Source organism: Salvia splendens, chromosome 18 (assembly GCF_004379255.2).
Source record: "Salvia splendens isolate huo1 chromosome 18, SspV2, whole genome shotgun sequence".
Taxonomy (NCBI): domain Eukaryota; kingdom Viridiplantae; phylum Streptophyta; class Magnoliopsida; order Lamiales; family Lamiaceae; genus Salvia; species Salvia splendens.
The window spans coordinates 10,715,775-10,787,863 of NC_056049.1; the positions used below are offsets into that span (position 1 = coordinate 10,715,775).

Here is a 72,089-nt window from a genome sequence, read left to right on the forward strand (position 1 = left end):
TAGGAAAACAAATAACATCCATAGTCTTCCCTGATGATGCACCGGACTTTCTTGGAGTGCGAGCACGACCGTTGAACAGGCTGCGTGAACTTTTCTCTAATTGTAATAGATAAGGATTTGATAAATTTGTATAATAGTAATTTAGCGGACTTCGGAGATATGTCGGACATTATAAATTTTTATTTGGTGTTATTATTATTTTTTTTTTTACTTGAAATATTCATTCGAGAACGAAGCAACGATTATTTATAATTCCAAGATCAATTATTATACATGAAAATGGCAGATTTCGAATACTACAACGATCACTTATTATTTATCTTTAGGCTAATAATAATAAGGTACGAAAGTTCGGGTTGTTACACTATTTTTGAAAAATATGGACTTTTGAAGAGACATAAATAAGAGACATACGTTTTAATGCAGAATTGGTAAAGTAATGGTGATATAAAGAAAAAATGTTTGAAGTATTGTTAGTGAAGAATGAGTTCTACCTCACTAAAGAAAAAAGAAAAAAAGTGTTTTCAAAATTATAAAGTTTATAATCTTAAACGACAAACTGAAAAAAAAAATACTTTATATTCAAGGGGCAAAGAGAGTAATTAATACTTCAACTTATAATACAAAAAAATAATTATATATGCTTATAACTTTTACATTAGGGTATAATTTATTAATTTGTTGGTATTTGTAATTCAAATTTATTTTTATATGAATTTACCTTTTTTCATATTTATCGATATATTCGTTTGTACAGTCAAATTATCACTAATCTTTATAAGTTTATAACAATCAAATTTATGGTGGTTTAATATTGAATTATTTAGTAGTTGATGTGTTATTGTTCGATTTGTATTATATATTTTAAAGTGTTCTAATCGGCATTTGTTTTTATTTTAAATTTATATTTAATTAATCAAAATATGCTTTTATTATTTAATAAATATTATCTTACAAATTTTATTTTGAAAATTTAATTAAGTTATTGGTTGTTTTATCCATTAATTTTTTATGGATGTTCAATCAGTAGGTGAAAAATTATATGTGATGATACTAGTTTATAGAAAAAGGAGTACTGGGTGGGCAAATCACACATAAAACAGCGCAAAGAAATAAACCCTTGATTCGTCGGGCCGCCAAATCAAAACAATCAAACATGTATTTCAGCACAAATCAAGACATTATAGTGCTTTTTAACATTTATAAAAATATAATGAGAAAACAATGAAAATAGTATATATTTATAGAGGAAATCTAAAGTTACAAATTTAAAAAATTTTCAAATTCCATCACACATCACAGAACGAAAACACCATATTTATCTAGCTAAATGCTAATCAGTAACTATTAAAACCTTTTTCATTTATTTAATTTAAAAAAAATCATAATGGCAATCTTGCTATCTTTCCCAAAACTCGGCTTTTATATAGGTATTATAAATAAGTCTTCAACATTGTAAACTATGACCGTGAGATTGCCGGAGAAGAAAACTTCACACGAGCGATTTGTCGAACACAAACAATGCAGCATAATTGAGTTGTAGAATATGAAGACACAACGGTTTACATGGTTCGGCTCTTTCGAATCTACGTCCACCAGAGAATCACGAATCACTTTTATTCCACACTAAAGAATTACAATTACACAATGATCAACAAGAACTCTCAAAGATGAAGAATACACTCAAGAATCAATAGCTCACTTTCTCTCCTGAACTCGGATCAAAACATGAACGATCCTTTCTGATTCCTCACTAAGATAGTGTATATCTCTCTCAACTTGTTGATTTGGTTATGAGCTATCAACACTCAGCTCCAACCCCTTAAATCAGCTCAACCGCTTCTTCATAACCGAAATAGCCGTTGGAACTAACTTTTAAACTTGTGTCTGATATTTTTGCAGTTCAGGGACAGTCCCTGATCTCTTTGGATATTTATTCAAGCATCCACACTAACAAATCTCCACCTTGGATCTTGAATGGAATAACACTCGATCATTTTCTCCAACCTTGCAAACCTTAGTATCTGACCAACTTCACTAGCTCCAAGCAATGCTTTAGTTTGGAACTAGGAATGGTCTTAGTCAACATGTCTGCTGCATTCATCTCAGTGGAAACCTTCTCAATCTTCACCTTTCCTTTGTTCACCTCATCTCTTATGAAGTGTATCTTTACATCCACATGCTTAGATCTCTCATGGAATGTCTGATGTTTGGACAAACATATTGCACTATTACTGTCACACATGATTGTCACAACATCTTGACTTATTCCAAAGTCTGATAGTATGCCTTTTAACCAGAAGCTCTCTTTTACTGCCTCTGCCATGGCTATATGCTCAGCCTCTGTTGTGGAAAGTGCTACTACTGACTGCAAATTTGATTTCCAACTCACAGCCGATCCATAGAGACAAAACACATATCCAGACTGAGATTTTCTTGTGTCTTGACTCACTACAAAATCTGAGTCACAATATCCTATTACAGCTTCATTACAAAACTTCTGACCACCATCAAATAGAATACTATAATCAGATGTGCCTCTGAGATACTTCAATATCCACTTCAATCCATGCCAATGCTCCATCCCAGGGTCAGCCATGAACCTGCTAGTAACACTTTAAGCATGACTGATATCTGGCCTTGAGCAAATCATTGTGTACATGATACTCCCAACAATACTAGCATAGGGTATCTTGAGCATCTCTTCTCTCTGTTTCTCTGTCTTTGGACATTGATTTATTGACAGCTTAAACTGTTGTGATAGTGATATTGTGACAGATTTGCTGTTCTTCATCTGGAATCTCTCTAGAAGTTTATTGATATATTCCTTCTGAGTGAGCCACAACTTCCTCTCTTTTCTATTTCTGATGATGTCCATGCCCAAGATTCTTTTAGCATTCCCTAAGTCCTTCATATCAAATTCTGATTCCAGCTCAGCCTTGATATCTTGAATCTCTAACATTGTTGCTGCTGCAATCAGCATATCATCTACATAGATCAACAAATAGGCAACTGCTATCATTTTGCTCTTCTTAATAAAGACACAACTGTCATATGGAGATTTCTCAAACCCCACTCTCTGTATGAACTCATCAAACCTGATGTACCACTGTCTAGAGCTCTGTCTTAATCCATACAAGCTTCTTTTCAACAGGCAGACTTTGTCTTCTTATCCCTTCTTCACAAAACCCTCAGGCTGCTCCATGTATATTCTTTCTTCCAACTCTTCATTTAGGAAGGCTATCTTCACATCCATCTGTTGGAGCTCCCAATCTTTGTGAGCAACTATAGCTAGTAAAATCCTGATGGAGCTGTGCTTCACCATAGGAGAGAATATTTCATTATAATTTATTCCCTCTCACTGGGTGAACCCTTTAGCTACCAGTCTTGTCTTGTATCTCACTTCATTGTTTCTGAATGCCTCTATCTTCTTCTTGTACACCCATTTGCATCCTATGCATTTCTGATGCTTTGGCCTCAGTACCAAGATCCATGTATGATTTTTGTAGAGGGAGTCTATCTCCTCTTGCATTGCTCTAATCCATCTATCTTTCTCATGAGTTCTCACTGCCTCTTTATAGGTTGAAGACTCATGATACTCAATCTCTTCTGCAACTGTGAGAGCATAGTAAAGCATGTCATAATCACTGTATTTTGAAGGGAGCTTGATCTGCCTTTTTGGCTTGTCCCTTGCTATAATATGGCTTCTCTGCCTCTCACTTGCTTCTCCTGTTTGGATAATATCTGGAGTCTCTTCATCAGTCAGCATCAGCATCCTTTTGTTTAGGTCCAGTGAGCTCCACCCCAAACTGAGTAGTATCTGACCTTTGCTGCAAGTATGGCATTTCATCTTCTCTAAATACCACATCCATACTAATCACCACCTGTCCCATGCCCTTTTCTGTACATTATAGCCTGTAGCCCTTCACCCCCTTCTAATATCCCAGCATAACACATTTGAGGGCTCTAGGATCTAGCTTGGTTCTCTTAGCATGTGCATATGCTCTACATCCAAAACTCCTCAGTCTTGTATAGTCACCAGCTGATCCATACCACCTTATATCTGGTGTATCATTATGAATAGAAGTAGATGGGCATTTATTGATAAGCACCACAGCTGTTGCAGCAACCTCGGCCCAGAAATGCTTAGGCATGCCTGATGATATGAGCATACACCTTAATCTCTCCAAGATTGTCATGTTAGCTCTCTCAACCACTCCATTCTGTTGGGGGGTTGTGAGGAGCAGTTCTATGCCTCTTGATTCCTTTATTTTTGCAGTATCCATCAAATTTAGATGAAAGAAATTCAAGGCTATTATCTGTCCTAAGACATTTCAAAACACCACCCTTCTCAGTCTCAATTTCAATACATCATTCTTGAAATTTAGTGAAGGCCTCAGACTTCTCCTTCATCACATAGAGCCAAATCTTCCTAGAGTAATCATCTATTATTGAAAGGAAATACCTGCCTCCACCCATGCTCTGAATTGGTGATGGCCCCCAGATATCAGCATGTGCATATTCCAGTGGTTTTGTTGAAGTGTGTCTGCCAGTAGCATATGGCAATTTCTTTCTCTTTCCTAGTATGCATTCTTCACAAGATTTGAGCTCATCTTGATCTGATTCTCCATCAAAAGCTATCAGGTTCTTCTTGGCAAGTTTCTTTAATCCGGTATGCCCCAGGTGGCCTAGCCTGTGATGCCAATCAATCATCTTCAATCTTGCCACTGCATTAACTTGGTCTGCTTCAATAGTTCTAGCTCTAGCTCTGAGGTAGTATAAGTTGTTTACTCTTTCAGCAACCATAAGAATATATGTGCCCTTCATAACTTTTGTAAAACCATAAGCCAATATGGATGTGAAACCCTTTCTCTCAAGCATTCCAAGAGAGATCAGATTTCTTTTGATAGATGGGATGTATCTGACTTCTGAGAGTATTTTCTGAGATCCATCTTCCATGAGCATTCTCACACTTCCTATGCCCTTCACCTGGCATACTTGATTATTTCCCAGTAGCACAGAACCAGTGGCCTCTTGCAAATCCAAAAACCATCTCTTCTTGGAAGTCATATGGAAGCTGCAACCAGAGTCCATTACCCACACATCTGGAGCCTCATCTTCTGTCACATTCATCACCTGAGCAACTTCCACCTCCTAAGTAACATCAGCAGTATCTTGAGCCTCATTACCCTCAGCTTGCTTCCTCTTCCAAGAGTAACAATTCCTCTTTATGTGCCCAGGTTTCTTACAATAGTGACAGGACCTGGTTTCCTTCTCAGCTCCAGACTTTTCTTTCCAAGATTTTGATTTCTTCTGGAACTTCTTCTTTCCATTCTTCTTTGGATCAGACCTGATATTCAGACTTTCACTGGCTGGATCAGTGACTCTCTCTGCTACACTTTGAAATTCCTTCATCTTTAGTGCAGAATGCACTTCTTCATAAGTGACTTTGGAATCTCTCCCAAGCAGTATTGCATCCTTGAATTGCTCGAAGCTCTTAGGCAAAGAATTGAGGAGCACCAATGCCTTATCCTCATCCTTGATGACTTCTTTAATACTTTCAAGGTCATCCACACATTTGGCAAACTCCTCAAGTTTCTCTCCAATGTTTCTTGACTCTGAAAACTTGAATGTGAACAGCTTCTGCTTGAGCAAGAGCCTATTAGTGAGGGACTTAGTCATATACAATGACTCGAGCTTGGCCCAAACTCCAGCCGCGGTTTCTTCCTTTGAAACCTCCCTCAACACCCGATCACTAAGACTTAGGATCAGGGTGCTGTAGGCTCATCATGGAGTTCTTGGGCCTTGACATCACCTTTCTCATCATCTGCATCGGCCTTGCTCTTCAACACATCCCATAAGCCCTGCTGCATTAGGGCGGCCTTCATCTTCAGCCGCCACAGCCCTAAATCATTCTTGCCCATGAACTTCTCCATATCAAACTTCACGGTTGTCATCTTGAGGGTTTGATTTCCCACAGACGGCGCCAATTTGTAAACTATGACCGTGAGATTACCGGAGAAGAAAACTTCACACGAGCGATTTGTCGAACACAAACAATGCAGCAGAATTGAGTTGTAGAATATGAAGACACAGCGGTTTACGTGGTTCGGCTCTTTCGAACCTACGTCCACGGGAGAATCACGAATCACTTTTATTCCACACTAAAGAATTACAATGACACAATGATCAACAAGAACTCTCAAAGATGAAGAATACACTCAAGAATCAATAGCTCACTTTCTCTCATGAACTCGGATCAAAACATGAACGATCCTTTCTGATTCCTCACTAAGATAGTGTATATCTCTCTCAACTTGTTGATTTGGTTATGAGCTATCAACACTCAGATCCAACCCCTTAAATCAACTCAACCGCTTCTTCATAACCGAAATAGCCGTTGAAACTAACTTTTAAAATCGTGTTTGCCATTTTTGCAATTCAGTCCCTGATCTCTTTGGATATTTATTCAAGCATCCACGCTAATAAACATAATACGTCACCAAGGTATACTGTAAACCGAATTAATGATGATTGATTGATAAAAAGTTAAATATTTTACAAAATCAAAATGGATTTAAAAATATTATAAAAAGGTTAGAATAGAATATCAATAAATAAAAAGCACAAAATCAAAGCATAATTAATGCTCATTCATCGCAATCAGAAACAGTATTTTGAACCAGAAATTGCTAGTCTTCTTATCTGCTCTTCAAACTGAACATTTTAATATATCAACTCAACAATTTATGTATATTTTAGAGCTGCATTGTTAGAAATTGTAGCACAACTAATATAGTATGTATGATCTAAACTGCAAATCAATGCAAAGACCATTGGATGGACTGCACAATTTTCACTACAACACCTAAACCTCCATAATCTACAACCTCTGAAATCGAATATGCAGACGCGGCTAGAGCTCGGAAATCGATCGAGACGCCGCCACTATCTACAGCAGGAGAAAAGTCCTCTCGGCTCGTCTTCCATTGCTGTCGTCGGCGTGCCTGCCACATCGCCCCTCTTCGCCATCAGCGAGCTCGTCCCGGGGGACTCGGGCGGGAAGACCGCATTTGTCGCTGAAGTGCTTCTGAAGACGTGGTGCGGTATGACCGGCTCGGGTGGAGAGATGGCAGTGAGATATTGCAAAAGCATCTGTATAATCTGAGTGAAATTGGGGCGAGCGTTGGCGTCTTCCTTCCAACACAAGGTCACTATTCGAGCCAATTCCTCTGGAAGCTCGTCCGCGCTTGGCCGTACATTCTACAAAAGAGGAGGGATTGACCGAGTTGAGTGACGATCGTCCAGATATAGAATCGGACGATAGTTTTATACTCATAAAAAGTTTTCTACTCCCTCCGCGCACTTTAGCAGTCCCAGTTGAGTTGAGCCCGGGTTTTAAGAAATGTAAAGAAAAGTTGGTAAAAAAATAATGGAATGTGGGTCTCATTTTAATATATATTAGTTTTATAATAAAATATGAGTGGAATGAAGTTAGACTGTGGGGCATATTACCATGTTTGGAAGATTTTAACGACCCCTAGGGTGGGACGGACTAAAATAGAAAACCAGGACTACTAAAGTGGGAAGGAGGGAGTAGTATTTTGTGAGAATCGATGTGCAAAGCCCCATCATCATAGGAAAACTAGGTTACCAAAATCTCAAACTTGAAATTTATAAAATCCATCATCCAAACTGAATCATAGGGAAACTAAACTAGCTAATCAAAGTATTGAGCTCAGAATCTATAAAATCGAGCCCCCCATCAATAATTTTCTTGCTAACAAACTACACATCTAACGAGTTCTGAGAGAGCGCGTCTACTCTGAGTGATAGATTACATGAAACAATCAAAAAAAGAGTCGAGGGAACTTACTTTGAAAGCTGCGGCATAGGCCGCCTGCAGATTCGACATTCCTTCAAAGGGCAACTTGTTGTGTATGAGCTCCCATAGCACGATGGCGAAACTATAAGCATCCACTTTGTGGTTATAATGCTTTTTCTCTCCATGCCTTAGTGTGACGGTACTATACAGCTGTAAGTGCAACACATATATTTTTTCTCCATTTATTTTGTCAGAGTATAATTAGAGATATACATATATACGAGTAGTGATCAATGCATAACCACATCTTAATGCATAACTAGAGAGACCTAATCTCAACCATTAGATCAAAAAGGAAGGATGAGATTGGTTGGATTTAGAAAACACGGCATTTTGATTCAATCCAAGTGTGTTTTAGTTCATTTTAAATAAATCGTATGTGTTATGAACTAAAACTCCCTTTATAGAACTCCGTGTTATCAAATCCGAAAATTTTAAAACTCAATCTCAACCTTACATTTTTTTATCTTGTGGTTGAGATTCAAGTCTTTAGTTATGCACTGAAGAGGTAGTGGCTCTATAAAACTACTTTGTATATATATATATATGAAACAGATTAGACAAGGAGAGAGAGTTGTTGCAGAAACTACCTCCGGGGCCATCCAGCGATAGGTTCCCGTCTCGGCAGTCATCATCTCAGTCAACGACTCTTCCCTAGCGAGACCAAAGTCGGCAAGTTTGACTGTTCTCCGATCTTCTGTCAAGAGCAAGTTTTCTGCAAGACAGAAAGTCATGTGCTTGTCAGTCTTGATGCCAGATTTGACGACAGAAACGTAAGCTGTGTCAGCTCTCCATGTTATCAAATATTTAAGCAGACAATGATTGTTGGGCAACGACTATTTCCTAGACTAGTAGCACGAGTTATACGCGTTTGACAGCAGAAACGTGTTATCACAAATTCTTGATATTGGTTTAGCAAAGAGAATGGTTTCTTGGTCCGATAGTAAGAACAGTACAAATTTCAACGAGAGCAAACGAGTTCTAGCAGCATTATAAACTGCTCCTAACAAATATACAGAGTATCGATATTGGTTGGTAAAACTACTTACTACTAGTCTAATAGCAAGAGCTGTACAAGTTTCAGCAGCGTTATGAACTGCTCCTAACAAGTTAAACAAATTCTTAGCCTTGGTTAGAGAACTATTTCCATAGCAAGAGTCACACAAAGTTCCACGGGAGCAAATGAGTTTCAGCAGCATTACAAGGTGATTTTTCGCGTGTAAATAATAAGGCTAAACATCCGTACCAGGTTTAAGGTCACGGTGGATGATTCCATGGGAGTGCAAGCACTCCATTGCACGAGCTATATCAAGTGCAAATCCAATAGCTACCCGTATATCAAGGCACCTAGGGCGCAGGTTGATCAAGTGCTTTCGCAACGTCCCACCAAGCAAAAGCTCAGTCACTATAACCATCACAGGTTCCTTGCAAGCTCCAATAAACTGTAACAAGGGAAGGAAAAACCACTAAGACAATACTCACACCTTATTTCCTAAACATCCACCTCCATCCATCAATCTCATAACAAATATCACACACACACACACACATACATCACTCATATCTGTATGTAATTGATGAATATACAACCTTAACTAAATTCTTATGTTGTACTCTGGAAAGCATTGCAACTTCCCTTGCAAATCTTGACTCCTTCTTTGCAATCTCTTCAGCTGTATCCCCTCTCTCAACAATTTTGATAGCAACATTCTGATTCTTGTATCTTAACAAGAAACAAAAAAAACCCAATAAAAATCAAATTAAGGAGACAATCACAAACTAGTTTCTACAACATGAAATTTGTTTTATGCAATAAAAAAAAAATCAAAACTTTGACAAAAGTGATGATGATTGAAGTTGGGAAATGAAGATTGAGAAGGTCAACTTACTTTCCCTCATAGACTTTGGCATGAGCTCCTTCTCCAATCTTAGGCCCTACAAAGAGGAGCTTCGGATCCACCAACCATTTCGGGTCCAAATCAAACTCTGCAACCGAGTAAAACCCGTTTCCAGATCCCATTTCTCTCTCTAAACTATCACCAATTTCAAGGCTGCAACACCTCCAAGATCAATTTTTTATCCCTTTGCCACACATTTCAAGCAAAGCAAGTGTTGAAAATGAATTTTGATTGCCAGCTTCGGTTCTCACAGAACCATCTCCGAACAATACACATACACTGAGATGAGTGGATGCTTTCTTTAATCTTGAAACTGCCGTTTTTCCTATTTGAATAAGAAAGTGAACACAATTTTAGGAATAAGTGTTGCAGATATTTTCTCACCGCGTAGTATTTTTCCTGCTGAGGTTTGGGCACTATTTGATCTGCAGAGAGAGGGAGAGAAAGAGGAAGTCTGTGCGTGTCAGAAATCAGTGGGCTCATTTTATCTTGTCTTTTATATGTTTATAACATCCGCGGCGGCGTTGCGGATCCGCAACGCCGCCGCGGATGTCCAGACGGACTTCCCAAAAACACCTCCTACCACGTCAAGGACGCCCCAATGCACTGTCACGTCCTAAGGACATTCCACTACACAATGGCGATCCCACTACACAATGGCGGACAAACACAAGGACATCCCGACGGACATCCACAATAATAAAAATTCACAAATTCACCAAATTAAACAATTTACATAATTAAACAATTTACGACGTCAGCGTTTGTGACTCGCTCGTGGCGGGGGAATCACTATCGTGGTGCTCCGTTTATCTTCAAAAGAAATGAAAGTATAGAGATTGAAACTTGTTAAAACAAGTGGTGCAAATCAAATGAAGTTCAACAAGTCGTATATATAGAGTTTTTTATAAAAAAATTAAAAATCGAGATGTCCGCGCGGGACGTCCGTCGTGGCACTGCAATGGCGAACGTCGCCGGAAGGCCGCGGATATGCGGTGTCCGAAGCGGACGTCCGCATTCGCCCCTCCCATGTTTAATGGCGGACGTCCCGCGCGGACATCCGGTACGCTGGTCGGACGTCCGCCGGGAAGTCCGCCATTGCGGATGCTCTTATATTTTATCCTTTTATATAAATTGAATATATTCAACAAATTATTCGCGGCTCCATTAATTGATTTTTATCACTTTTAACATTTTTATGTATAGTTGAATCGTTTGACCTAATAAGTTACGCTTTATAATTTGCATTTCATTCATATTGTGGATAATGACTACTATTCCATTCCAACCGTTTTACATTAGTATTAAATTAAGTACAAATAATAAAGTAGGAGATGACATAAAATAAGAGAGACAAAGAGAGACAAATAGAGTAAAGTATGAAGAAGATCATAGTAAATGAAATTAAATATTTTGTTTTTAGCTAAAAAGAGAAATCAATCACTCATAGAAAGACAAAAAAAAGGAAATTAATCATTTAGAGTGTCCACTATAGGGGCAGCGCGCCGACCGCCCCCTTCCCGCCGCCGTCGCGCCTTGCTATAGTGTGGAGGACGTCAGCTCCGAGGCGGACGAAATTTCCGGGGCAGAAGGTCCACCGGCGTTTTTTGTGCGATGACGCGCCGGTGCCCTTTCGCCGCGCCTATAGGCGCGCCAGCCTATAGTGCACAGGCGATCGGCGCGCCGGCCACCCCTTCCAAATTTATTTTATTTTTTTTCCGAAAATTATACCTAAAAATACCACTCCTCCACCTCCATTTTACACCCTTTTCACACACTCTCTATTCATTCACTATCTATACTTTCACTCTCTAAACATGCACGGTGGACACGACGACTCACACAGCTCAGACGAATCGAGATATGGCGGCAATCCTTCCCAGCCGTCGGGATATGGCGGCTATCCTTCTCAGCCGTCGGGATATGGCGGCTCTTTGTCCTAGCCGTGGAATTGGAGGCAATCTCCCCCTCCGTGGGGATCGAGTCCAACTCCTCCTCCATCTCAGCCGTGGAGGTCTTCTCCCACGCCCCAACCTTTTCAGCGGAATCTGAGTCGCTCGGCGTTTGGAGATTACAGACCCAACCTCGACTCGCTTAACCATCCCCGTCCGGAGACCCCTTTCCAATCCAGCCAATCTTCTTTCACCGATGCAGATCAAGACGCCCTGGATACGATGATGGGTCTACTCAGTTCCTGCGTACCGGATACGCCCGTTCCGACGAGACTCGGCGGGACCGAAGGAGCGGGTGGAAGCCGTGGCGGTGGCGGCGGCGGCGGCGGAAGACGCGGCAGCCGCGCTGGAGGCTCGGGCAGCGGCTTCGGCTTCGGCAGCGGCAGCGGCGCCGGAAGCAGGACACAAACGGGGCACGCACTACACCAAAGCGGAGTCCATTGTTGTGGCGAGGGCGTGGGATGCCGTCACATCGGACCCCATAGTGGGCACCGATCAGACCTAGGGGAGCTTTTGGAAGCGCGTCCTGTTGGCATACAACGAGTTAAAACCTCTAGACGCCAGACCGCGTGACGGAGAACAGCTCCTCAAAAAGTGGTCTAGGATTCTGCCGGCCACCAAGCGGTTCGCGGGCATATACCAGAACAACCTGCTCAATGCTGAGAGTGGCCGGAGCGAAGCCGACTTGAAGGCACTGTCTATGGGCCAATACAACACGGAGGGCTGGCCGAAGTTCACAATGTGGGAGGAGTATCAAGTTCTCGAGCACTGTCCGAAATTCAAGGCCATCTGTGCGCAAGAGCGGGCTGGAGCTCCTGGGCCGAAGCGTACTACACACAACATAGCCGGGGACTACAGCAACGACAGCGGCTCGCAATCATTCGACCTGAACGACGAGCAAGCGGAAGAGCCCTCCGTTACACACTCTAGGCGCACACGCCCTCCGGGACAACATGCCTCTATCCGACGCGCTAGAGAGGCTGGAATTTCCTCCCGCCGATCATCGGCTGCATCTGGATCGCGCACCCCGCAGCCCGCCCCAGCACCGCCGCACAGGGTCCCTGGTTCCCGCGAGGTCTTGAGGGAGAACCTAGATGTGCAGTTGATGCAACAACTGCAGGTCGTCTACATCAAATACTAGGCCGCAACCGACCCGTTCATCAAGGATATATACTTGAAACTCTTAAGTCGGATCCAACGCCGTCTAGGCTTGGCTGATGAGGCTCCTGGGGCAGGGCGGACGGTGGCAGCGAGGGAGACAGAGAAGAAGAGGAGGATTCCGACTCCGCCACCGATTAGACGCGGCGGCGTTTTTATTTGTATTTTATTTTAAATGTTCGTTGTATAATTTTACCGTTTCCAATACAACGAATATTCGGTCTCAATTACCTCGTTTTCTAATTATTTAAATTCTAATGATTTTAACTATAATTGATTGAAACTGAAGGAAAAAATTAAAATGAAAATTGGTTATAAAATTTCGAGACTATTGGAATTGTCCGCCTATAGTGGCAGAAATCTTTTATTTGGGCGCGGATAAAAAAACTGGGACTGTGAACAAAAAAGGGGGGCGGGGCTATTGGGGACGTCCGCCTTATAGTGGACACTCTAAGGATTGGATAGATGGAGTATTGTATTTTGCGTATTGCGTTGCATCGATAGTGTGGGTAATGTCACAGACTCAAAAACTAAATTTTCATGTATATGGATATCTTTCATTTAGCTAAAAAAGATATTACGAACATTATATAGTAATTGTTATTAAGGTCTATAAATACTCTTATGTAAAACTAAAGGATTTAAATATATAAGATAAGATTGAAAGTCTTAGAATGTAGTATTCCGTTGATGTTAGAGAAATAAAGTTAATAGAGACGAATGGTATTGATTAACGAGAAAAAACTTAAGTACTATGAGTTGGTGTGTTTAACTAATTATGATGTGACAAGTATGTTGTGACAAGTGTAATTAGTTATTTACTATAATATAGAGATTAAATATACCTAAAATAGGAAATCTTTCCTTCATTTTACTTGACAATAGTTTAAATTCTGTTAGCATATTAAATTAAAGAAAATTTTGATGTAAGAAAATAAAATATTTGAGATAGAGGAAAACTTCCATTTATATGCTAATTTTTTATATGGATCAAAAATTTTGATAACATATAAAATATTAAATTAGTATTTAATTTGATTTTCCAAAAAATCTAAACAAATAATAAATTATGATCATAATTATACTTTTTTAGCATATTACATAAATAGTTTCAATTCTTAATAATTTTGATTGCATATAAAAGAAAAAAATTCCAAAATAAGAAAATAAAATATGAAACAGAACAAAACTTTAATTTTATATGAATTAAAAAAATAAATTTTGTTATGTATAAAAAAATTTAATAAAAAATTTGAGGAAAGTTTCCAGATTTTAAGGTGCATTTAGTTTCTATACTATACTCCGTCCGTCCCTAGGCAGCTGGGTTTGTTTTCACTCGTTTTATAAAAATGATACTAATAAATAATTAAAGTGATGAGAGAGTAGAGTAAGAGAGAGAATAATATAGAACATACTCTTCTATATAATATTCTCTCTTTTACGGTATTCTCTTCACTTTAACTATTTATTAGTATCATTTTTGCAAAACGAATGCAAAAAAGAAATGACTACTATACCTAGGAACGGAGGGGGTATATAATTACGCTTGTAAAAAAAATACTCCCCACATCCCTAATAATTTGTTAAAGTTTGACCTCGCACGAGTTTTAAGAAATACTCCCTCCATTCCATAGTAGTGGGGGCATTTCTTTTCGGCACGGAGATTAAGAAAGTAGAGAGATGAAGAGAGAATAAAGTAAGAGAGAGTAAAGTAAGTGAGAAGAAATGTGTTAACTTTTACTAAAAAGGGAAATGACTCCACTACTATGGAATGTACCAAAATGGCAAAATGACTCCACTACTATGGAACGGAGGGAGTATAATAGAAAGTGGGTTGAAAAAAATTGTTAGCATGCGAGTCCTAGTTTTATATATTAGTTTTAGAATAAAATGCAAGTGAGAATTAGTTAGTGGAATGTGAGTCCACTACAAAAAAAATGGTAAAAGTGAAATGTGACAAATTTTTAGGTACGGACAAAAATGTATATAAGTGACAACAGAGAGAGAGTATTAGTTAGACACACCAATCTACATTGCTAACTTGGTATGTCTAGTCTAACAGCATCCACAACTGTCATCCTTTTTTCTATCTTGTCCTTTAATTATTCATGGCCCCTACACTTTTGTTCCTTAGAGCACCCACACCGTGAGTGAAAAAACTGGGGCTGGACCGCACCGGGAGTCCCGCCTGGGCCTGACAGCGTTGGAGGTGGCGGTGGAGAGGCCTGGGCCGCTACTGGGGATGCTGAAGAGGCTTGGGTATGCGCCCAGTTACAGCCTGTCCTGGCGTTGCGTGCGCTCAGGTCGGATTCCGACTCATTTTTTTTCTTTTTTTGAAATTTTCCCTATAAATACCATACTATTCCACTACATTTTCATTTCTATTCTACTTCATTTCTATCCATCTGATATCTCGATACAAACTTCTATTTTATTTTAGAAAAAATGAATGTATAGGGATGATATAGTCTAAATTAAAATGGAATAGATAATGAAAAACTTTATTCTTATGAGACATTATCAAATTACGGTGTTGAAATTAAACTCAATATTCAACGTTGCTCCAAACTTAAAAAGACTTATTTATAGATTTCTCAAAATATAAGAAAAGAGTAAAGATAATAGCACAACTAGAAACATCACAAGTTTTAATGTGCAATCTGTAATATACGAAAAAGCAAAAAAAAAAGTTAAAATAGTGTTCGTGAAATGAAGTTCCTTGTGTTAAGTTATTTAAGAGTGTCCACAATAGTTAGCCCATGCCCAAGACTGATAAGGATAATTTCATGCATTGATTAGGAGATTAATTTCATGCATTTACGGGGTCTAACACATCTTTTTAAGCCAGGTGTGTAGTAGAATCCGCCAAGCCAAGGAAGAAAGGAAGACAATTGCCTGGCGAGGGAAATTTGGCGATAAAGTGAACAATTTGAAGAAAAATGACCAGACGAAGGAGATCACTAAAGCTGAAGGGCAGAATAGAGATTTCTGCGAAGGCTTCTAGAATGATCATCTCCGCATCTATATAAAGGAGAGAGCATGCAAGACTCGACGGACTTTTTTGGCACTTTTGTTTTGGCTCCCGGTTCACTCGCACATATTCCTACACACTTGGGTCTCGAAATTTGAGGGGTTGTGGGGGTTCACTTTCAGTTTGGTTGTTGTGTAACACCGTCCTCACGAAGGGCGAAGATACAATTTACTGCTTTTATTTCGTTTGTTGCTGCGAATTTCACCGAGCTTCGCTGTTCGAAGCTCGGCTGTGTTGACTGTCATATTTTCGTTGATCTTATCTACGCAATTTCTATTTTCCGTTATGATGATGTTGCTTTCGAGTATGGATGATGTTCGTTTCTGAGTTTATAGTTATTTACTTGAATGGATGCTTTTCGCACTTGATCTGTTGAATTGGAGTAGAATCGTGAATGGATTGTCGTTGATCGGAGCAGATTTGTTGAATCGGAGTCTATGGAGTTAATTTTGGTTGTAATTGGGTTCAGATTGCTTGGATCCGGAGTGGATTAAGCGTCCGACGTGTGGATCTGAAGCAGAGTTGTCTGATTGTGCATGAGTTTGATGTTTCATTTCTGTTTTCTGCTAACTTTGTCTAATAGAAGTAGATCTGTTGGTTTCCGGTTAATCGTCAGTTTCCGACGTCCGAATTTGTATGTCCTGTTTGAATCTAGTTATTTACTCTTTTCTCTCCATGTTCACGTTTAAATCAGGTAGCGAGATGCAGCTTGTTGTTAGTTAAATTCATAGTTTGTTATTTGTAGCTTTTTCTTCCGTACCTTGCTGTTTTAGGGAGATGGTCCCCACTGCTTGCGTTCTTTCTGTCTAGCTAATTTAGGTAGTTGTTTACTAGGTCAAGGAAATTGGTTTGAGAGATTAGAGTTAAGAATATGTTCCACGCCTGCATGATGTTTACAGTTTCCTAGGTCTAGTGTTTGATTTAATTCCTGAGTCTAGTAATAGTTTACCTCAACCCAAATTTGCGTGGCACCAGCCATTTACCTTTTCAGAGCCTTCTGAATGCCTTCCTACGCGTCCATCTTCGTGGGATCGATCTCTGCTTCCCTGTACTAATTCATAGTATAGCGGGTTGAGAGTTTTGAATGCGGAATTTGTGTGTCCGACGACTGAGACTTCTGAGATCCTCAGAGTTCCTAGACCTCGTGATCTAGCGGATTCTCTGGTTTGAGAAGCCTGACTTAGCACAAAAGCACACACGGTTCCAATCACTTTCAAAGACCAAGCCATAAAAACTTGTTCAGAGCCACAAAAAAACTTATCCACCCTAATAGTGGACAAGCTACAACCACAAATCTAATTATTTTTTCAATTGTTGGTATATTTTAATTTAATTAGAATAAAAAATATTGGACTATAATAATTAGAAAATGTGTAAAATGTAGTACTTATAGAAATTTTTTGAAAATATAAAAAAAAAGTTGGGCCGAGCTGCGGCTCTCGACCGCCGTAATAGGGTGCCGTGGCCTGCGCCCAAGAGCCGAGTCTGCGCCAACTAGTTGGCGCGCGGCCAGGCCAAGCCCCTGCCTTAGAGCCGTGGCTCCCTATTGTGGATACTCTAAGATTTTCTTATTTGGACTAGTCTAATTTTAAAGTTCGAACCAAAATAGCAAAATTAGTTTATTTTTATGGAACGAATAAGTAATAATTAAACATAAATTTTTATCTTATAGTACTACAAGGTCAATTCAAAAAGCCTTTCATAGATAAATAGATTCATAAGTTGATATTAGAAACATATACTCCAAATTCATAGTTGATAGTTGAAACATAAAATTCGTAACTGTGTTTTAATGTGAATTTCCAAATGAATAAAGTTTAGGTTATTAGTGTACATGTGGTGTACTGGTGTATGTGTTTCTATGCATGATAGTCTACATGCTTTTGATGTTTATTAAATACTATCTTCGTCCCAACTTAAGTGATTGACAAGTTTTTGACACGTGTTTTGGGAAAATGATAATAAATTTTTAAAGTAGAAAGAAAATTAAGTAAGAGAAAGATTAATGTAATCATCTTCTACATTACTCTCTCTTACTTTACTTTATCTTATCTCGACTTTAACTATTTATTATATTTTTCTAAAAGTCAAAATAAAATCAATCAGTTAAGCGGGAATGGATGAAGTGTAAAATCAACCGAAAATAAAGCTTTAGTAATAGAGTTCTTCGTCGGTATATCAAATGATCCCATGATTAATAAGATCGACGGTGAAATTATATATGAGGAATAAAGGATCGTTAATTCAGTGATGATATTACAATATTTGTAGTAGAAAGATAAATAAAGGTTTAAACTTTTGATAACACTATAGATCCATATAGTTAAACCTCATAAATTTAAATTATGTGTCAACAAAAAACAAACTTAATATAAAATTTAAAATATCGAATACAAAACACATTCATTACACCTATTTCACATGAAAATGAATGCTCATGAAGTGGATAGAAAACATGTTATAATGATCCCACCAATTTCAGTTTCTAGAGTTTTATTTTCATTTAATGCTTAATATTTGTCTTTTTCTGTAAATTTGTTTTGGAGGTAACGGTTATATTTTGATTAGTTTTTCTTATGATTTATGCTGACCCATCATCTTTAAAGAGTCATTAATACGTTCTCCAAAAACAAAAAGTAAATGTATAACTCACAAGCATAATGAAATGCAAAATTGAATCAATAAACATAAAGAAGATTGACTTATCATTTATGGACATCATTTTTTATCGAGTTCATGTAAGTATAAGTTTTTTTTTTATTTTATGCATTATACGAAATTCTAGTATTTTAAAATTTAATTTTTGACCAATATTCATTCTACAAATAACACAAAAGCAAAACTTAATTTGTTATTTTATTTATTTATTAAAGTTATACAGAAAATGAACTATTTGAGCTTTGATTTTTACAGTACTACTATTGTTATAAAGTTAAAGACATATATTCGATAATAATTTTAAAATATTATAATTAACTTAAATGTATCAAACAAAAAATAATAAACTAGATAAAAAAATGGATAATCATGAATAGTTCCCTTAGCATAACGTTTTCTATACAATAATTTAATAATTTAATGTGTCATTGGATATAATTTGGTTCTTGTCTGATTATGATATTCCTGCATTTTGTTGAATAAAGTTCCCAAACTTTTATTTTCTTTCTTGAAAGTGGGAAACTCAAACCTTCATTTAGTTTCATAGATTTTTAAAATTTGTACTATTATTATTTTATCTATAAAATTAATACTACTCACGACTATACTATGCAATCGTGTACAATATAAAATTAATTAACTCAATCAAACAACCAAATAATTTTATTAAGAAGAAAAAGGAAAGGCACAAGCAACTAGTACAAAGTTTTTATGCGTCGGTGGTAGATTTGGCTGACCTCTTTTGTCCATTTACTTTTGAATTATTGCATTTATTTCTATTTATCTGGTCAAATTGATGAAAAGCAAGAAGAAGACATATCTCAATCGATATAAATAAACTCACTTTTATGTGATGAATCTTGTGAGGTGCAGTCGGTGAATTATATAGGTTTGACCATTAATTGCATTCCTTCAACAAACCTGAACTAATTATATTTTCAACTAATTTAATACTACTATTGAATTGGCCACGCACGAAATATTAAATAATAATTATTAAACAAGAAGTTGATAAATTGTCAACGGTGTGATTTTTCTGCTCGGAATTGGTCTAAAAGCCTAAAGTTTCATCAACGTGGTGTTGGGTAACATTATGACTATTTTAGATTTTGAATGAAGTGTAAAAGAATACCAAAATTTTAAACAGCGTGGGTAAAAAAACCTCATGAATATTTTGATAATGGGAATTTCAATTTGATTATCATATTCATGCCGACACCTCAATGACTAAATTGAATGCACTATATTGTTTTTTTTTCTAATGAAAGGGAATAGAAAAATATTGGGAGTGTCTCCTAATACAATCAACCCGGACCAAACAAGTAAAGAATACCAAATAATGCAACAAAATGATAATAACAATAATTTATGTGGAAAATCTCAATATAAGAAAAAACTACGAGACCAACTCCGGACAAACTTCCACTATAACAAATACTATAATGGCATACAATTTCTTAACTATCATCCCAACTAGGCGCTGCAACTATCATCAACTAGACATCAAGAGTGAGATGTTCTACGTATAAAACAAAATGAATTGGACAAACCTCTGCCAAAATAATGGTTGGAACTCTAAAATATACTCCCTCCATCTCCAAATGGATGTTCAGTTTGCAAGATTGTATCCGATATTAAATTTATAGTGGATTTGGTTCATGAGATTCATTCTTACAACTCAATCCTATAGTGGATTTGGTTCATGAGATTCATTCTTACAACTCAATCCTAGATGGATAATTATGGGATAATTAGTCATAGCTAACCCCCTATGACTAAAATAATCTCACAACTCAATCTTAAATTATATCTTGACAACCGAACACCACCAAAGAATATGCACTTTGGATCGACACGGTTTTTAATGCAAAATTGGTAAAGTAAGAGAGAGGTAGAGAGAAAAAGTAATTAAAGTATTGTGAGTGGAGAATATGTCCCTCCCCATTAAAAAGAAAAGAGTTTCCAAAATTAGAAAGTGCATATTCTTGTGGGAGAGACTAAAAGAAAAGAGTGCATAATCCTGTGGGACGGAGGGAATATGTCCTTAATCCCAACCGGCTGGAACTCAGATAAATGTGTGGGTGAACACTCTGAAAAATTTTAGCCTGATTAGAAAAGATTTGCGCAGAGTATAAAATGTTGGTGACAAATTTTATTTTGAACTCAAGAGTGTCTTCTCTTTCTCAATTCGCCTCTTGTTATAGGCTCTTGGCATTGCCATCCAATCCTAAAGTATTTATAGAGGGGTTGGACATTCTTAAAGCTAAAATATGAACCATCCATATTCTTCCTTCTTGTAGGAGGAAATCCCATCCCATCTCACCCTCGAGAGGATCCATCATACAGACAATACTAACACACGTTTCATGCCAAACTCTTAGTCAGAATCAGAGAGCCATAGAAGGTATATTCGTAGTACAGATCAAGATGCAGTCAACATAATAAAGAATTAATCCCTATTTGTAATTCCTAGCTTACCACAATATATCCTATATAACAACATTTGTATTCTACATCAGGTCAAATTCCACCTATACTAAGAGATTTTGTTCCTAACACAAAATACCGAAACTTATAAGCGAATAAGCTTAGAAGATTCTTTGATTGGGTTATTGTGCAATCTACACCAATATTTTAGATCAAAGATTCAACATATACTGAAAAATAATTCAAACTGTACGAACATGGTATGACTCGTTTACTTCGATACCTGATTTGTTCTTGCTTTGTTCTGTGTGCATTCTAGGTAGATAGATAGTTAGATAAGAATTGCACGAGTAATTCAAATAGAATTCTAGCCCTCGTAGCAAATAACACTCAAAATCGACTCTATAACTCGTAGCAAGCTCCATGAATATCCATGAAGCTTTCATATAAGCATTGGTAATGCGTATCTTACCTTCTTACCTAACCATTCCGCAGAAATGGGATGTTTTAGTCTATGAAAATGCATCAAATACATCTTTCTAAGGTAGTTTACATATGGTATGAGCAAATGGCATTGTTCTAAACCAAGGTAAAACGTTGAACCTCATATAACATTTAGCTGGATTAGTGCTTCCACAAACAAAAGAAGCAGCTCATGTACCAACATACATATTGCTTATGTCACTAAGATGTTCAGCCACAGATGGTTGTTTTGTTTGAACATTAGAGATAGATTAGAGAGATCGAGAGAAGAGAGCATATATACACACTGGTAAATGATAGTAAGTGATACCAGAACCCGATGTGCGCTCCAAATTCAATAGCTGTACCCCTGAACTACTTTTCGAGGATCCAACTGTCCACTGCAATAACTTGAAGAGACTGCTGTCAGCTCTTGACGGCCCTTCCACTCTTCACCTGGTTTCAAGACTATTGGGGTTTCAACAGAAGCAGAATCGATACATAACATTATCTTGTAATCCTCATCGCCAAAATCTGGCATAGCCTTTGCTTTCTTGTCCCAAGGATTCCATAAAACTGCATCAGGCATGCCGTCTTTGCGAAGTACATAGGTTCTCTTCTTCTCATGGTCTATTACTGCTATCTTTGGTGGCGTGCTTAAATACACCCGCTCAACCTATCAAGCCACAAAACAGATGCTAAAAACTACTTGGTGAAAGTTTCAACTTTCATAACCAATTAAAGTAATATATATCCAGACACGATGTATAATCAGCTTAGTAGTAGAAATATCTCAGAGCATAAATAACAGAAACAGTAGATGGAAATAAAAACATTACCTCACCATCAAAAGTAATTGCATCAGCCTGCTCAGTATACCTTTCCCTTTGTAACAAGCTATCAAAGTAGTCAAGTGTCTCCAAGCCCTCAACACGCACTTCACTGCAAATTGAACAGCAGTTACAACATCAAGCAATCTAATTTGTAAAGACTAAAATGCACAGTTAAGTAAGACAGGATACATAGCACAGTTCCTCATCCACGCAAATCAAACTATTATGTAAAATGTGTCGAACATAGAATTTAACAATACTAAAAGCATGTGACCAATAAACATTTCAACCATGCAAATGTGCAAATGTGAAGAATGTCTGAAAGTGATGCTAAGAACCTGATATCAGAGAGGGATAGGTAACTGCATAGAGCAAATGTGAAGGAGAATGGCTTGCTATCAATGTTCCGCACTCGAGGGATCACGGTGAGCTTGCCAGCAGTCACAGAGATTCGTAGACGTAACTCAAATCTAAATGCAGCATCAGAACCAAAATCACATGAGAATATATTAAATTACAACAGTTATTGCCTTATTGGGGTGATGGTCATTCCAATTACTGATAACCTGTGCGGCCAAGTCTTCAGATCTTCATCTGTGGATTTAAGCAGAAGATCCACTGTTGAGCGGTTATTGACAGGAGGCAAAGGCGAAGGAGAGCTATCTATCGACCACAGTCTATTCCTCCCAATTCCAGCTTGCTCCAGGGACCCAAAATTGGTAGACTAGCACGCAAAAGGAACAGGTAAGAATTCAACCAGAATCATGAGAACTTTAGTTATTTTTTAGCTAAGTTAGTGAGTCACCTGTGGAAAGCAAATGGATATCCCACCCCTGATGACTTTACTAGCCTTCCAAAGAGACTGTAAAACAATAAACCTCATCAACTGCCATTCTACTTCACAAGAATAACATATATATAATCAAAATTATCAATCCTCATTCTTTGACAAACAATATGATAGTCCACTACACTATCATCCATCCAAAGAGATTATACAATTCATACCTATGATAAATGAGACTACTTCACAAGAATAACATATATATAATAAAAATTACCAATCCCCATTCTTTGACAAAAAATATGATAGTCCACTACACTATCATCCATCCAAAGAGATTATACAATTCATACCAACCACCTTATCTATGACAAATGAGACAAGGTAACATGTAAATAATCTAAAAACTTCACCTTATTGGTCATAAATAGCAACTCTTCTCTGTTTTCATTCTTCCATGATATGATCTGCCCACCGTGCAACACCACCTGTGCAGCAACAAGCAAAATTTGACAACCATACAATTATACTTCTTCCACTCCTCAATAATCCTTTACTCTTAAGTAAGCTATACTTAATTTATCCACACAAACGCATAAAAAGGACAGCAACAAACAAAATGGAAGAAAATCACACAGCATATGCACGCATGGAGATTCTAACTAAGTTACTAACAACTTGCATTTCCCTCAACGCAAACCGAGAAAAAAAAAATCAAAGAATGATAAAAAATTCTCCATAAGATACAACAATTTCATCAACGAAAAACATTTATGCTTGCATCAAAAGCACACAAACCTCAGCCGTACAACCGGTGGGCTCCGACAATATAACCCTAGACGATCCATCGCCATCCCGAATTACATTAGCTTGCATCGCATTTGCCCCTAATTTCTCCCCTGAATTACTCGCAATTGGGTGAACTTTTCCTTCATCCATTCTAGCTGCACAACGAAAACAAAAAAAATTGACAAAAATAAACTCAGATTCTAAAAGTTAGAACAATTTAAAAAAATAAAAAAATCAGCTATTCAAAATATGGACAGTGATAATGCGTAGCTCATAGAATCACACCTGCAAATCAAATTATTGTGCAGAATCACAATCTAGAAACGCCAAATTCTGATGAATGATCAACAGAATAAATTGAAAAGGAAAAGAAAATGAGAGTGAATCGGAATCACACATTTGGCAATTGGCATAAATAGAATCTGAATTAACGATCACAATAATAATAATTAAAAAATAAAAATAAAAAATATAATAAAAATAGATTTCCAGTTTGCAGAAAATGGCGACCAACTTTCAGTCCGCGTCGAATAAATCATGCGATAATCTTATCATAAATGACTTTAAATATTGGGAATAATTAATCCGATTTTTTTAATGATTCAGCACACAATTTTATTTAATCAGCGAATGGGCCTACGACTTTTCCACTAAATTTGGGCCTCTGCGCCACGTCACCATATTTTCACACTTGGGCCTATAAGATTGCGACGCAAATATGGTTGTCAATTTTTTGGGATGCAATTAAATTTAGTAATCTATAGTAACTATATAAAATACGAATTTGAGCCTCTAATATAATTATTTTTAAAAATAAATTTTGATTATTAATACAATTTTTAATTTTAATAGTAGTTACAAATTTTAATTACAGTTTCATATGTATAAATGTGATCCACAATGTAAAAAAAAATTAATTTTGAAAGTTGCGCATTTAGAAATTTTTATCAGTATTATGTAGAAGTATTAATTTTCCTAATCATGCGTTTAGAACATTCAACAGTAAAAAAATTAATTTTCATCAGTATAATGCTGTAAATTTACGCATGCCTATCAGCCGTTTAGAAATATTTATAGTAATTGAAAAGTCCTAATTATATGATTCTTATTCAATTGTAAGCAAGCGTGCGCTCATCCAGGCAGTTTGTGAATATATAATTGAATAGTAATTATTAAAATAAACTTTTATAATTATGGTGCATTTGTACACATAGGCACTACAAGACAAAATCTATTAATACAATTATTTTGTATTAATGAATATGATTTGAAATGTCAAAAAGTTAAAACTCATTTATTTATAATTTAATTTTATAATAAATGAGATAGGATTCAAATAATCATTAAGAAGATAAAAAGTTCGACCAAATTTACATAAATTTTGCTTATGCAGCGATGATCTACCACAAAATCAGATTCGACTATGTTCCACAAGAGAATTGAGTTCCTTGACAAAGTTCAAAGAATTAAAATGGCTTCAACCATTCTGCAAAAGACATCTCATTTCTTCTTTTGTTTGCGATTTCGCACAAGTTTATGATCTATACTGTTGAACTATCGTGATCGCAAATATGTTTTTTTTTTCTAATTTATGAAAATTTTCCGTTGCATTAACTTTTCTATGTCTATTATCAAATTGAGGAAGGGAGAGTTGTACCTGATTGAATTGGTGGACGAGCAGAGCTTGGGTAGGAATATAGATATCGTCTATAACGAAGATGGTACTGGTACGTAAACATTTGGAGAAGAAGATGAGAATTAGCAGTTTTTGTTCTAGGTTAGCATGTAGTAGTATTTAATTGTGTGTGTATCGGCTAATAAATTTATAAAACGTCCAAATATCCAAAAATGAGTTACTTTTATAATTGTGTAATTCATGGGTTTAGATTTTTAAGAGGGATATTTTCCTTTTTAGAAATAAAATTTTATATATGTGTAATCTTGGAGGCGATTTTTAAGGTTAGATTATAGAGATATTTTCTTTGTTCGGAAATAAAAACTTGTATATTTGTGATATTGTATATTTAGATTATAGGGATAATTTCCCTTTTAGAAATAAAATTTTAGATATATGTAATGTTGGAGGCGAGATCATAGAGATTTTATTAAATTCCAAATCACTAAATCTCTTCCTTAATTCCTTGGTGTTCCACTAAAAATCTGTACTCCTTCGTGTTCAGGAACTGTTTCCTAATTCCTCCGTGTTTGAATTCACACAAACTTGTTGGGTCGCTTTTTTATTCAGATTCAGAATAATCACAAGATGAAGGTGGCGACTCAATTTTGATTGGAGAGTTCAACGCTGAAGTTTACATGTATGATAGGCTCGTTGTTTGACTCAATTGTGATCGTGAATCGTGAATCAAATTTTATCTTAAATCAATTTTCGATGTAATTTTCCAATTTTTTTTACTTCTCTAATTTTTAAGTAGTTGAACTCCATTTTCAGTGTGATGCATCGTTTTACATACATGATGAAGTTTTTATGTATTTTGTTTTAATATTATATTACTTTTTGATTGTCTCCAATGACAATGAATTAACACTTTTATAATTATGCAACAAAAGGTGCATTTGATGAATCTTGAGGGGTATATACAGCCTTTGGATTGTGCATCATGATATGATAAATCTTCTATTCGAATTAGGAAAGTCATGGAGAGAAATTAGGTAAATTGTTGCACCGCATTCTCCTAGCAGGCCACTGGGCAATTCCCAGCGGTCGTTGTGTAGTCTTTCGGAACTCTCTGGACTCCAGTGAGTGGTCGCTAGTGATGCACTATTTTTTAGCACTACAACTAATTGCAAGTATACAAGCGATAAATAGTATAGCTAAAGTTCAGTATTGGGATCGAATACATGGAGTAGAATTGCAATTGGCTATCATGTACTAAGCGTCATATATAATTTAGAGACACAGTTTTGGGTTTTAAATTATAAAACTAAAAAGAATTAAATAAAATAAAAGAAACAAAGCATAAAAACAATTAAAATAAAATCAGGCTAATTGTGGAATTTCAAGGATAATGATTTTACTAACTCTTTAGTTATTCTAATTAGTTCTACCTTCATCCGACTCAAGTTTTATCATGATTCCTCTATATAATGCATCAATACTCATGTCACAATTCTTGTATGAACACATAAGATAAACCAATCAAAGCTATCACCGATCAGAGATTGACAATGATCAAGGTAATAGCCAATTAGTCGAATAAAAACTTAAGAAAAATCAAGTGAAACGAGTTCTGAACATTAAACATAAAAAGAAGTACATATAAATTAATTACTATCAATCTTCAAAATTCTATTGTTTAATAATCCATAGACAGATGAACTAAAATAATAATTAAAGTACGAGACATAAAATAAACAAACAAAACCCAAGGTTGAATCTTGAAGTCTTCATGCTTCTCTTGCTTTGCTTCAATCTCCAAGAATAATAATGGAAGAATTAGGTTATGGAGTAGAGAGGGTGGAGCCTTGGAGGCTCCCCAAAGGGAGGCTATGAATGGTTTAATATTATGAATGAAATTATGAGGTATATATAGCCACAATATTCCTTGCTCCTATCTCTCAAGATATTCATTCTTAGAATCTTTCTAGCTTCATTCAAATCTTTGATTTCAAAACTTTTTTATACTCCCTCCGTTTTTTAAAAATAGCAACTATTTCCATTTTGGGCCGTTCCTTAAAAATAGAAACTTTAGAATCTTTCCATTTTACGACATGGACCCCACAATCCACTAACTCTTTTTCACTATATTTTCTCTTACTCTCTCTTACTTTACTCATTTTTCTTTTCCTCTCTCTTACTTTACCAATTGTACATTAAAACCCGTATCGTTTCAAATATTCCTATTTTTTGAATACGGAGGGAGTAATCTTTTGCATCTCAACCAATGAAGATCCAGCTAGCAACATATCATCTACATAAAATAAAAGGTAGGTCATTAGAGTATTCCCCCTTTTTTGTATGTAGATGCAATCATCATATTTTGATATGAGAAAACCATGTATAGTCAACTGTTCATTGAACTTCTTATTCTACCGCCTTAGACTTTGTTTTAGTCTATATAGACTCTTTTCAGCAAACAAATTTTACTTTGTTCTCCTGCTTTAACATAGCCCCCCAGGCTGATTGATGCACTATTTTTTAGCACTACAACTAATTAACAGTATACAAGGCAGGTGCAGTATAGCTAAGGGTAAGTGATGCACTTTTTATTAGCACTAAATAAACCCGCAAGTATACAGAGTAGATCTAGTATAGCTAATGGTTAGTATCAAATATCGAATAGAGGGAAAACGATCACAAATTGACTATCTCCTACTAGGCTTCGTTCACTATCTGGAAACACATTTGATTTTGGTTTTTAGGAATAAAAACTTGAAAATTAAACAAAAAATAAATAAATACTCCCTTCGTCCCTAAAATTTTGTCACATTTTTCCATTTCCGTCCGTCCTACAAAATTTGTCACATTTCACTTTTTACCATTTTTGGTAATGGACCCCACATTCGACTAACTTATTCTCACTCACATTTTATTATAAAACTAATACTTTAAAAGTAGGACCCACATCCTGTAACGACCAAAAAAATTTCATAACTTGAAATTACTTTTAATTCGATAGAAGTCGATAATTAAAATTAATTTAGAAGTCTTATTTAGACTTGGTGTGTTGGATTAGTAGGAAAATAAAAGTAATTTAAAGAAGAAAGGGAAATAAGAAAAGGAAAATGGAGAAAATATCTCCCCTCTAGAACCTACGTGAATTATCATTCCCACTCCACACCTCTCTCCCTCCCTCTCTCTCTCTCTCGGCGGCAATTCAGCCACCTCCGCCTCTTCCTCACGCCCTCTCCGGCGAATCGCCGCTCCTCTGCGTAACCGGCTTCACCTCCTCTCTCAATCTCACACATCTTTTCCCCTTTTTCCCAAATCCGGAAATCCCCAAATTCAGAAACCCTTAATTGAGGATATGCTAACCAATATATGATTCGTATGTTCCTATTGTTAACTTAAGACCAGATGTGGCTCAGAGAATATGCTAACCAATATATGTGTCAATCTCTGTCTCATGTCATCTAATATTTCTCGTACATCTGCACTAGAAAGTCATGCCTTGATGGATTTCTTTGTATCTGAGTTTGGATCACCTTGTCCAGGATCTTCTGTTTTGGCTTACTAGGAGGCAATATGTGTCTCCATACCTATTTCTTCCGTAATGTGTAACCTTCTATAATTCGATACTGTTCTGTACCCTTGCCTATTGGAGTTGGTGATATTTTTGACCATCTGATGTTAGTTTCTGCCACCAGAACTTCTATCAAAGATAAATTGATTGTCTTGTCGGTAAGTTTCTTATGATCCTTTCTGAATAATCCACTTGAGATATCGAGGTATTTTCTAAACTCTCTCTCTGGTGAATAGTATCTCTATGTCTGCATTTGAACTGGATGTCTTATGGCTCTTATATTACGAACATTGCTTTTGGTGAAGTACGGTTTGCATTTCTCTGTCCTTGAACAATCCAATCTCATTGACAATCTTTGTAATTCCTCTCCCCAAATTTATATCATGTGCTATCTTCGAATCAATCATTTACTTTATATAAAGTTCTCATTTCTTTCTTGAGAGCGAGTTGTTCGATCGGAAATGGAACAGTCAAGATTTTTCTACATTTGTTATGTTATGAAAGTTCTTGAGGTTCATTCCAATCTGAGTTGTGATAAACCTATAATTTGTGCTTACTGAGGCTAATCCTTGAGCTTACGATGATAGAATCTAAAATTATTTGCAAAACTAATTGTTGGTGAAGGATTGCGACTTGTGACAAACTGGAGATTCAAAACTCTATGAATTCATGTTGGTTTGGTTACTATGATTTAAAATCTTTGAAGTACTGTGATAGTGATTGGCTTACAGAAACCTCACTACATGCTTATGTGATCATTTGGGATTCTGCTATCTGATATTGATGAGATTTGAGGAAAAAAAAATCATATCAATTCCACTTGTTCTGTTGTCTTTAGTGTGGTGGGCTTGGCTAGGACTAACTTTTGCATGAATTGGATATAAAATTACCTTGAGAGAATATGATATGAAAACAATATTTTGTCTCTTCGATTCAGGTATCAATTTCGAGGACGAAATTTCCTAAGGGGGGAGAGTTGTAACAACCCAAAAAATTTCACAACTTGAAAGTACTTTTAATTCGATAGAAGTCGATAATTAAAATTAATTTAGAAGTCTTATTTAGACTTGGCGTGTTGGATTAGTAGGAAAATAAAAGTAATTTAAAGAAGAAAGGGAAATAAGAAAAGGAAAATGGAGAAAATATCTCCCCTCTAGAACCTACGTGAATTATCATTCCCACTCCACACCTCTCTCTCTCTCTCCCCCTATCTCTCTCTCTCTCGGCGGCAATTCAGCCACCTCCGCCTCTTCCTCACGGCCTCTCCGGCGAATTGCCGCTCCTCTGCGTCACCGGCTTCACCTCCTCTCTCAATCTCACACATCTTTTCCCCCTTTTCCCAAATCCGGAAATCCCCAAATTCAGAAACCCTTAATTGAGGAGATGCAGCCCCTCCACTGCCTCTCTCACTCTTTCTCCTTTTCGGCGAATCGCCGGATAAGCGTCGGGCGTTTATCGGTTCTGCTTTGATGATGCAGTCTCCGTCGCTGGTTCGCCGACCAAGGGGGCGTCGCCTACTACAATTCACGGCTGCATCCACCGCGCCACGCAGCTGCTCAGGTCGACGTTTCCTCGCGTCACCGGAGGCCTGGTAGCTCCTCCCCTCGACGCGCCCCTGCACCGTCGGCTGGTGCCGTTCGCCGCTGCTTTACGGAGTTCGCACGGTGGCCTCTGAGCCATCGGTCAGTTTCTCGCATTCTAAGCTAAGTTCTCATTCTTTATAAAGTTTAGACCTTGAATTCTTTTCTAAGGAAGTATTTTAATTGAGGAGTTTCAAAGAGGAAGTCTTGGTGTGTAGCTTACTGTGTGATTATGTTACTCTATGCTACTGCCTATGTTCTCTACATTCCATCTCTGTATTCTGTTGCGGTGTTGGATCTAAGGCTTGCTCCTAATGATGCAAAGAGTAATGGGGTGTTGAGGGTATTACCTTACTTGGTGAATCCTTGGTTTCTTGGCTGCCCTCCTTACTCCCTGCCACTGCCTCTCCTTTGATACTCCTTGGTAATACTCGAGCTACCATGCTCTATTCTGGCAGCATGTTACGAGTTCTGTTTAACCAAGTAAACGACCTCATTTTCTTACCAAATTTCAGTTGAACATACTTTTATGTGTCTTCTATCATGTGACCAAAATTCAGTTTCATCCGAGTTCAAATGAATTTATAGTGATTTTTGTAATGAGACTGCCCCTGTTCTTCCTGGTTTGAATAAAACAGACATAAACCCTAAACAAATTAGAATTTGAAGTCCAAAGTTAATCCCCATAAAATAGACAGTCATGGCTTTTATTTTCATCTGGTTACGTTGAGTTTCGACTTCGTTGTTGACCAGAATGATTTTTCAAAGTCGGTGCATTTTCTGTAAAATCTTGGGACATGATAAAAGTTGAAATGCTTATGCTTTAACCTTATTTTTTTTGGACAAGTGTATGAAGATATGATTTCTAATGTGAAATCTTGAAGGAGAAATAATTGTTTTTGACTAATCTAATGTCTTGTAGGATATATGCATAAAAATAGACAAGAATTATGAAATTAAGTTAGAAAATAATGGTTAACTGTATGAATTTGATACTATATGTGAAAGTGAAATATATATTGAAGGGTAATCCTACCCCAGGAAATAACAAGGACAAGGACAAGGAGCAGGAATAAAGGGATTCGCGTGTCAAGGGCGTTTTGGATTTCGAGGTAGGGTATTCACAACCTATTAACTTATTACTCTTAATAGAGATGATATTATACTCTGCATATGGTTTTTATTAAATGTAATTTTTATATATGGGAAAATGTTCGATAATGAGTGGAAGTTGTTAATGTACTATGGTTGAAATTGTTAGAAATTAGTGTTGATATATGTGTACTCTGAATAAACCAGTTATTATATGGTGTTGAATAATTATGTATTATATGATATCAATTTGGGTATGACTTTAAATGCTTGTGTATTGTTTAATATGAAAATTATGAATGAATGTGTTTATGTCTCGTGCTTGAATGTGCTATGTGAGTACAATTGTCATGTCAGGACGACAATGCTGCATCATCTGAGATCGCTAGCGTTCTGGAAAACCGAAGTGGGATCATTCTGTTATCTGAATATCTGTCTGCACCCTAAATGGGTGATCTGATCTTCTGTCTGCAAATGGGTGATCTGATCTTCTGTCTGCACCCTAAATGGGTGATCTGAATATCTGTCTGCACCCTAAATGGGTGATCTGATCTTCTGTCTGCACCCTAAATGGGTGTTCTGAATATCTGTCTGCACCCTAAATGGGTGATTTGAATATATGTCAGAAATATCTGTCTGCATCCTAAATGGGTGATCCGATCTTCTGTCTGCACCCTAATGGGTGGTCTGTGCGGCGTCCTCTAGAGGACCATGGCCGCGTCTGTATCTGATTCTGTTTCTGTTTCTGATCTGGTCCGCGCACCTTAGTTTGTCACTAAGCACTTAATGGGGCTATATGTGTTCTGATATGTGAGAACAATGGTGATAGCTATGGGTTTTATGATATGTGATTGTATGAAACCTCTGTTATAACTCTGATATATCTGGTACATGAGAGCATGTTTTGTCATCCGTGTTTGGATTTGTGAAACTGTGGTGATCTGTATATTCATTGGTGTGATTATATGATATAAAGTGCTACACGATAGTGAATGCCAAGATATGACGTTATATGATCAAGGCGATGAGATGTGAAAACTATATGTTTATGTGAAAAACGATATTATGTGATGCTAAATGATATATTCGGATGCTAATAATCCTCTGATGCAAAAAGGGTGAATATGACATTGTTTGACATGATTTGATGTTGTATGAAGTTATGATATTGCTTGACACTAGCTACTGATAATTGTTCATGTTTATTGGTATACTATGAGATTATATGATAATGCCTTAAGTAAGTCCCAGGAAATCAAGGGAGGACGATATAAAGGTCAGACTTTTATTGTTGGTTATTTTTTATATGTATGGTTATGAGAATGTTGGTTCTGGAGAATATTCAATGGTTAATATTGTAAACACATAGGTTGTATAATGTTTACTTAACTCCGGAAATTAGGCTCTAATGGTGAGTATACTACTGGGCTTGTTGAAGCTCACCCCTTTCTTTTCACCCCCTGCAGATTAGCTCTTTCGATGTACAGCTGCTCAAGTCGGGTCACTAACCAACCTTTTTGTGTTCAGAAAATTCTTTCGGATATACTAGATGTGGCATGTATAGAAAGTGTAATAGGGTTGGACGTTTCATTTATTTCATTATCCAGGTTGTATAAATATATATATATAGACTTTTGGAAACAGGTTTATGGTCTAATTTCAGACGTTATATAGCAGTTTTTCCGTTTGCCAAGTAAAGGAAAATGATATATCTTTGTATATAAAAAAAAGAATCAAGGATTTTCTGTTAAGTCGGGATTTGTACCAAATGTGACATCACTTATTCGATTATTAAATTAATCGGGTAAGGGGTGTTACACATCCTACCAACTTTTCAACTCACTTTCCATTACATTTCTTAATACTCGTGCCCGGTTAAACTATGACAATATTTTAGGGACGGAGGGAGTAAACAATTGCAGATAAAATACAGAGAAATAACAAATGAGATAAGAAATTACATGAATATGCTCTCACAGTTATGATTTATACAAGTTCCAACTATAACACCCTAGCACAATTCATATTTTACGGGAATGAGTCACATTTATGTTTCTCATATTCATTCAACTGATTTCATGTTTCAATTCCAAATCGTTTCAATTTATAGCAAAAATTACAAATTTTAAATGCATGCTACACATGTTACATACAGTTTCAAGACAAACCACAAGCTTACAATTTTAAGACAAACCATGCAAACTTATATCGTTGATTAAAAACTAAAATTTTAATTGATCCAATAATATATCTTCGCTGAAATAGAAAAGAATAACCAATTCAATCGTATACGTGGGGCAAAAAATCCAACCTCTCAAAATTCACATTGAGAGATATGAGGGAATTGAAGATATTGAAAAATAAAAAAAATATCTTATCAATTTGAAAAAGAAATGTAATCATCTAAGTCACGTGAACTAGTCTTTCTATCATGCACTAATTTTAAAATAGAGCCAAAGGAACTTTAAGTTATCATCGAATTCTACTCTATAAAAGCATAATTACAAAACAATTTCAATTTTACCAAACACATTTACATATAATGCGTCAAGAATATCCACTTTAATTTTTCGCATAGTGCTTGTGCTTTGCGAACTGGAAATTCGGCATAAATATACTATTTTATGTTATTTATTGATTTTTTCATTATCGTCCATATATATATATATATATATATATATATATATATATATGCACGTTTTGTTATTTAAAATATTTAATTCAACTGCCATCGTGATAAAATGTCGGCAAAATTCGTTTCAATAGGTCAATTGACAAAATTTATATTTTAATAAATTCTTCAACTTCAAATGTACAAAATTCTAATGGTAGGTTAACATTTCACATCATTTGTGTATTAATTCATATATATGTGAATATAATTCAGATTATATAATTTAAAAGTAAATTTTGATTATTTAAGACTTTGCTCAGTAAGAATATGAATTCATTGTTTTAAGGTTTTAACAAATAAAAAGATAATGAAGTAAACCTATTTTCAGTTATTTGAATAAAACTAAAAACAAAAATCAAATAAAAGAATTGAAATAGTAAAATGATACTCCTTACAACTTTCGAATAAAAGAAAACAAATAAAAAAGGTAAAGAGATAAAATATTCAAAACAGAACTAAGACCAGAAATGTGTAACTAAAGGGTTCAATCTTGGTACCCCTGTCTTAAAACCAGCGTGTAGTAGATACACTAAACCACAGATAATTGTAAACATACTTCCTCCGTCCCACTTAAGATAGTCCACATTTTTTAATGATACTATACGAAATTTTAAGAGTTATTAGGTGGAGTAAGTAGAAAGAACAAAGATAATTGAATATTTTAATAAGAGAGATGAGAGAGATTAATTTCAAATATAGAAAGTGGACATCTTGAATGAGAAAAACTAAAAAGAAAAGTGAACATCTTAAGTGAGACAAACTTAAAAAGGAGAGGTGAGCATCTTGAGTAGGACTGAGGGAGTATCTCAATACATAATACTCAACATGTTAATTTGGGGGTACAACTGTACCCGTGCTGGTCGACGCGCCAGCCACCGTGATTTCGACATTGCATATATGAAGCTATTTATCAGCCCATTGACAGAAACACACACTCACTGACATTATCAATCGTTGTGTCAAGAATAAGACTATACTAATCCAACAGCATAATGAAACTAATGAAGAGAGTATATAGTTTTTATCAAAAAAAAATGAAGCAAATAGGTTGGGGCAGCGCAAAAAGGAATATGGAGTAGCTTGGGACGAGGGAGTATTTGAGTTTAATGCAAGAACAATGTGAATGCTTGAAACAGAGCACATTAGATGAGACGAGTATAGTAAGAGCTAGCAGTATTTATTAGTAACACACCAAAACAGTCCAGTAATTGAATCCTATATTCATTATTACTAGTGTTAGCATGGGAAATACACATTGGTGGTGTTTGGTTTCCAAGATAATATAATACCAAGATGTAATCTGGATTGAGTTGTAAGATTATTTTAGTCATAAGTGGTTAGCTATGATTAATTATCCCATGATTATCCATCTAGGATTGAGTTGTGGGATTAAATCTCATGAACCAAACACACTACATATTTAATCTCATGATACAATCTTACAAATCGAACACCCCATTGTGTCACTTTTGTTACATAGTCATGCAATGTATGCTCTATTAAGATTTATTTCTTTTTAGAAATAAAAGAGAATATTCCGACCATATACACAAATATTATTATAGTGGACTTTGTTTCTACCTATGTAGTACTCCCTCCATTCCATAGTAATGGAGACATTTTTTTTCGCCACGAAATTGGAAAATAAAGAGAGAAAAGGTAGAGAGATGAAGAGAGAAAAAAGTAAGAGAGAGTAAAGTAGGTGTGGAAAAATGTGTTGACTTTTACTAAAAAGGGAAATGACTTTATTACTATGTAACGTACCAAAATGACTCTATTACTATTGAACGGAGGGAGCGGTTTTTTTAATTTTCGTCTGTTGTTTTAATATAATGAGTATTGATTCTGGTTTGAATTTTTGATGAAGGTTGATTGATTCTTGGTGAAGAAGAGCAGGCTAATAAAAAATCAATCCCCAACAGCAAACACTATTGACACTATTGTAGTTATTGCATTTCACTAGACAAATTGTAACTGAATTCCTGATTACATATTGTTCATACTAATAAACCAATTCACATAATAAACACAAATATCATAACCAAATTACATATTGTTCATACTACTAAAGAAAAAGAAAATAGAAGAGAGTAAGTGCGGTAATTACCAGTTTGAGTAAGCAATCTTCTTAGTCACAAAATCTCCATGAGCCCACTTTTAATTCCTCAGAACTCTGCTTCAGCACTTGATAGGGCAACGACTTTTTGCTTCTTACTTCTCCAAGTGACCAGGTTGCCTCCAATAAATGTGAAGTATCCGCCGGTTGATTTTCTATCGACTGGATTACTTGCCCAATCACCATCTGTATAGCCATCCACTTCAAGATCCTTCCCTCTTTTTAAGAATATTCCAAAGTTTGATTCCTTTTTTTTCGTGAAGCATTCAAAAAACTTGATGCCACGAGGGATCAAAGTTTGAAAGAGGGAATCCTATTTTGGGGTATAAAGGTTTGCAACATCTACGATGAAAGTCAAGGTGAGGATACTTGTGGAGTTTGGTCATCAGAAACATGATCACGAAGTAATCCGGCATGGGCTACATGAGCTCCTAGTAGTTTACCGGATAAATTAATAAGTCGGGCATTTCCGGCCCACCAAGCAAAACCGGTGGTTTCTTGGTCACGACCAGCTACATATAAAGTTCCATTAAAGAGCGTTTCCACGTGGTAGAACCTCCTCACGGAATATAAGATTTTCATGAGGTTGATCTTGAGCCGCCATCCAAGCACGAATACCTTCGTTTAATAGAATATTTTTGGTATAGAAAGTCTCAAATTCCGGATCTTCCGCTGCACGAATTTCTTGAGAAACGAAGTCATAGGTCTTAAAGATGGTAATCGAGAGAGGCGATAAGTTGAAGAAGATTCATGGTGGCTAGAGTTTGAAGAGAAGAGAAATGTTTTGTAATTTTCTGTTATGAATTGTTTGATGTAGAACATTCCCTTTTATAGGGATATTACAACTCTTAGGAACTCCCACTAATTTATTGTTTGTCTAGATAAATACTACCTATTAAATGCAACAACAATTACCAAGTAGTTGGTACTTGGAATGTGGCTAACTAGCCGTTTTGTCTCTTCATTTGACACTCCCCCTCAAGTTGAGCGACGGTATCTCTGATGTTCAACTTGGACAATACTTCTCTAAAACTCTTCGGATTCACTGCCTTAGTTAGAATATCAACCAACTGTTCTTCTGATGGAACAAACGGGAACTTTATAATTCCTCCTTCCAGTTTTTCTTTAATGAAGTGGCGGTCGACCTCGACATGTTTGGTTCTGTCATGTTGTACTGGATTTTCTGATATGCTGATTGCTGCTTTATTGTCGCAGAATAGCCTACTCTTACGGTTTGGGGAAAAACCGATCTCTGTAAGCAATCTTCTTCGCCACATAATCTCCATGAGCCAACTTTTAATTCCTCGGAACTCTGCTTCAGCACTTGATAGGGCGACGACTTTTTGCTTCTTACTTCTCCAAGTGACCAGGTTGCCTCCAATAAATGTGAAGTATCCGCCGGTTCATTTTCTATCGACTGGATTACTTGCCCAATCAGCATCTGTATAGCCATCCACTTCAAGATCCTTCCCTCTTTTTAAGAATATTCCAAAGTTTGATGTTCCCTTGAGGTACCTCACAATTCGTAAGGCTGCATTCATATGTTCTTCTTGGGGTTGGTGCATGAACTGACTAACAACTCCAACTGCATAAGCAATGTCTGGTCTGGTATGTGAGAGATAAAGCAATTTTCCAATCAGCCTTTGATATTTCTCTCGATCTGCCGACTCAGCTCCTTCAACAATTTTAAGCCCATGGTTTGACACCATTGGTGTGTCGGTCGGTTTGCAGTCTAAAAGGCATGTTTCTGCTAGTAGATTGAGAACATATTTTCTCTGTCTTAGAAATATTCCATGCCTTGATCTCAATACCTCTATTCCCAAGAAATATTTCAGGGGGCCAAGATCTTTCATGTCAAATTCTTTGAACATATTGGTCTTGAGGTTATCGATTTCTTCTGTATCATCTCCTGTGATAATCATATCGTCGACATAGATGATAAGGCAGGTAACCTTATCCCCCTCCTTTTCGTGAAGAGTGTATGATCAGAAAGGCTCTGTTTGAATCCATGTTTGATCATTGCTTGGCAAAACCTTCCAAACCATATCCTCGGGGATTGTTTTAAGCCGTATAAGGTTTTCTTCAGTCTGCACACCTGTCCAGGACCAAACTCGCCATCAAATCCTGGTGGAACTGTCATATAGACTTCCTTATCCTTTTCCAATTCTCCATGGAGAAAGGCATTAGTCACATCCAACTGATGTAGTGACCAATCATTACAAGCTGCATCTGAAAACAATGCTCGGATGGTGTCAAGCTTGGCAACAGGGGAGAAAGTTTCATCGTAGTCAATCCCATAAACTTGAGTGTATCCTTTAGCCACCAATCGTGCCTTGTATCTCTTGATTGATCCATCTGCACGTCTTTTGATGGTGAAAACCCACCTACATCCGACTGGTTTTTTTCCTTCTGGAAGAGTACACTTTTCCCATGTTCTATTCCTGATCAGAGCATCAACCTCCTTCTTTATGGCTTCCCTCCAATGTTTGTGCTTGACTGCTTCTTGGAATGACTGAGGAATTTCTTCTTCTTCATATAGCGCTACCTCGAATGCTCGGGCCATTTCTGTAAGGTGTCCTTGAGCGATGTTTGCCACTGAATATCTTGTTTTCCTCCCTTTCCAGTCCGGAGAGTATCTCTTGGGAGGAATTCCCATTGTACTTCTGTATGGTAGATCATACTGCTTGTTATTGTCGTTTCCACTCCCGGTGTCTCCTTCACGGCTTATCCTGTCAATGTTAGTGATTTCCAATGGAACTGTGTTGGTTTCAGAATTGTTTACCTCGGGATTTTCAGACGAGGTTGATGGTTGGGCGATCTCCTCGACTTCCATGGACTGACTAGTGGATTGCGATAGCTCATTGGTATGACTTTCTTCAACAATTTCTTCTGTGATAGGTTTGGGTCCTTCCCTTGACTCGTCTCCCCCTTGGACAGATTCGTGTTGATGGGTGGTTTAATCTGTTGGGATATACAGCCAATTTAGTGGGTCACTATTTGGACTATGTGTTTGATTCTCCCCTTGACCGTTAGGTTGGCTGTAGTAGTATTCGGTTTCCACAAAGTCACAGTTCATGGTTGTGTACATGTGTTTAGTCACGGGGTCATAACATCGGTACCCTTTCTGATTAACCCCATATCCAAGGAAAACACATTTAACGGCACAAGGAGAGAATTTGGTACGGTCCTGTTTGGGAATGTGGACGAAAACCGTGCAACCAAAGACTTTCGGTTCAAGAGTGAGGTGGGTTGGTTTTTGTATGGCTTCATGGTTGATAAATGTATCGATGGGAGTTTTAAAATTAAGGATACCTATTGGGAGACGGTTCATAAGATACACTGATGTGGCTATAGCTTCTGGCAAAAAATGTGTGGGTATTTTAGATTCGATGAGGAGAGCTCTGGTGATTTCAAGAATGTGCCTATTTTTCCATTCTGCTACCCCATTCTGTTCAGGCGTATGTGCACAAGAAGTTTGGTGAATAAGACCTTTTTCAACAAAGAAAGCTTTCATGTTGGCATTTATGTATTCCCCCCATTGTCAGACCGTAGGACCTGGATATTTTGTTTATACTGAGTTTGGACCATACTGTAAAAATGGGTGAATTTGTCGAAAACCTCAGATTTATGTTTTAAGAAATATACCCAAGTCATACGGGAAAAGTCATCAATAAATAGGAGAAAATATCGGAAGCCCTGACCCCCATGGATTGGGGCAGGACCCCACACATCCGAGTGAATTAGGAAAATGGGGTAGACACACAAGTATTATTAAGCTTAAAAGAGTGACGATGACTTTTGGCTACATGACAAGTTTCACAATCAAGATAGTGCATGCTAGAAGCAATCTTAGGAAACAACATTTTCATATATCCTATAGAAGGATGTCCTAACCGACGATGTAAAAGCCAAGTCTTCTTTGTAGTTGATCCATGAGTCAGTAATGCCGTACTTTGTTGAGCTATCTCGTCCACATAGTACAGTCCACTTCGTTCAGTGCCACGCCCAACTATCGTCCCCGTCTTGGTATCCTGTAATATAAAAAAAACGAGGTTGCATCAGTAACTTGCAATTTAGCTCCTTTGTCACATGACTGACCGATAAAAGCTTATTTGCGAAAGTTGGAACGAGGAGGCAGTTAGAGAGCCGGAGAGTTGGAGAAATATAAATGGTACCCGCCCCCTCTACTCGAGCTAAATCCCCTCCGGCAGTTTGGACATAGGCTTTGGTAGGCTTAGATATGTGGAGGAAATCTGTTGGATCAAAAGAGATTGTATCGGTAGCACCACAGTCAAAAATCCATTGACTATCTTTCTTTGCAATAGTGGTGGATGAGGTAAAGGCTAAGGCTTTAAAAGAGTTGTGGCACGGTATAGTTGGCTGAAAAAGAAGATCATTTGATTTGTTTGGGGTAATTTCGGAGTTTGAAAAAGTGTCGGGGCTGATTTGCAGTTGTTTGGAAATATTGGGGTGATTTTGGTGTTTTATGAAAGTTTTGGGGTATTCCCTGGAGATAGTGAAAGTTTTGGGGTAGTTTTGGATAGGTTTTTAGGAATGGGGTTTAAAACGGGATTTAGAAGAGTGAGGGGAGGGGGTTCCGGATTTAGGAAAGACATGGGGGGTTCTTTTGAATTTGGGATTAAAAAACCCCCCCAACGAGCTAAAACTCGCCGCCTCCACTCCTTCTCTAACCCTAGTTACTGTCGGTTCCACTCCTCATCCATCTCTATGATTTGCCGATTCCTTTTCTGATTTGTCTCCGATCGGTGATGAGATGGGACCGCCGGTGATTTGATTACCTTCTGACCATGCCCTTGCGACCGCGACGGATGTTATCGCCTTGCTCTCATTGTCTCTGTGTTTTGGTGGAATTTGGGTGGCGCCGGTGGTCTGCTCCGGTTGATTGCTGCTAATCCGACGCCGATTCTTGTTTCTTGTGAGTCGCCTATTGGTTTGAGAACTCGTTCATTGGCCGATTCACGCCTAACCATTGCATATGCGTTCCTTACTGTGGGTATTGGATCTTTGTTTAAGATCTCTCTCTTTTTGGCATCATATCTGTCGTCTAGAGCCCATAGAAACTGATATAACCTATGTCTCTGTATGATTTTGTTGTATTTCTCTATTGTTGATGGGGTATCCATAGGGTTCGGATCCCTTTCATCTATAGAGATCCAGAGGCTTTGAAACTTGTTCCACAGACATTCGAGGCTCATGTTTCCTTGCTTCATGTTGTATGCCTGTCTGTGCAGGTCTGAAACTTGAAATGGATCGGCTCCACTTGCGTACGTGATGGCCAGACCCTCCCACAGGTCTCGGGCCGTCGCGTATTGTGATACTTCGTTGATGAGACTGGCTTCAACGTTGTTGATTATCCAGTTAAAGCAGCAGTAATCTCTCTGTTGCCATTTGGGGTAACTGGGATGAGTGGCTGGAGGAGGGTCGGTTACTCCATTTATGTGAGACAACAGACCCTTGCCTCCTATGGCTCGTTCCATAAAGGTTTTCCACAGAGGATAATTATCCCCATTGAGTTTACTTTGGACATGAACCTCCCTCAATGATTCTGGTTGGTTTGAGGGATGAGGTGGTGGTTGTTCTTGAATTTTTGGTGGTATATTAATCTGTTTGAGGAACTTGGCCAATTGGGCAGCGAATTCCTCTGGGAAATTCACCAAAGGTTGGTTGGTGTTTGTAGCTTCTGGGTCAGATTCTGACATGGCTATTTTCTGATTTTTGCAGGTTTAAAAAGGGCCGGGAAAGGTATATCCGGGACGGTGATGAGAATTTTCTAAGTCCCACACCACTACAACCTGCTCTGATACCATCTTAAAGATGGTAATCGAGAGAGGCGATAAGTAGAAGAAGATTCATGGTGGCTAGAGTTTGAAGAGAAGAGAAATGTTTTGTAATTTTCTGTTATGAATTGTTTGATGTAGAACATTCCCTTTTATATGGATATTGCAACTCTTAGGAACTCCCACTAATTTATTGTTTGTCTAGGTAAATACTACCTATTAAATGCAACAACAATTACCAAGTAGTTGGTACTTGGAATGTGGCTAACTAGCCGTTTTGTCTCTTCATTTGACAATAGGCACATAGGTTCAGGGCCAAACCGGCTACTCTAAGAGCACTCATCCATAACCGGTTACTGGTACAAATAACATAAAGAAATGTAGCCAACGTTTATTAGAAAAAGCAACCCCAAGGATTTGGGACCAAAAGTGATTAGCAGTGACCATGGAATAAGTTTCTTCTCCTTGAGTTGGGTTGGCACGGCTGCGTTTAAACGCTTTGAGAGCCCGCTGTCTTTCTTCCCTGGAAGCGTACTTCTTTCCAAGCTTTTCGCACCAATCATTAAACACATCAGCTATAGGTGGCTTAGATATTGGTTTCGTCATGCTGTATTCTCATCATTTCCGCAAAGTTTCCTCTCTCACACTCATATCATAAATTGCAAAAAGTTTTAATTTAATTTTTCATGCCATTTTTATTTTGGGATTTTGGCTCTTTCTTACTTGTATCATTAATTGCAAAAAACTGTTAACTTCTCCCTCCGTCCCCCAAAAATCGACAAAGTTGTATATGACACGGGTTTAATGTGGAATTGATAAAGTAAAAGAGAGATTGAAAAAAGTAAGAGAGAGAAAAAAAAGTAGTGAAAGTAGTGTTAGTGGATTGTGGAGTCCATATTATTAGTGGTGTGTGTTTGTCCAAAACTTTCCTTATTTAGATTTTCTCTAATTTTGGGGGACGACCCAAAATGAAATAATTAGTATATTTTTGGGGACGGAGGGAGAATAATTTAATTTTTTAAAGACTTATATTTTTGAATTTTGGCTCTTTTCTTCCTCGTATTGTTAATTACAATTTACTTTTTATGCCATTTTTATTTTATGATTTTGACACTTTCTTTCACTTAATTGTCAACCTGCCTGTATAATAATATATCTTCACATGAGATAAAAGCATATTCATTTTACATGAACGAAATGTAGGCTGTTTCATCCATACTAAAATAAAAAAAAAATTGAATTAAAATATGAAATCCCCAAGTGAAGAAAAGAAATTATGACTTAGTATAAGAAAGGAAATGTTAAGGAAGTGATAAATAAATATTTTATTTGTAGGGGTTTCGAAGTAGATGGAGAAAAAGAAATTAAATAAATAGAATTTATTGGTCATTTTTACAATTTAGAAAATAAAAAGAAACTAAATATCAAGTGAGCTTAACTTATTTTGTTTTTCATTTTTATACCTACTCAGTTTCTATTATGTTCAATTTTAGACACTCCTAATTTAATTAGTTTTTTTATTCATTTAGATTCAATGTCCCGCGTGCCTAGATGATTGAAAATACTACCATAAAGTATTAATTAATTTTTGAATTAAGATAGTTGTGACATTACTGTGAAGTGATAAACTAATTTTGAAGGAAGGTGCAAAATGGAAAAAATAAGATTATTTTTTATATAAATGGAGTATTAATTTTATAATGAAATGGAGTGTAATACTCTCTCCGTTCCATAAAAATAAGTGCACTTTCCATTTTTGTCCGTCCCATAAAAATATGTGCATTCCATTTTTGGAAAGTTTATCAATTTAATAATGTAGGTCCAACTATCCACTAACTCTACTTTAACTATCATTCTCCTTCTCTCTCTTATTTTACCATGTCCTCTCTTATTTTACCATGTCATTCTCCTCACCTCTTTTACTTTACCAATTTTGTCTTAATTCCCGTGTCATTTCATCTGCCCATATTTTTATAGGATGGAGGGAGTATATGTTTTTCCTTTTATAAGTGAATCAATAATAATTCTCCATTTACCACCGTGATTACTCGAAACTCATATTCATTGGAAGAGAAACGTTATACCAACTATACAATAAGTTATTTTAAGGAGTTTGTCCATATGAAAACAAGCTTATTTTAATGTTATATCAAAGTTACATTAACGACAAAGATTGTTGTTACCATAATTGTTCGACGCCAACTAATTATAAAAAGTATTGTAAGTTTAGCGACAAATAATAAAATACAATTATCACTAACAATAAATATTATTATCACAGATAGTGTTGTTCAACTGCCAATAAACGACAAAAATCGTTGTAAGTTACATAATTATCTATCACCAAATAATGAATTTCGAATTTAATTTCAGAAGTACTATGTGTTTATTAAATATTCGACAAATGTCAACCACCACAAAAGATCATGTCATAATGATTGTGCAACAACTGATAGACGACAAATATAGTTGTCAATTTTACCACGAAAAGTATAAGCTTAGTTTAATTGAAATTGGTATTATTATTTTACCAAATAACGCATACGATACGCTCGGATTTTGCACGGTTTTAAGATCATCTTTTGGTCCGTTTTTAATGTTAAAGTCACATTACATGTCCATTATTTGCATATTTTGTCTATTTTGGTATTTTGACATGTTTTGTAAGAAATGTGCATATTTGTCGAAACGCGAAGTTGGAAATCTGGAGCTGTTCTGCATGTCCAGCGGTCCGCTACAACATTGCCAGCGACCGCTGGCGCCCAACGGCTATTAAGCCAATAGCGGCCTGCTCCGGAAAAGTTGTGCTTGAAATCAAGACACGCCCAACGACCGCGGGAGAATGCGTGGCGACCGCTACTGAGAGTCCAGAGAGTTACGGGATGATGGATGGCGACCGTTGAAACAAGTGCAGCGACCGCCAACCAAAGGTCAGAAGCCTCGGATCAACTCATGGCGACCACTGGCCAAGGTGCAGCGGCCACCGCCAGGAAAAAGCGGCGAGCAAATTTGCCCTACTTTCTTCCCAATATTTACCATATTTTGCAACTCTTTTCCTTATTTGAGAATGGGCGATTTCTCCCCTATAAATAGTCCCCAAAGCTTCATAAAAAAGAAGTTCCTCTCTTTGCAAAATACTTCCAGAGTTCAAAAGTTAGAGTGCTTCATTGTGCAAGGAGTTGAAGAAGGCTTCAAGATCATCAAGGCTACAAGGATTCAACCTTCGGGTTTTATTTGCTTTAGTTCTTATGTTTTCATTGTCTTCTCTTTAATCTATGTTTTTAGTTTATTCTATCATGTGTAACTAAACTCATAAGATTCTAGGGATGTGTTAGTATCTTTTATTGGTTTATACAATTCCAATTCCTATTTAACATCCGTTTGTTCTTACTTTGTTTCTTCCTTAAATTGTTTCTTCCTTAAATTGTTTCATAATACTTCATGTTTGAGTGACACATTCGGTGATGATTTAATATAACTTGCTACATAATCGTGAGAGGAGGTTGGTGAGTTAGATCCACTTAATAGACAATACAATTAACTTCCTTTAAAACGACACTATTAGTTGAGAGTGAGGACTTTTCAAGGGTTTTAGGAGCTTCTAGGAGTTACATATTTAGGATTGATAACCCTAATGTTTGTAATCAACGTTTGCATTGCATGAGCATATGTTAGGTGACTCGTTCTATCAAAGTAAAAACTGTGCTAGGGTGTTGTAGTTGAAATTTGTATAACCATAATTGTGAAAGCACGTCCCTGGAATTCCACTTATCTCTATACTTTTATCTCTGTGAGTTATTCGCAATTAGTAGTTTCTTTGCTTTCAAAGTTATTTGCTTTAAAAAATATTCCAATCTTTCGGTTTTCCAAATAGTAATTGGGTTTTAGTAGAGGTTAGACAATTTGTGTTTGCTTTCCCCGTGATCAATATCGGGTAATGACTTTTAGTTATATTATTCCTACTTTGTATACTTGCAGGTATTTATAGTGCTAATAAAAAGTGCATCAGCATACAACATAAGATTAACAGTTTGTTTTTAACGACAAAGATCGATGTGACAACTACAGTTCAACAACCGACATACGACAAAGAATGTTGTATGCTACATAATAAGATCATTGCCTCTACTATGCAAAGGGAAACATTGACTATGTTTATGAGAGATGATGGTTTTTATCATATGAACATCCAATCCATAGCTTTAAGTCGCAAGTAAAACAACAAGAAATATGTAACCGAAAAAAACAAGAAGAAATAATTAATTTTTCCTGCTAGATTTTGAGCATTAATTGCAATAAAGATTCTTAAGTTACAAATGTATTTATAAATACAGTTTGAAACTACACATATTTCACTCGATCTCTCTCCCTCAAACTGCTCACTTCATTCAAGCAAATGACATCTGAAAATGCATGCATATAGTTATGATATGGGATCCTAAGTCCCTTTAGAAACATCGAAGCGGTGAAGGTCTCTTTCTATAAGCAGAGACATCTAAAAATCAAGCTTCTTTCTTACATAAAAAAAAACTTGGAATTTGATGTGTTCCACTTTTAGTGTCTCATTTTCAGTCCCAACTCTTAATTCGTTGATTTAATTGTTTTTCTTCAATTTAATTTTTTTTGTATAGAGTTTCACCAGAATTTTAAATTTATTTAGCATTTCCAATTACTAGTTAATTAATATGAATAATTAATCTCGAGTTAGTGTATATATTCTTATTATATAATATATGCATTAAATTTCACATTAATTAATTAATATGAATAATTAATTTAACATTAGAAATAATATGGGATTAAAAAAATAAGATCTTTGTCTCTACTATGCAAAGAGAATCATCGACTATGTTTATTGACGGGGTACGAACTAAACCCTAATGGCAAGCCCAATAACAGTGACGGCCCATCAGCCCAGAGCCCAAGAAAGAGTATCTGTTCGGCACCAAAGAGTTCGGCACGACCAAAGAGTTCGGACTCAGCCTACAGCTCGGTAAAAGCCGACCAGTCAAGCTCTCCTCTCAGATCGGCAAGAGCTGATCGGTAAAGTCCAGCAGTTCGGTCTCAGCATTCGACCGAACTAGGAGTTAGTGGACTCATGAAAGGCCTCCACGACCTCCGCTATACCCACGATCTATTTAGTGGTACGAAGCAGTTATTGAGCAGTTATTGCTCACCCACGATCTTGTTAGTGGGGCTGCAAACCACGACCTTAGTTCAATGTATAAATAGAACTTAGATCAGATAGAAAAGGGTTAAGCTCTCTAGAGATAAAACATCATATAGCAAGTCTGTGTTGTAAGCTGTAATCCCAGATCAAGCAATACAATCTTGCCCTCCCTTCTTCCCGTGGACGTAGATTTACTTCAGTAAATCGAACCACGTAAAATCTCTGTGTCGTGATCTGCATTTTCATTCTCTACCAGCATTTACAAACATCAGAAATTCGCGGATTCATCACTGGCGCCGTCTGTGGGAAACAGAGAACAAAATTTGTGATAAAGCGAATTTTTGATCCATTTTTTCCACCCAAAAAATGCATACCAGATCGCAGAGTACCCGTATTCCTGCCCGTGAGAACCAGGAGGAAGCCAATCCATCCCACAGGTCTGGAAAACAGCCTAGGGATAAATCCACCACCAGTTCTCATGGCGAAGGAACAAGCCGCTCCAAAAATCGTCCCACTGAGTCTTCCCAGCAGCCCGATTTGAATGAGGCTGTCAAGCAGTTTTTGGAGGCGAAGCAGGAGGAATTCTTAACCTTCCTGCGAAAAAGCCAAAAGCAGCCGGAGACGAAAACGGCGGATTCTCCTTCTCCCTCCGCACAAGAAAGTCACTACCGCAGTAGTGTCGCATCTCCCAGGAGAAAGAATCCCCGTCCCCCACATGTTCCAGTTCCTCCTCGGTACCGGAATCACAGGAGAACTCAATCTCCTCCATACCGACGAGATATCGGATTCGCCGTGTACGGAGCACTGAAGACTCCGTTCTCGGACGACATCACCCGAACTCCCCTACCACAGAACTACCGAACTCCGTCGATGACTTACGACGGGCTCGTGGACCCTCACGATTTCTTGGGGCGCTATCAATATAACATGGCGAACCAGGGTCTCAACGAGGTCCACATGTGCAAGCTGTTTCCCGAGCTGCTCATCGGGAACGCGAGAAGGTGGTTCGATAGCCTCCCCCAGGGCAGCATCAGATCTTACCGAGATCTAATGGATGCCTTCCACAGGAGGTTCTTTCAGAAAGCGGAAGCCCGAATCACTTCGGCTCAGCTGCTTTCCATTCGTCAAGGTCGCGACGAAAAAATCAGCGACTTTATGACAAGATTCCACAAGGAATGCCTGCAAGTAGACGATCTCAACGATCTGCTTGTCATCTCGGCATTCCAAAATGGAATCCTGCCCGGAGCTCTCTACAGGAAGCTCGTTGAGTGCGGTCCGCAGACAGCTCAGGAAATGTGGGACATTGCGGATCAGTACTCCCGGGCCGATGAGGCAGACCGTCGCAAACGGTCGTTAGACAGCTCATCGTCCCGAGGAGACAGAAGGAAGCCCGATCATAGCGATCAGGGGCATCCTCGCCGGACTCCATTTGAAAGAATTCAAAGGGCTCCGGTGCAAGACAGATTGGGACCTCGTCTCAATCCCGAGAAGTCGCCCGCTCAGTTCGTACCGCTGAACAAGCCGAGAGCGGAAATTTTCGAACTGCACTCTGACCTATTCGAAAAGCCAAAGCGGATGACGAAATCAGCCGCGCGCCGACCACAGGATAGCTACTGCTCCTACCATCAAGACCACGGTCACGATACTGAGGAGTGCAGAAACTTGGCTGCAGGTATCGATGTTCTTGTGAAGGCAGGGACATTGAAAAAATACCGAAGCAAGCAGCCAAAGAAGAATAAAAAGCAGAGTGGTGCGAACTGCGCTCCTCAGGATCCGAAAAGGCAGCCGGATCCCGAAGACGATGACGAGCCGCAATATGATGGAGTAATCCAGACTATTGACGCGCTCCCTGCCGGGAAGACCAAGTCGTCCCTAAAGTCAGAACGCAGAGGCTCCAATCGAGAGGAGCCAACGCATAAAAGGCTGAAGCAGGACGAAGTGATTACGTTCTCGGCTGCTGATCCCGTCCCGGCCATCTCTCCTCACCAAGACGCCATTGTCATCCAAGCCGGAGTGGCAAACAAACTGATCCACAGGGTGTTTGTGGATACAGGAGCGTCGGTTAGCATTCTTTTTAAGGAGTGCTTCGACAAACTAGAAGTGGACCCAGCTCGGCTCAGTCCGGCTCCGCTTCCCCTGAAGAGCTTCACCCAGGAGGACACCCGCCCTGAAGGTATTATCAGCCTTCCGATCACGGTGGGGAAAGCGCCTACTAGCTCCAGTACGATGATTGAGTTTTTCGTGGTGAAAGCTCGGTCCCCGTACAACGTCATCCTGGGAAGAGACTGGCTCAACACAGTTCGGGCCGTTTGCTCCACCTATCACCTCACCATCAAGATCCCTACTAAAGGAGGGATAGCGGTCATCCGAGGTGACCAAAAGAGAGCAAAGGAATGTCTGCAAATTGCGCTTAGAAGTGCCGAGCAGTCAGATCGGCACCACCAAGCATAGCAATCACAGCAGCCGGAGTCAGAGGCGATGACCGAAGTCATACCGGAGCCGAACTCGATGACAGTTCAGCTGTACGAAGACGATCCATCCAGAACGGTTAAGATCGGCTTCGCGGGAACGCCCCTACTTCGGGAAAAAACCATCCAGCTCCTCAAGGAGTATAAAGACGTCTTTGCATGGTCTCCGTTGGACATGACCGGAGTGCCCCCCGAGGTAATCACTCATCGGTTAAATATTGATCCTTCAGTCCGGCCGATAAAACAGAAGCAAAGACTCTTTGCGGCAGAACGAAGTCAAGTCATCCATGACGAAGTCCGTCAAATATTGAAGGCGGATGTGTTATTCGAAGTGAAGTATCCTTCGTGGGTGGCCAATCCTGTCATGATCAAGAAAAAGGAAGGAGGATGGCGGATGTGCATAGATTTCACCGATCTAAATAAGCACTGTCCCAAAGATTGCTATCCCCTTCCGAACATAGATAAAAAAGTAGAAGCTTTGATAGGCTTTGAAATTTTTTGTTTTCTTGATCTGTACAAAGGATACCATCAAGTTTTAATGGATGAGATTGACGCTTCAAAAACGGCCTTCATTACTGATTTCGGCATTTTCGCTTATAAAAAGATGCCATTCGGTTTAAAGAATGCCGGAGCCACTTATCAAAGGATGGTAGACAAGCTTTTTCGGCACCTGATTGGAAAGGAGGTCGAAGTGTATGTTGACGATATAGTCGTCAAAAGCAAAAGCACTTCGGAGTACGAGCACAACCTCAAGTCCACTCTCGACGTGCTCAAGAAAGCCAACCTCAAACTTAATCCCCAAAAGTGTACCTTTTTGGTAGATTCGGGAAAGTTTCTGGGTTGTTGGGTTTCAAAGGACGGACTCAAGGCAAACCCCTCAAAAGTTCAAATCGTTCAGAACATGGCAATGCCGAAGTCCATACATGACGTGCAAAGGCTAACCGGATGTCTAGCCGCACTGAATCGATTCCTTTCCCAAGCAGCCGAAAAGCAACTGCCGTTCTTCAAGGTGTTGAAAAAGGCACCAAAGTTCGAGTGGGGAGCCGAGCAGAAAAAGGCCTTTGACGAGCTCAAAAGTTATCTAGCCGAGCTTCCTATTCTCTCTGCTCCAACCGAAGCCGAAGTAATATTCTTATACTTAGCGGCATCGGATCAAACCATCAGCGCGGTGCTTGTACGAGAAGAAGGCCTAAAGCAGCTTCCCATCTATTTTACAAGCCGAGCTTTAAGAGGTCCAGAAACCAGGTATCAACCACTGGAAAAGATTGCTCTGGCATTAGTAAATGCAGCAAGGAGACTGCGGCCATACTTCTATGCTCACAAGGTATGCGTCTTAACTGATCTGCCACTTCGGCAAGTGTTGACCAAACCAGAAGCATCAGGCAGAATCGCCAAGTGGGCTATAGAGTTGGGAGAGCACACAATTGAATATCTACCTCGGAAAGCCATCAAGGGACAAGCCTTGGCAGATTTCCTTGCAGAAGCGAAGTTCGATCAAGCAATTCCTGTTATTGCCGAACAGAAGAATTCTGCCAGTGCCGAACTAGCACAGCCCTTGGAATCCGAAGTAGAACCGCCGGACTGCTGGAGCGGGTTCGTAGATGGAGCTTCGAACAAGATGGGAAGTGGAGCTGGTATTTTACTTGTCGCTCCCGACGGACACGAGGTAGCCTACTCACTTCGGTTCCTATTCCCCACTACTAATAATGAAGCCGAGTACGAAGCCCTCCTGGCCGGACTCCAGTTAGCGCAAAGTCTGCTCGTCAAATCTCTCAAAGTCCATTGTGATTCACAAGTCATAGTAAATCACATGTTGGGTACAAGTGAAGCCCGTGACGAGAGAATGAAGAAGTATTTGGACAAAGCGCAAAGCATCAGCCGAAGTTTCTCCTATTTTCGGATAATCCGTATTCCCAGAGCGGAAAATAGCCGAGCAGATACCTTAAGTAAGTTGGCCTCAGATCCGAGCTCAAAGGCGGAAGAATTAATGCATCGAAGCATTGATGAAGCCGAGGTACATTCAGTATCCAGCTCGCCGAACTGGATGACGCCGATCTTGCAGTATCTGGATCAAGGACAATTGCCCGAGGATAAGAGAGAAGCTCGGAAGATCACGTGCCGAGCACTTCGGTACGAACTTCATGAAGGAGTCCTCTTTAGAAAGTCTTACCTCCAGCCGTTATTGCGGTGCGTAGGACCAGAAGAGACGGACTACATCCTCAGAGAAGTTCATGAAGGATCGTGCGGTAGCCACATCGGAGCCAGAGCTTTAGCTAAAAAAGTTCTGAGATGGGGATATTATTGGCCAACCATGGTACAAGAGGCAGTGCAGCTCGTCAAGAAGTGTACGAAGTGCCAAATTCATGCAAATGTCCCAAGGATGCCGCAGACCGATCTATACACTATGCAAAGCCCTTGGCCTTTCATGCAATGGGGCATAGACATAGTGGGACCACTTCCTCAAGCTCCTCGGCAAATGAAATTCCTTATCGTTGCCGTGGACTACTTCACGAAGTGGGTGGAGGCGGAACCATTAGCTACGATAACGAGCTCAAAGGCATTGGACTTCGTCTGGAAGAACATAGTGTGCCGATTTGGCATACCCCACATCCTCATCTCGGATAATGGGACTCAGTTCACCGACAAGACGTTCAAGAATTGGTGCCAAGAGCTGAACATTCAACAGCGGTTCACTTCGGTCTCCCATCCCCAAGCAAACGGACAAACGGAAGTAACGAACCGGATTCTGGTGAAAGGGTTAAAAGCTCGGTTAGAACAAGCCAAAGGACAATGGGTAGAAAATCTCCCTCAAGTCCTATGGTCCTACCGAACTACACCCAAGACCTCCAACGGTGAAACTCCGTATAGTCTGGTGTATGGCACTGAAGCCGTAATTCCGGTGGAGATCGGCGTACCCAGTCCCCGAACTCTAAATTTCTCCTCAGAAATGAATGACGACGGACTGCGAGCAGAACTAGATCTCGCCGAAGAAAGAAGAGAATTGGCGTGCATAAAAGCAGCCAAGTATAAGGAGCAAGTAGCCCGGTATTATAACCAAAGGGTGAAAAAGCTTCAATTTCAAGTGGGAGATCTCGTCTTGAGAAACAACGAAGTAAGCCGAGCAGAAAAGCTGGGCAAACTCGAACCCACATGGGAGGGTCCATATCGGGTGTCAGAAGTCCTCGGCAAAGGGTCTTATAAATTGACTCACATGTCAGGAGAACAAGTACCCCGAACATGGCACGTCTCCAACCTCAAGAAGTTCCACTTGTAAGAGACAAAGGTCCGGTCAGTCCGTCTCGTGTCTAGTTCGGTCATAGGGGTATATGTTTTTATTTGTTTGTTTTTTACTTATACCTTTTACTTGTCGTTTTATAAAAAGTTTAAAGTTTTTTTCTTTCATCTTTTTCATTTTTTCTCTATGTGTTTTGTCTCTATGTGCTTGTCGTCTCTTACAAATGGTACCAAGGTATATCGTTCTTTAAAGACTGATCCCCTTTTTAGATCGATTATTAAAGACTATTGTGAGTCCAAGCTTCTAAGGAGGATATAAGACCACAATTCAGCTTAACAAGCAGTCCGTCTGAAACGAACTGCAATAAGCCAACGATTGTGAGTCCAAGCTTCCAAAGAGGATACAAGACCGCAATTCAGCTTAACAAGCACTTCGTCTGAAACGAACTGCAATAAGCCAACGATTGTGAGTCCAAGCTTCTCAGGAAGATACAAGACCACAATTCGGCTTAAGAAATAAGCACTTCGTCTGAAACGAACTGCAATAAGGGAAAGTCCGATCCACGCGATAAACCTCGCCGAATTAGGACGACCAAGTTCGGTCAAAGAAGTTTACCTCATAAGACCGGGGACGACCACGTCTAGTCAAAGAGGTTTACTGCATAAGACCACTTCGGTTAACTGGGAAAGTCCGATCCACGCGATAAAACTCGCCGAATTAGGACAAGGGAAAGTTCGATCCCGGCGACAAAAATTGCCAAATTAGAACACAAACCAAGTTCGGTCAAAGATGTTTATTTCATCAGACCAAAGACGAGTCCGGTCAAAGATGTTTATTTCATCAGACCAAAGACGAGTCCGGTCAAAGATGTTTATTTCATCAGACCAAAGACGAGTCCGGTCAAAGATGTTTATTTCATCAGACCAAGGACCAAGTCCGGTCAAAGAAGTTTACTTCGTAAGACCAAGGACCAAGTCCGGTCAAAGAAGTTTACTTCATAAGACCGAGGACAAGTACGATGAAATTTTTTCGCTAAGCTGTAAATACAGTGTTAGAAGCGAAAACAAAATTTCATTTTTCAAATCTTGTTCGGCATACAACTCCGCTACCCTACAAAATGGCGTTACGCTATTACAAAGGACTATTCTACTGTCCAGGGTTGCTGAAGTTAAGCCACCTATCTGCAAAATCCTCTGGAAGCCGAGTTCGGTTGTTCCGAGCAGATGAAGAATAAGCAGGTCGACGAGATGCTATCCTCGACCCAACGCCTCTTCCCAGAGCCCGAGAAGTCCTAACACCTCGGCGATGAAGAGTCTCTGCAATAAGCATCTGCTGATCTTGCTCGCTCATAGTCACAACTCCTCGGCGACTTTCAGTCCGTCCCTGTCTTGACGATTCCGGTTGCTCCTGAGCCCGTTCTCGTCTTGACGTTTCCGGCTGTTCCAGAGTTCGTTGTTGAATGGGAGTAGGATTTTGAACAAGGGAACCAGAGGTTTGATCTGGAGTGCGAGCATCTGTTGGCACAATATGCCGAAGGAATCTTTCTATGGAGGGGCGCCGAGAAAGAACAATGTTGTACCGAGAAGCCCAACGCCGCAGTGATTTCACAACTTGTTGGCAAGCCGAGCTCTCCAGCGCATTGTTCCTCTGGAGTACATGATATTCCTCCCACAGTTCGTCAACTCGACTCTGAACGTCTGATATGGTCACTCCCCCGCGCACACGGATGTAATCCTCGTACGCAGTCCTCTCAGCAATGGTCGTATTCAGCTCGGCCTCCAGATCCTTCTTATCGGACTCTAAGTCCTTAGTATCGGCCTCCAGCTTCACTAAACGAGCCAGAAGCTCGTCATTCTTCGTCTGATCGGCTATAGCTCTTTTCTCAGCTTCGTCTAAAGCCGAAGAGTACAGCCGTTTCCAGTGAAGTATCTCCATCTCCTTGAGTACAAAGCAGCTATATTAGTTCGGCAGCTGTACCGAGCAGATAGTAAAATACAACAGGAATAAAGGCGAGTACGAAAAGCTATACGAAGACAAGTGTAGAGAATTTTTCATTCACAAGGAAAATTTTTTTACACTAGGAGGGCTTCAAGGCCATTTTACAAGGAAGAAACTAGACTAAGAGAAGGGAGACGAAATCATACTCCGCCAGCTTCGTCTCCGGCTCCTTGGTCTGGTTCAGCTTCTTTCTCCTGAACTACCTCAGCCTCGGCCTCGCCTCCTGCCGGCCTCGCCTCCGCCTCCTGATCGGCCTCCTTCTCCGGATGCCCGGCCCGCTCGACTTCGGCCTCCAGCTCCGGCGGCTCGGCCTCACCCTCTCCGTTGTAAGTCGAAGCGGGTGAAACGGGTCCCACGGAGGCAAAGATAGCCTCCAGGTTCTCGTCCCGATCAGCTCGGCAACTCCGGACTCGGTCTGCAGAAAGCAGGACCGAAGATGAAGCGAGCTCCTCAAGGAGCGGCAGATTCTGAAGCCGAGCTGCTATCTCTCGGCTGTACAGAGGCAGCACGACGTCGGCCCCCTGCTCGCCCTTATCGGTAATTAGCCTTACCAGACTACCGACAAAGGCCGAGAACTGGCTGCTCAAAAAGAGTTTCTCCGTGTAAACACGGAGAGCCTCCCCTTGGGCAACCACGGCAGCAGCATCCCTCCGTTTCGTCTGCTCTCGCTGGATGACGAGCTGGTTTTTGGCAAACTGAGCTTCATCCTGGGCCGAAATCCTAGCAGCTCTGGCCTTCTCAAAGTTAGCCTCAGCCTGTTCGGCCCGATGACAAGCAGCCGCCAACTTCCTCTGCATCTCAGCATAGTCATTGGACGCTTTGGAGAGTTCGACGGCGACGAGCTTGGAGAGCATATCGTTCCTCTGAAAATGGATAAAGAAAAAAGTCAACAAAGGGGCCACAAAAATACAGGAAAAAAGCAAGGCCAGAAAATCAAGAAGAGAATTCACCTCGGCGAAGTCCGTGGGCCATAAAAACGGCTCACAGATATGTTCCGAAGGAGGCGCCAAGACCATGTCTTTCTCTGGCACTCTCGGGGGCTTCTGGGCCTTCCCCTTCCCCTTTGCCGAAGTCGACTCCGGCTTCTTCGGATCCGAAGAGGTTTTTTGCCTTTTCGGAGTCCTCTCGGCATCAGACGCCGAGCTGGTGGTTTTCGGCCTCTCCGGCTCCTGGGACTCCGAAGATTTGCGGCTAGCCTTACTCAGCATGTACACTGCCAAAAAGCAAGGAAACAAGGTTAGTTTTCGCTGCTAAAGCAGTAAAGCATAAAAAAGAAATCCTCACCCTCAGTTTCTTCGTCCGAAGACGAGATATTGAACACGAGGTCGCCCTTGACGAGCTCAGTTTCCGAGTATTGTTTCCTAATCATAGGAATCTTATTGAGCTCGCCTTCGAGCTCGGCCAACGGTTCTAACCGAGGATGAGGAATCACGGACTTCGGCCCTCTCCAGGGAAAGCCCGGAGCCGCTGTCCTATTATAAAAAAAGAAGCGGTTTTGCCATTTCGGCCACTTGGTTTTGCAGAATGCCCTAAAAGGCTGTAAGGGGATCAAGTAAAACCAAGATCCTTTCCTTTTAAATTGGAAAAAATTAAGGATTGCCCGCAGAGACAGATCCTTATCTAGCCTACGGAGTTCGGCAGCAAAAGCCGACAAGTGCCTCCAAGAATTCGGAGTCACCTGACCTAAAGGGAGTTGAAAAAAATCAAGAAGCTCTACAAAAGGTGGGGGAAGAGGGAAACGAAGCCCGCATTCTAAGCAGGCTTCGTAAACGGTGGCATAACCCTCCGGCGGGTCGTTAGCCCTATGATCATCGTCGGGAACCACCGCCTTCCCCCCGGGAAGAAGATATTTTTCGTGTAGAGATATCACGGTGTCCTTACTCAAGACGCTGTGAAAGTATTCTACAGTCTTCTCTCCGGACTCTTTCCGGCTAGAAGACCCCTTGCCCCCTCTCCTACCGCTACCCGACTCCGAAGAAGAAGAAGAAGACATTTTTCTTACTTTTTGAAGGTGAAGAAAGTCTGAAGAAGCTCTTGAAAGCGGAAGAAAATTTCTCGAGAAAGAGAGAGTACAGAAGACGCAACAGCAAAGGTGTTCAAATGAGGAAGAAAGAGCATATTTATCAGATTCGGGAAAGATTTCGAGATCGTTGCGCCGTTTCGAATCCCACCTTTTCAGGATTCAACGGCCGGATTTTACTGTCGCATTTAATGCAGGCACGCGCAAGGCACGTCCCCTGACGTCAGCCTCCCCCTTACCATTATCCAGAATGCCGAAGTGACTCACCTCGCCGAAGTGACTCACTTCGCTTTTCGGGGGGGGTAGTGATGGGGTACGAACTAAACCCTAATGGCAAGCCCAATAACAGTGACGGCCCATCAGCCCAGAGCCCAAGAAAGAGTATCTGTTCGGCACCAAAGAGTTCGGCACGACCAAAGAGTTCGGACTCAGCCTACAGCTCGGTAAAAGCCGACCAGTCAAGCTCTCCTCTCAGATCGGCAAGAGCTGATCGGTAAAGTCCAGCAGTTCGGTCTCAGCATTCGACCGAACTAGGAGTTAGTGGACTCATGAAAGGCCTCCACGACCTCCGCTATACCCACGATCTATTTAGTGGTACGAAGCAGTTATTGAGCAGTTATTGCTCACCCACGATCTTGTTAGTGGGGCTGCAAACCACGACCTTAGTTCAATGTATAAATAGAACTTAGATCAGATAGAAAAGGGTTAAGCTCTCTAGAGATAAAACATCATATAGCAAGTCTGTGTTGTAAGCTGTAATCCCAGATCAAGCAATACAATCTTGCCCTCCCTTCTTCCCGTGGACGTAGATTTACTTCAGTAAATCGAACCACGTAAAATCTCTGTGTCGTGATCTGCATTTTCATTCTCTACCAGCATTTACAAACATCAGAAATTCGCGGATTCATCATTTATGAAAGATGATGATATCCAATCCATAAAGTAAAACAACAAGAAATATGTAACCGGAAAAAAAACAACAAGAAATAATAAATTTTTTTCTACCAGATATTGATCATTAATTACAATAAAGATTCTTACGTTACAAATGACTTTATAAATACAATTTGAAACTACACATATTTCATTCATCTCTCTCTCAAACAGCTCTCTTCGTTCAAGCAAATGGTATCTGAAAACGTATGCATCTCTCTATTTCTCGGGTTGTATATATTGGGATCTTAATTTAATGTGTGTTATGATATGGGATCCTAAGTCCCTTTAGGAACATCAAAGCGATGAAGGTCTCTTTCTGTAATCAGAGACATCTAAAAATCGAGCTTCTTTCCTACATAAAAAACACTTGAAATTTGATGTGTTCCATTTTTTGTGTCTCATTTTCAGTCCCAACTCTTAATTCTTTGATTTAATTGTTTTCCTTCAATTTTAATTTCATGTGTGTAGAGTTTCACTAGGATTTTTAATTTATTTAGCCTTTCCAATTACTAATTAATTAATATGAGTAATTAATCCTAAGTTAGTGTATATATTCTTATTATATAATATTGTTTTAAATAAAATTGTATAGAATGGTAATTAAGACCATTATAATAAGTATTTAGTTAAAATGGCCCATGAGCCATTATAAATATCAGGTATGTTACCTATCACAACAACAATAATAATGTTTATACTTGAAATAGTAAATTAAGATCTGGTTATTTACTAATTATCACATACACGTTTTATTTAATTAAATTTCATCTTTGTAAAAATGGTTAACTTCTACGTAAACAAAGTTGTATATATAAGTTATATTTCTTTTTTATTAAAGGAAGATGAAAATGTTGTAAGAAGGGTAAGAAATCACAAGAGCGCCACAAGGGTGGAAGTGTACCCGAACATCGCCAATCGAAGCAACCTTACAATCGCACAACGATCACAAGGCATGTGGCTAATCCAACCCTATACATCAAGGGCTTACATCGACAACTTTTTCATGTGGCCCAAGTCGGCCGCGAATCGTCGCTGCCCTCCAACTCCACCTCGCCACCATAAGCATTCGGTTTCGGTTTGGTTTTTTTTTTGGCGGTTTCATGACGGCGCGGTGGAGTTTGAGGGCAGCGGCGATTTCGTGGTGGACCTCAACCATGTTTAGGATCCTCTGTTGATATGGCCTTCTTGAGAAAGTTGTCGATGTAAGCCATTGATATATAGTGTTGGACTAGCCACATGCTTTGTGATCGTTGTGCGATTGTAAGGTTGCTTCGATTGTCGATGTTCGGGTACACTAGCACCCTTGTTGCTCTCCTGAGATTTTCCCTTCTTACAACATCTTCATCTTCATATAATAAAAAAAATATAACTTATACATACAACATTGTTTGCGTAGAAGCTAATCATTTCCACAAAGATGAAATTTAATTGAATAAAATGTTTATGTGATAATTAATAAATAATCATATCTGAATTTGCTATTTCAAGTGTAAATATTATTCCTGTTAAGCAGATATGTGACCTGATATTTATAATGGAGCATGAATCACTTTTACTAAATATTTATTATAATGGTCTTAATCATCATTATATTCAAATCTATTAAAAACAATATTATTATAAGAATATATACACTAACTCGGGATTAATTATTCATATAATTAATTAATAATTGGAAAGGCTAAATAAATTAAAAATTCTAGTGAAACCCTACACACAAGAAAATAAAACTGAAGTAAAACATTTAAATCAAAGAATTAGGTGTTGGGACTGAAAATGAGACACAAAAAGTGGAACACATCAAATTTCAAGTCTATTTTCTTGTAGGAAAGAAGCTCGATTTTTAGATCTCTCTGCTTACAGAAGAGACCTACACCGCTTCGATGTTCCTAAAGGGACTTAGGATCCTATATCATAACACACATCAAATTAAGATCCCAATATACACAACATGAGAAATAGAGAGAGATGCATACATTTTCAGATGACATTTGCTTGAATAAAGTGATCTGCTTGAAAGAGAGATGAGTGAAATGTGTAGTTTCACACTGCATTTATAGAGACATTTGCAACTTTAAGAATTTTTTTGCAATTAATGTTCAAAATCAAGCAAAAAGAATTTATTATTTCTAATTGTTTTATTTTGACTAGATTGGATGTTTAAATGATAAAAGCCATCCTCTCTCACTAACAAAGTCAAATGATTCTCTTTGCATATGTGAGGCAAAGATCTTATTTTTATATTCAAGATTTTGAAATTTAATGTTTAAATTTATGATTTGGTGAGAATGAAATTAATTATGACCTGGGTTTATAATAAGATTTTTTTTAATGGTGAAATTCTTATTATGTAGATTACAACATTCTTTGTCGTATGTCGGTTGTTGCACCGTAGTTGTCACCACGATCTTTGTCGGTAATTTATTGTTACAAACAAACTGTTAATCTTATGTTATATTTGTTATATGGTAAAATAATAATACTAATTTAAATTAAACTAAGCTTGTATTTTTATGGTAAAATTGACAACTATATTTGTCGTTTATCAGTCGTTGCACAATAATTATCACATGCTCTTTGTTGGCAGTTGACGTTTTTTGAATATTTAATAAACATGAGTACTTTTTAAATTATGAATTCTTAATGAATATAAAAATTTATTAGTTTAGGAGAATCTGAAATTGAAAAAAATTGGTAATAAAATGAGAACCAAAATAAGTTTAGGTCAATTAATATTTTAATTACTTTTTGTTTCCTAAATTGTAAAATTGACGAATAAATTTGATTTTTTTTTTTCTCCATCTACTTCGAAACCCCTACTAATAAAATATTTATTTATCACTTCCTTTACATTTCCTTTATGATACTAAGAGTCATAACTATTTTTCTTCACTTAGTTATTTCATATTTTCATTCAATTTTTTTTTATTTTAGTATGGATGCATCAGCCTACATTAATTTCTCTATGTAGAATGAATATATTCTTGTCTCATGTGAAGATATATTCATATACATGGTGGTTAACAATTAAATGAAAGAAAGGGCCAAAATCCAAAAATAAAAAGACATGAAAAATTAAATTGCAATTAATAATATGAGGAAGAAAAGAGCCAAAATCCCAAAATAAAATGGCATGGAAATTTATATTACAATTTTTTTGCAATTTATGATATGACGGTGAGAGAGGAAATTCTGTGGAAATAATGAGAATACAATATAGAAAAAGTATCTTCCTTTATGGGAATTTATATGATCTAAAGAGTCGTGTAGCATATGAGTTTTTAAATCATAGAATATATATTTTTAGATGCTTTCTCTTTATGATGAGTTTTTAAATCCTACTTCCTATGTCCCATACAAATATGGATATTTGGACTTACCTAGAAATTAATGCATAATTAGTAAAGTAATAGCGAGGATGAGGAAAGAGGAAGAGAAGGGTTGTTAAAATAGTGTTAGTCAATAGTGGGACTCATATTATTATTAGTATTTAATAGTAAGTCCAAGTGGTATAAGTTATACGTATATTGATATATATGGGTAATGAGTTGGGAAAAACTTTCCTAAATGGAAATGAGTTATTTTTATAGGATGGACAAAAAAAATTGTCCCAATTTTTATGAGACAGAGGGAGTAATATATATTATTTCAAGTGCTTATCTTTATGATGGGAAATACTTTTGATTCAAAACCATGAATTGCATGTTTGGATGAAAAAGGCCGTCCTCTCAGAAGCAAAGTCAATTGATTAGATTTGCAAAGAGATATAGAGATCTTATCTTTTTATCACAAATTTTGAAATTTAATATTAAATTATTATTTGAGTTTAGTTAATCACCTGGATTTAAACTAATCTTGTTTTGTTTTTTAATCGCGAAACTCTTATTATGTAGTACTAACTTATAACGATCTTTGTCGTATGTCAGTTGTTGATAGGAGGTGTCACGATGATCTTGTCGTTAGTTTATCATTAAAAACTATCCATTAATCTAATTTTATACTCGTTATTTCCTAAAATAATAATATTGATTTAAATTAAACTAAGTTTGTATTGTTATGGTAAAACTCTTATTTTCATAATTTACAATAAAATTTGTCGTCTTTCCGTCGTTGCAATCATTGCAAAGTAGTACGTAATTATCACCATGATATTTGTCGTTAGTTGACATTTGTCAAATATTCAATACACGAGTAGCTTTTGAAATTATATGTGAAATTTATTATTTGGTTATAGAATAATTCTATGACTTACGTCGTTCTTTGTCGTCTATTGGTCGTTGAACAACATTATATGTAACATTGATCAGTGTCATTCATTAGTTGATAGTTGTATTTATTATTCGTCGTTAAAGTCACGACAATTTTTATTGTGGGTTGGCGTCGAACAATTACTGTCACAACGATCTTTATTATTATTTTTAAATTAATTTCAAAATATTATGTTGAATTGATTTTGTGATAAAAGTATAATAGTAAAACCTATTACCTTTTTGTGTCTCCATGATTGTTAGAAAAGTCGCGATTCAAGGATAAGAGCTACATAAAAAAGGTTCAATTGCATAAATTAAAACATAAACACGTAGTCTTCACCAAAACCCCTATGAAAGTATTTAATTACTACTCATGTTCATAGGAATTGTAACAAAATATTTGATGGGGTGCGTACTAAACAAGCCCGACAGCAATGACGGCCCATCAGCCCAAAGCCCAAGGAAGAGTATGAGTTCGGCATTACCAAAGAGTTCGGCCTCAGCCTACAGCTCGGTAAAAGCCGACCAATCAAGCTCTGCGAGTTCGGCATTACCAAAGAGTTCGGCCTCAGCCTACAGCTCGGTAAAAGCCGGCCAATCAAGCTCTGCGAGTTCGGCATTACCAAAGAGTTCGGCCTCAGCCTACAGCTCGGTAAAAGCCTACCAAGCTCTACTCTCAGATCGGCAACCAAAGCAGTTCGGTCTCAGTTTTCGACCGAACAAGGAGTTAGTGGACCCATGCAGGATTTCCACAACTTCCAACACACCCACTACCACGTGGCGTCAACTCAGGCCACGATCTTAGGCCATGACCTACACGACCTCCACGACCTAGAGTGATGATGTAAGCCACGATCTTAGTTCAATGTATAAATAGAACTTAGATCTGGTAGAAAGGGGTTAGAAGCTCTCTAGAGAAAAATACCATATAGCAAGTCTGTGTTGTAAGCTGTAATTCCAGATCAAGCAATACAAACCTGCCCCCATTTCTCCCCGTGGACGTAGATTTACCTCAGTAAATCGAACCACGTAAAATTCTCCGTGTCGTGATCTGTATTTTCCTGCATTTACTAACATCAACAATTCGCGGATTCATCACTGGCGCCGTCTGTGGGAAACAGAGAACCAAATTTGTGATAAAGCGAATTTTTGACCATTTTTTCAACCCAAAAAATGCATACCAGATCGCAGAGTACCCGTATTCCTGCCCGTGAGAACCAGGAGGAAGCCAATCCACCCCATAGGTCTGGAAAACAGCCTAGGGATAAATCCACCACCAGTTCTCATGGCGGAGGAACAAGCCGCTCCAAAAGCCGTCACACCGAGTCTTCCCAGCAGCCCGATTTGAACGAGGCTGTCAAGCTGTTTTTGGCTGAAAAGCAGGAGGAATTCTTAACCTTCCTGCAGAGAAGCCAAAAGCAGCCGGAGGCGAAAACGGCGGATTCTCCCTCTCCCTCCATACGAGACAGTCACTACCGCAGTAGTGTCATGTCTTCCAGAAGAAAGAATCCTCGGTGCCGGAATCACAGGAGAACTCCATCTCCTCCATACCGGAGAAATGTCGGGTTCGCCATGTACGGAGCATTGAGGACTCCGTTCTCGGACGATATTACCCGAACTTCCCTACCACAGAACTACCGAACTCCGTCGATAACCTATGACGGACTCGTGGATCCTCATGATTTCTTGGGACGCTATCAATATAACATGGCGAACCAGGGTCTCAACGAGGTCCACATGTGCAAGCTGTTTCCCGAACTGCTTATCGGGAACGCAAGAAGGTGGTTCGATAGCCTCCCCCAAGGCAGCATTAGATCCTACCGAGATCTAATGGATGCTTTCCACAGGAGGTTCTTTCAGAAAGCGGAAGCCCGGATTACTTCGGCTCAGCTGCTTTCTATACGTCAAGGTCGCGACGAAAAGATCAGCGACTTCCTGACGAGATTCCATAAGGAATGCCTACAAGTAGATAATCTCAATGATCTACTTGTCATTTCGGCATTCCAAAATGGAATCCTGCCCGGAGCTCTCTACAGAAAGCTCGTGGAATGCAGTCCGCAAACAGCTCAAGAGATGTGGGACATTGCGGACAAGTTTTCTCGTGCCGATGAGGCAGACCGTCGAAAACGGTCTTTAGACAGCTCATCTAGAGAAGACAAAAAGAAGCCCGATCATAGCGATCAGAGGCTTCCTCGCCGAACACCTTCCCCACCAAAGGAGAGATAGCGGTCATCCGAGGTGATCGAAAAAAGAGCAAGTGTGTTCGCAGATTGCGCTTAAAAGTGCCGAGCAATCAGTTCGGCACCATCAAGCATAGCAATCACAGCAGCCGGAGTCAGAGGCAGGCGGAATGACCGAAGTCACACCGGAGCCGAACTCGATGGTGTACGGCACTGAAGCCGTGATTCCGGTTTAGATTGGCATACCCAGTCCCCGAACTCAATTTCTCCTCAGAAATGAATGGTGACGGACTGAGAGCCGAACTAGATCTTGCCGAAGAAAGAAGAGAATTGGCCTGCATAAAAGCAGCCAAGTACAAGGAGCAAGTAGCCCGGTATTACAGCCAAAGGGTGAAGAAGCTGCAATTTCAAGTGGGAGATCTCGTCTTGAGAAACAACGAAGTAAGCCGAACAGAAAAGCTGGGCGAACTCGAACCCACATGGGAAGGTCCATATCGGGTGTCAGAAGTCCTCGGCAAAGGGTCTTACAAATTGACTCACGTGTCAAGAGCACAAGTACCCCGAACATGGTACGTTTCCAACCTCAAAAAGCTCCATTTGTAAGAGACAGTCCGGTCAATGTGCTTTCTTTGGTTTGCTTGGTCTTTATTTGTCTATATGCGTTTTGTCTGTCTATGTGCGTGTCGTCTCTTACAAATGTTACTGAGGTATCTTGTTCTTCGAAGGCTGATCCCCTTCTTAGAACATAAACAAGCCAAAGATTGTGTGTCAAAGCTTCTAAAGAGGATACAAGACCACAATTCAGCTTAAACAAGCAGTTCGTCCGAAACGAGCTGCAACAAGCCAACGATTGTGCGTCAAAGCTTCTAAAGAGGATACAAGACCACAATTCAGCTTAAACAAGCAGTTCGTCCGAAACGAGCTGCAACAAGCCAAAGATTGTGTGTCAAAGCTTCTAAAGAGGATACAAGACCACAATTCTGCTTAAAAATCAAGCACTTCGTCTGAAACGAACTGCAACAAAAGTCCGATTCTCGCGATAAAACTTGCCTGAATTAGGACAAGGGAAAGTCCAATCCATGCGATAAAACTCGCCGAATTAGGACGACCAAGTTCGGTCAAAGCAGTTTACCTCATAAGACCGAGGACGACCATGTCTAGTCAAAGAGGTTTACTGCATAAGACCACTTCGGTTAACTGGGAAAGTCCGATCCACGCGATAAAACTCGCCGAATTAGGACAAGGGAAAGTTCGATCCCGGCGACAAAAATCGCCAAATTAGAACACGGACCAAAGACGAGTCCGGTCAAAAGATGTTTATTTCATCAGACCAAAGACGAGTCTGGTCAAAGATGTTTATTTCATCAGACCAAAGACGAGTCCGGTCAAAGATGTTTATTTCATCAGACCAAAGGCGAGTCCGGTCAAAGATGTTTATTTCATCAGACTAAAGACGAGTCCGGTCAAAGATGTTTATTTCATCAGACCAAAGACGAGTCCGGTCAAAGATGTTTATTTCATCAGACCAAAGACGAGTCCGGTCAAAGATGTTTATTTCATCAGACTAAAGACGAGTCCGGTCAAAGATGTTTATTTCATCAGACCAAAGACGAGTCCGGTCAAAGATGTTTATTTCATCAGACCAAAGACGAGTCCGGTCAAAGATGTTTATTTCATCAGACCAAAGACGAGTCCGGTCAAAGATGTTTATTTCATCAGACTAAAGACGAGTCCGGTCAAAGATGTTTATTTCATCAGACCAAAGACGAGTCCGGTCAAAGATGTTTATTTCATCAGACCAAAGACGAGTCCGGTCAAAGATGTTTATTTCATCAGACCAAAGACGAGTCCGGTCAAAGATGTCTATGTCATCAGACCAAAGACGAGTCCGGTCAAAGATGTTTATTTCATCAGACCAAAGACGAGTCCGGTCAAAGATGTTTATTTCATCAGACCCAAGACGAGTCCGGTCAAAGATGTTTATTTCATCAGACCAAAGACGAGTCCGGTCAAAGATGTTTATTTCATCAGACCAAGGACCAAGTCCGGTCAAAGAAGTTTACTTCATAAGACCGAGGACAAGTACGATGAAATTTTTCGCTAAGCTGTAAATACAGAGTGTTAGGAGCGAAAACAAAATTTCATTTTTCAAATCTTGTTCGGCACACAACTCCGCTACCCTACGAGATGGCGTTACGCTATTACAAAGGACTATTCTACTGTCCAGGGTTGCTAAAGTTGAGCCATCTATTCACAAAATCCTCGTGAAGCTGAGTTCGGGCGTTCCAGGCAGCCGCAGAATAAGCAGGTCGACGAGATGCTCTAATCGACCTGCCACCTCTTCTCTGAGCCCGGGAAGCCCTAGCACCTCGGCGGCGAAGAGTCTCTTCACGAAGCATTTGCCGATCTTGCTCACTCATAACCACAGCTCCTCTGCGAACTTCAGTCCGTCCTCGACTTGACGTCTCCGGTTGTCCCTGAGTTCGTTGCTGACTTGGAGTAGGGTTTTGAGCAAGTGAATCAGAGGTTTGAGCTGGAGTACTAGCATCTGTTGGCGGGAAATGCCGGAGGAATCTCTCAATTGAGGGACGCCGGGCAAGAACTATGTCGTACCGAGAGGCCCAGCGCCGCAATGATGTCACGACTTGTTGGCAAGCCGAGCTCTCCAGCGCATTGTTCCTCCGGAGTACATTATATTCCTCCCACAGTTCGTCAACTCGACTCTGAACATCTGATATGGTCATTCCCCCGCGCACACGGATGTAATCCTCGTACGCAGTCCTCTCAGCAATGGTCGTATTCAGCTCGGCCTCCATATCATTCTTATCGGACTCTAAGTCCTTATTATCGGCATCCAGCTTCACTAAACGAGCCAGAAGCTCGTCATTCTTCGTCTGATCGGCTATAGCTCTTTTCTCAGCTTCGTCTAAGGCCGAAGAGTACAGCCGTTTCCAGTGAAGTATCTCCATCTCCTTGAGTACAAAGCAGCTATATTAGTTCGGCAGCTGTACCGAGCAGATAGTAAAATACAACAGGAATAAAGGCGAGTACGAAAAGCTATACGAAGACAAGTGTAGAGAATTTTTCATTCACAAGGAAAATTTTTTTTACACTAGGGCTTCAAGGCCATTTTACAAGGAAGAAACTAGACTAAGAGAAGGGAGACGAAATCATACTCCGCCAGCTTCGTCTCCGGCTCCTCGGTCTGGTACAGCTTCTTTCTCCTGGGCTACCTCAGCCTCGGCCTCGCCTCCTGCCGGCCTCGCCTCCGCCTCCTGATCGGCCTCCTTCTCCGGATGCCCGGCCCGCTCGACTTCGGCCTCCAGCTCCAGCGGCTCGGCCTCACCCTCTCCGTTGTAAGTCGAAGCGGGTGAAACGGGTCCCACAGAGGCAAAGATAGCCTCCAGGTTCTCGTCCCGATCAGCTCGACAACTCCGGACTCGGTCTGCAGAAAGCAGGACCGAGGATGAAGCGAGCTCCTCAAGGAGCGGCAGATTCTGAAGCCGAGCTGCTATCTCTCGGCTGTACAGAGGCAGCACGACGTCGGCCCCCTGCTCGCCCTTATCGGCAATTAGCCTTACCAGACTACCGACAAAGGCCGAGAACTGGCTACTCAAAAAGAGTTTCTCCGTGTAAACACGGAGAGCCTCTCCTTGGGCAACCACGGCGGCAGCATCACTCCGTTTCGTCTGCTCTCGCTGGATGACGAGCTGGTTTTTGGCAAACTGAGCTTCATCCTGGGCCGAAATCCTAGCAGCTCTGGCTTTCTCAAAGTTTGCCTCAGCCTGCTCGGCCCGGTGACAAGCAGCCGCCAATTTCCTCTGCATCTCAGCATAGTCGTTGGACGCTTTGGAGAGTTCGACTGCGACGAGCTTGGAGAGCATATCGTTCCTCTGAAAATGGATAAGGAAAAAAGTCAACAGAGGGCACCAAAAATACAGGACAGAAGCCAAGCCAAAGAATCAAGAAGACAATTCACCTCGGCGAAGTCCGTGGGCCATAAAAATGGCTCACAGATATGCTCCGAAGGAGGCGCCAAGACCACGTCTTTCTCTGGCGCTCTCGGGGGCTTCTGGGTCTTCCCCGTCCTACTTGCCGAAATCGACTCCGGCTTCTTTGGACCCGAAGAGGTCTTTTGCCTCTTCGGATTCTTCTCGGCATCAGGCGCCGAGCTGGTAGCCTTCTCTCTCTCCGGCTCCTTGGACTCCGAAGATTTTCGGGTAGCCTTGTTCAGCATGTACACTGCCAAAAAGCAAGAAAGCAAGGTTAGTTTTCTTCGTTAAAGCAGTAGAGCATAAAGATAAAGAGAAATCCTCACCCTCGGCCTCTTCGTCCGAAGACGAGATGTCGAACACGACGTCGCCCTTGACGAGCTCAGACTCCGTGTATTGTTTCCTAACTATGGGAATCTTGTTGAGCTCGCCATCGAGCTCGTCCAACGGTTCAGGCCGAGGATGACGGATAACGGACTTCGGCCCTCTCCAGGGAAAACTAGGAGCCGCAGTCCTATTATAAAAAAAGAAGCGATTTTGCCATTTCGGCCATTTGGTTTTACAAAAGGCCCTAAAAGGCTGTAAAGGGACCAAGTAAAACCAAGATCCCTTCCTTTTAAACTGGAAAAAATTAAGGATTGCCCTCAGAGACAGATCCTTATCTAGCCTACGCAGTTCGGCAGCAAAAGCCGATAAGTGCCTCCAAGAGTTCGGAGTCACCTGACCTAAAGGGAGTTGAAAAAAATCTAGCAACTCTACAAAGGCAAGGGGAAGGGGGAAACGAAGCCCGCATTCTAAGCTGGCTTCGTAGACGGTGGCGTAACCTTCCGGCGGCGAGTCCGCCCTATAAAGGTCGTCGGGAATCGCAACCTTCCCCCCAGGAAAAGAGTATTTTTCGTGAAGGGATATCACAGTATCCTTACTCAAGATACTGTGAAAATACTCTACGGTCTTCTCCCCGGATTCTTTCCGGCTAGAAGACCCCTTACCCCCTTCACCACCGCTACCAGACTCAGACGAAGAAGAAGCAGACATGGTCCTTACTCTTTGCAAAATCTGAGGAAATTTTTGAAAGCGGAAGAAAATCTTTTTCGCAAAGGAGATAGAGTGCAGAAGAAGCAGTCGCAAAAGTGCTTCAATGATGAAGAAGGGAGGTATTTATCAGATTCGGCGAAGATTTCAAAATCGTCGCACCGTTTCGAATCCCACCTTTTCAGGATTCAACGGCCGGATTTTACTGTCGCATTTAATGCAGCCACATGCAAGGCACGTCCCCTGACGTCAGCCTCCCCCGTATCTTTATCCAGAATGCCGAAGTGACTCGCTTCGCCGAAGTGATTCACTTCGTCTTTCGGGGGGGGTAGTGATGGGGTGCGTACTAAACAAGCCCGACAGCAATGACGGCCCATCAGCCCAAAGCCCAAGGAAGAGTATGAGTTCGGCATTACCAAAGAGTTCGGCCTCAGCCTACAGCTCGGTAAAAGCCGACCAATCAAGCTCTGCGAGTTCGGCATTACCAAAGAGTTCGGCCTCAGCCTACAGCTCGGTAAAAGCCGGCCAATCAAGCTCTGCGAGTTCGGCATTACCAAAGAGTTCGGCCTCAGCCTACAGCTCGGTAAAAGCCTACCAAGCTCTACTCTCAGATCGGCAACCAAAGCAGTTCGGTCTCAGTTTTCGACCGAACAAGGAGTTAGTGGACCCATGCAGGATTTCCACAACTTCCAACACACCCACTACCACGTGGCGTCAACTCAGGCCACGATCTTAGGCCATGACCTACACGACCTCCACGACCTAGAGTGATGATGTAAGCCACGATCTTAGTTCAATGTATAAATAGAACTTAGATCTGGTAGAAAGGGGTTAGAAGCTCTCTAGAGAAAAATACCATATAGCAAGTCTGTGTTGTAAGCTGTAATTCCAGATCAAGCAATACAAACCTGCCCCCATTTCTCCCCGTGGACGTAGATTTACCTCAGTAAATCGAACCACGTAAAATTCTCCGTGTCGTGATCTGTATTTTCCTGCATTTACTAACATCAACAATTCGCGGATTCATCAATATTCATTGGAAAACAATGGAAACATGAACAACAAGGAGAATGGATGTCACGGGGAACAGCTGAACGGATGGAAATCTTCAAATCGTTGATTGGAAGTCTTCCGGATGCTTTCCTCTTACCCTGGGACGGATTTTGGGTGTTTTGGGCATGAATGAGTGCGTTCGGAGTCGTGTTTGGTGCCCTTTATAGGTAGAAGTCCGAATTTGAGTCGAAATCATCCATGCAGGTTCCAGCGGGTCGCTGACTCACCACTCAGCGAGTCGCCGAGATGATTCTGGAAAAATGGCACTTTTCGGTGAGTCGCCGGAATTGCGCAGTCTTCGTAAAACGACCATACCTTTCTCTACTAATATCCGATTGACACGTTCAAGCTACCCACGCGAAGCTCTTACGAAGACGAAGGGAATGATATCCATATGAGATAATTTGGAGTTCATCTTTGCAGTCAGATTATTGTTGACATTCTGACTTCTTTCACTTGTCCACATTGCCTTGAGTGGTAAATGTGTTTTTGGCTTGTTTTCACGTAGATAACTGTTGACATTCTGACTTCTTTCACTTGTCCACATTGCTTGAGTGGTAAATGTGTTTTTAGCTTGTTTTCACATATTTTCTTGCATATCTTCCACAAAATGGTCAAAATATTATAATATTGAGATTATGATATATTAATGCTCTTTTATAGAAGACTCTTCTCAACATTATTCTCTCTCTTAGTTTACAATTTCTCCACTTTAACTATTTATTATAATTTTTATAAAACGAGTACGCAAAATTAACCGGAACTCCTAAAGTGGGACGGAAGGAGTATAAATATCAATCATTTCTTATCTCTTAACAAGTGTAAATTCCTAGCTTGTCGTATTGTTGGAAAGATGTTTCTCCCTTATCCAATAAGTTGGGGGATTCATCATGGTGGTAATTTGAGAATTATTATTGATTCTCTTTTAAAAAGGAAAAACATACTACACTCATATTTCTTTATAAAATTAATACTCCATCTATTTACGAAAGATAGTCTAATTTTTCTATTTTTCCTCTCCATTAAAATTAGTTTATCACTTAAGCTACAATTGTCACACCTATCCTAATTTATAAATTAATACTTTAGAATATTTTCAATCGTCTTAGGGATGTAATTCTAAATGAATATAAAAACTAATACGTTTAGTAGCGTTGAAATTGCATACTGAATTGGTAAAAAAATGAAAACCAAAACAAATTAGGCTCAATTGATACTATTTTAATTTCTTTTCGTTTTCTAAATTGTGAAAATGACCAATTAAATCCAATTTATTTAAAACTCTATCTATTTACCAAAAATAATCCTTTTTTTTCATTTTGCTCTGTCCATCAAAATTAATTGATCACTTCAGTCACACCTATATTAATTTATAAATGAAATACCTTATAGTATCTTCAACCATCTAAGGCATGCG

At 39.3% G+C, this 72,089-nt stretch overlaps 2 protein-coding genes and 1 long non-coding RNA gene across 3 annotated transcripts; 1 reads left to right on the plus strand and 2 right to left on the minus strand.

The window, feature by feature from the left end:
- Positions 1–6,711: 6,711 nt before the first annotated feature.
- On the minus strand, positions 6,712–10,240 carry LOC121776083 (serine/threonine-protein kinase STY13-like). Its single transcript, XM_042173212.1, has 6 exons — positions 9,775–10,240; positions 9,476–9,608; positions 9,132–9,327; positions 8,476–8,600; positions 7,877–8,035; positions 6,712–7,263 (listed from the first exon to the last, which is right to left on the minus strand). The coding sequence occupies exons 1-6, from the start codon at positions 9,903–9,905 to the stop codon at positions 6,949–6,951; spliced, it is 1,059 nt and encodes a 352-aa protein (XP_042029146.1). The 5' UTR covers positions 9,906–10,240; the 3' UTR covers positions 6,712–6,948.
- Positions 10,241–21,583: 11,343 nt separating this feature from the next.
- LOC121777524 (putative glucose-6-phosphate 1-epimerase) lies at positions 21,584–24,419 on the minus strand. The gene is made up of 8 exons (XM_042174809.1): positions 24,163–24,419; positions 23,887–24,032; positions 23,502–23,576; positions 23,110–23,166; positions 22,871–23,028; positions 22,643–22,774; positions 22,311–22,413; positions 21,584–22,147 (listed from the first exon to the last, which is right to left on the minus strand). Exons 2-8 carry the CDS (start codon positions 24,025–24,027, stop codon positions 21,827–21,829), a joined length of 987 nt encoding a protein of 328 aa, XP_042030743.1. The 5' UTR covers positions 24,028–24,032; positions 24,163–24,419; the 3' UTR covers positions 21,584–21,826.
- Positions 24,420–30,254: 5,835 nt separating this feature from the next.
- On the plus strand, positions 30,255–33,429 carry LOC121776361. The gene is made up of 2 exons (XR_006045279.1): positions 30,255–31,770; positions 33,217–33,429. It is a non-coding gene; the product is annotated as an uncharacterized LOC121776361 (long non-coding RNA).
- Positions 33,430–72,089: the final 38,660 nt, after the last annotated feature.

Coding starts and splice junctions, on each gene's coding strand:
- LOC121776083 (XM_042173212.1), bottom strand. CDS start 9,905: ATGGGATCTGGAAACGGGTTTTACTCGGTTGCAGAGTTTGATTTGGAC. Junction 9,609..9,774: donor GCCAAAGTCTATGAGGGAAA/GTAAGTTGACCT, acceptor TTTCTTGTTAAG/ATACAAGAATCAGAATGTTG. Junction 7,264..7,876: donor CCTATGCCGCAGCTTTCAAA/GTAAGTTCCCTC, acceptor CCTCTTTTGTAG/AATGTACGGCCAAGCGCGGA.
- LOC121777524 (XM_042174809.1), bottom strand. CDS start 24,027: ATGGATGAAGGAAAAGTTCACCCAATTGCGAGTAATTCAGGGGAGAAA. Junction 23,577..23,886: donor CCACCGGTTGTACGGCTGAG/GTTTGTGTGCTT, acceptor GTTGCTGCACAG/GTGGTGTTGCACGGTGGGCA. Junction 23,167..23,501: donor TGCTATTTATGACCAATAAG/GTGAAGTTTTTA, acceptor ATTGTTTTACAG/TCTCTTTGGAAGGCTAGTAA.